Raw genomic sequence first — 72,089 nt, 5'->3', positions numbered from 1 at the left:
GTATGGTGGCACATGGAGCTCCCAAGGGGGTGTAGAAACTCCATGTTCTGCAGAATAATGACCCACACAACACTATATGTTGGAGATATACCGCTCAGAGATCCTCAGCTCCGTAATACGGCATTGCGTAGAACATGAAATTGTTGGTAGAGTATAGCCCAAAGATACCTATAGGATACATATTACACCTGTGTGCAACTTGGAGGGTATATGGAGCAATAATACCGCCATTACTGTGAGCACTGAAATAGTAGTAGTATAGGCACCACTATTGTTAGTAGTAGTAGTAGTAGTTGGCATAAGGGATATTGTTAGTAGTAGTAGTAGTATAAGTAGTAGTAGTAGGTACCACGGATATTTGTAGAAGTAATAGAAGTAGGCCCCATGGATATTGGTAGTAGTAGTGGTAATAGAAGTAGGCCCCACGGATATTGGTTGCAGTAGTAGTAATAGTAATAGAAGTAGGCCCTACTGATACTGGTAGTAGTAGTAGTAGAAGTAGGCCTCACAGATATTGGTAGTAGTAGTAGGCACCACGGATATTTGTAGTAGTAATAGAAGTAGGCCCTACTGATATTGGTAGTAGTAGTAGTAATAGTAATAGAAGTAGGCCCTACTGATATTGGTAGTAGTAGTAATAGTAATAGAAGTAGGCCTTACTGATATTGGTAGTAGTAGTAGGCACCACGGATATTTGTAGTAGTAGTAGTAGTAGTAATAGAAATAGGCCTCACGGATATTGGTAGTAGTAGTAGGTACCTCGGATATTGGTAGTAGTAGTAGTAATAGAAGTAGGCCCCACGGATATTGGTAGTAGTAGGCACCATGGATATTTGTAGTAGTAGTAATAGTAATAGAAGTAGGCCCCACGGATATTGGTAGCAGTAGTAGGCACCACGGATATTTGTAGTAGTAGTAGTAGCAATAGGCACCATGGATATTTGTAGTAGTAGCAATAGGCACCATGGATATTGGTAACAGTAATGGCTATTGTAGTATAAATCCACTAAAAACAAGGAAGCAAATACTATCCTGCTAGGCACCAGGGATATAAGTTCTAGTAGTAGTAGTAATAGTGTAAACAATTAGAAAACCAGGGATATAGATGTTGACCTACTTAGCACCAGGGATAGTAGTAGTAGTAGTACTAGTAGTAGTGGGCACCAGGAATATTAGTACTAGTAGTCAAAGTAGAAGTAGTATAAATCCATGAGACACCCACTAGTAGTACTAGGCACCAGGGACATTAGTAATAGTAGTAGTATAAACCACTAGAATCCAGGGATATAGATGTTAACCTACCTGGCACCGGAGATAATAGTAGTAGTACTAGTAGTAGGCACCAGAAATATTAGTATTAGTAGTAGAAGTAGTATAACTCCAGGGGACACCCACTAGTAGTACTAGGCACCAGGGACATTAGTAATAGTAGTAGTATAAACCACTAGAAACCAGGGATATAAATGCTAACTTACTAGGTAATAGTAGAAGAACTAGCATAACCACGCTAGAAACATGGGATATTAGTATATAAAGCACTAACAACTGGGGACATAAATATTAACGTCCTAGGCACCAGGTATAGTAATAGTAGCAGCAGTAGTAGTAGTAGGCATCAGGACTATTAGTACTAGCAGTAGTAGGAATAGTATAATCCCACTAGACACCAGGGAAATTAGTAATAGTATATATTAACCAGTAGAAACCAGGGATATCATGTTAACCATGGATAGTAGTAGTGGTAGGCACCAGGCACTATTAATAGTGATGTTAGGCCCCAGGGATATACATAAACATGAACCTACTAGGCACCAGGGATGATAGTAGTAGATACCAGAGACTCCCAGCATCCCCACCGATCAGCACTTTGCAGTGTCCGCTATGTTCCCGAGGTACTACAGCTCTGTACACTGTATCAATGGGACTAAACTTGCGCAATGTATGAGGCCATGCCAGTTCTGGCACACAGCTGATCGGCAGGGCTGCTGGGAGTCAGACCCCTACGATCTGCTAGTAATAACCTACCCTAATGCTAATTCATCATTACTATACTCCTGAACCACCCCTTTAAGGTGTAGCCAGTTCTGCAGATGTCTCTGTGGACAGCAGCTGCGGGGAATGTGATCTCCTTGTGGGTGCTCTCCCCAATACTCGTATCCTTACCACTAATCCACCTGGACAATGGAAAGTTACTAATATCATTCTCTAACAGACCCCTGAAGTTCCTGAAATCATCAGATACCCCGGCTAGTAGGACATTTTATCATCTGCTATGTAAGTTTTCTGTTTTATCGCCCTTTAACGTTTCCAAAATGAGGAATGAGGCGATTAGCACTAGAGATGAAAAATGGATCCAAAAACTGCACAAATCTCAGCAGCGTTTTGTCCCAAACATCTAAATTTAGCATTTCTTCTGTTCCCTACACAGCATGCAGAAAATTATGAGTCAGGCATCTAGCAGCGCCCATCCCGCAGCCTCAGTCATATCCCTATAGAAGTGTCATGTACGTGGAACAGCTAATATATAGTAAGAACTAATGATGCAGCACAAGACACAAAATATACCGCAAGGTATAAAGGCTGCACAATAGAGAACGGATATCATATCATTAGTACCTGAGGCAGTACTTCAGCACCATAGAGGCAGACCCCTACTGTAGTACCCTTAGTCCTTCAGAGTTCATATTGCAACACTCAGTTTTTTAGACTACATACTGCAGCACCCCTATTACTTCAGGCCTCTAAAAGCATCACCCCTAGTCCTTCAGACCCCATATTGAAACACTCTTAGTTCATTAGACCCCATACTGCAGCACCCCTTGATCTACAGACCCCATATTGTACCACCCCTAGATCTTGAAACCCCATACTGCAGCACCCCTAGATCTTCAGACCCCATACTATAGCACCCCTAGTCCTTCAGAGTCCATATTGCAACACTCCTAGTCCTTCAGACCCCATACTGTAGCACCCTTAGGTCTTCAAACCTCATACTAAAGCACCCTTAGTCCTTCAGACCCCAGACTTCAACACTTGTAGTTATTTAGACCCCATACTGCAGCACCCCAAGTACTTTAGGCCTCTAAAAGCATCAACTATAGTTCTTCAGACCCCATACTGCAGCGCCCCTAGTTCTTCAAGTCCCACACTGCAGAACCCTTAGCTCTTCAGAAGCCATAATGTAGCACTGCTAGTTCTTCAGACCTCATACTATAACACCCTGAATTCTTCAAACCCCATACTGCAGCGCCCCTAGTTCTTCAAACTCCATACTGCAGTATCACTAGTTCTTCAGACCCCATACTACAGCACCCCTAGTTCTTCAGACCCCATACTGCAGCGCCTCTATTTCTTCAGACCCCATACCGTAGAGCCTCTAGTTCTTCAGACCCCATACTATAGCACCCCTAGTTCTGCAGGCCCCATACTATAGCACCCCTAGTTCTTCAGGCCCCATACTATAGCACCCCTAGCTCTTCAGACCCCATAATATAGCACCCCTAGTTCTTCAGACCCCATACTGCAGCGCCCCTAGATCTTCAGACCCCATACTGCAATATCACTAGTTCTTCAGACCCCATAAGGCAGCACCCCTAGTTCTTCAGGCCCCATACTATAGCACCCCAATTTCCTCAGACTCTATACTGCAGCACCCCTTCCTGCAGACCTCATATGCAGCGCTGACTCCTCACTCCATGACCAGTCAGTAATACTACATTTCACTTGTAATTGCCACAAAAATGGAAGTACCTAGCCACTGGCACCTCCCCATACAATTAGCTAATAAATATGATAATTCTGTCTGTCTGCAGCCACCACTAGTGGGAGCTAAGGAGTTACCTGTATACACAATAACAAAACTGTATGCAGCCTCCCCTCTGCCGAAATGCATCTAACTCCCATAGAAGTGAATGGAGACAAATGCAGTTCTTTACATAGCCAGATAGCCGGGAGTGCTGCTGTGCAGGAAAAAAAAGTGAGGGGGCACCATACTGCCTTCCAGGGTCAGTGGTGGTACTACAGGTTAAGAACTAATGGTATATCCTATGCTATGGCCACAGGCAGGAATTGTCTGAGGCCGACTCATTGAAGTCTATGGAAGAGTTTTCTAGAGACACCCTATGTGCAGCGAGTAAATCAGGTGCAACATTATTTATTGTCAGTAGTGGATGCAATGATGGGTCAGTGGTGTTATCAATAGAGGTGTTATCTTCTATTGTAATCCTGTCTGTGATGGAAATGAGGAGACTGTTGCAAAGAAATCCCCTACAAAATTAGCAATTATCTGTCTATTATTGGTCTTAGTGGTCAGAGTGAAAATTGCTGGATATAGTACTTTTCGAAATATAGCTAGACAAGAAAAATTCTTAAAATATCATCAAAATTCTTTAAAAAAATATGTTTAACTTGATGTTTTTCACGACTAACCCACTGACCCATTCATTTCTATGGTCCCATACACACGACCGTGTATTTTCTCAGTTCGATGTATTGGGCCTGAGAAAAACTCAGGACATTTCTGTCCATTTTGCAGACAGTGCTCACTGGCCCCAATGAATGGGGTCGCGGGAGGACGGCCAACGTACAGGTGGTACATGGACATAGTGCCATTCAATCACAGCTCGGCGACACGCACACGCTCATGTGAATGTCGCCTTAGAGGCTACACAGCTTGTCAGTCTAGGCCTGCAGCACATCGCACTGTACACATAATGACCCTGTCCTTAAAGGGCCACTTGTGCCACTGAACCCTCTTAGTCTTCCTCCCCTGGATCTGCCACAATTTAATAGCAATTAAATTAAAAGCCTTAATAATGGTGACGGCAGAGCGGGACGCCTCCGCCATGACACAAGCTGTAATTATACAGCACTTACTTCATTATCCCTCCCCAGTTTCAGGATCTCATCGAAAGTCACAAAGCTGTCATTTCCTCTCACGGCATCTTTCTCCAGGTAACCAAGGTGAACGTCCGTGGCCACAAGGATCTTTAATGTGTCTTCATCATCGCTGATAGCAAGAAAGAGACAGGAACAATGAATGAGGGGTTAAAGGTCACCAGTGCTGTCCTCCTTATGTTATAACAGCATGGAATATAGGGGCAGTATTATAGTAGTTATATTCTTGTACATAGGAGCAGTATTATAGTAGTTATATTCTTGTACATAGGAGGCAGTATTATAGTAGTTATATTCTTGTACATAGGAGGTAGTATTATAGTAGTTATATTCTTGTACATAGGAGTAGTATTATAGTAGTTATATTCTTATACATAGGAGTAGTATTATAGTATTTATATTCTTGTACATAGGAGGTAGTATTATAGTAGTTATATTCTTGTACATAGGAGTAGTATTATAGTAGTTATATTCTTGTACATAGGAGTAGTATTATAGTAGTTATATTCTTATACATAGGAGCAGTATTATAGTATTTATATTCTTGTACATAGGAGGTAGTATTATAGTAGTTATATTCTTGTACATAGGAGGTAGTATTATAGTAGTTATATTCTTGTACATAGGAGTAGTATTATAGTAGTTATATTCTTGTACATAGGAGTAGTATTATAGTAGTTATATTCTTGTACATAGGAGTAGTATTATAGTAGTTATATTCTTGTACATAGGAGCAGTATTATAGTAGTTATATTCTTGTACATAGGGGGTAGTATTATTGTAGTTATATTCTTGTACATAGGAGTAGTATTATAGTAGTTATATTCTTGTACATAGGAGCAGTATTATAGTAGTTATATTCTTGTACATAAGAGGTAGTATTATAGTAGTTATATTCTTGTACATAGGAGTAGTATTATAGTAGTTATATTATTGTACATAGGAGTAGTATTATAGTAGTTATATTCTTGTACATAGGAGTAGTATTATAGTAGTTATATTCTTGTATATAGGAGTAGTATTATAGTAGTTATATTCTTGTACATAGGAGGCAGTATTATAGTAGTTATATTTTTGTACATAGGAGGCAGTATTATAGTAGTTATATTCTTGTACATAGGAGGTAGTATTATAGTAGTTATATTCTTGTACATAGGAGTAGTATTATAGTAGTTATATTCTTGTACATAGGAGCAGTATTATAGTAGTTATATTCTTGTACATAGGAGTAGTATTATAGTAGTTATATTCTTGTACATAGGAGCAGTATTATAGTAGTTATATTCTTGTACATAAGAGGTAGTATTATAGTAGTTATATTCTTGTACATAGGAGGCAGTATTATAGTAGTTATATTCTTGTACATAAGAGGTAGTATTATAGTAGTTATATTCTTGTACATAGGAGTAGTATTATAGTAGTTATATTCTTGTACATAGGGGGCAGTATTATAGTAGTTATATTCTTGTACATAGGAGGTAGTATTATAGTAGTTATATTCTTGTACATAGGGGGCAGTATTATAGTAGTTATATTCTTGTACATAGGAGCAGTATTATAGTAGTTATATTCTTGTACATAGGAGTAGTATTATAGTAGTTATATTCTTGTACATAGGAGCAGTATTATAGTAGTTATATTCTTGTACATAGGAGCAGTATTATAGTAGTTATATTCTTGTACATAGGAGTAGTATTATAGTAGTTATATTCTTGTATATAGGAGGCAGTATTATAGTAGTTATATTCTTGTACATAAGAGGTAGTATTATAGTAGTTATATTCTTGTACATAGGAGTAGTATTATAGTAGTTATATTCTTGTACATAGGAGTAGTATTATAGTAGTTATATTCTTGTACATAGGAGTAGTATTATAGTAGTTATATTCTTGTATATAGGAGTAGTATTATAGTAGTTATATTCTTGTACATAGAAGGCAGTATTATAGTAGTTATATTTTTGTACATAGGAGGCAGTATTATAGTAGTTATATTCTTGTACATAGGAGTAGTATTATAGTAGTTATATTCTTATACATAGGAGCAGTATTATAGTATTTATATTCTTGTACATAGGAGGTAGTATTATAGTAGTTATATTCTTGTACATAGGAGGTAGTATTATAGTAGTTATATTCTTGTACATAGGAGTAGTATTATAGTAGTTATATTCTTGTACATAGGAGTAGTATTATAGTAGTTATATTCTTGTACATAGGAGTAGTATTATAGTAGTTATATTCTTGTACATAGGAGCAGTATTATAGTAGTTATATTCTTGTACATAGGGGGTAGTATTATTGTAGTTATATTCTTGTACATAGGAGTAGTATTATAGTAGTTATATTCTTGTACATAGGAGCAGTATTATAGTAGTTATATTCTTGTACATAAGAGGTAGTATTATAGTAGTTATATTCTTGTACATAGGAGTAGTATTATAGTAGTTATATTCTTGTACATAGGAGTAGTATTATAGTAGTTATATTCTTGTACATAGGAGTAGTATTATAGTAGTTATATTCTTGTATATAGGAGTAGTATTATAGTAGTTATATTCTTGTACATAGGAGGCAGTATTATAGTAGTTATATTTTTGTACATAGGAGGCAGTATTATAGTAGTTATATTCTTGTACATAGGAGGTAGTATTATAGTAGTTATATTCTTGTACATAGGAGTAGTATTATAGTAGTTATATTCTTGTACATAGGAGCAGTATTATAGTAGTTATATTCTTGTACATAAGAGGTAGTATTATAGTAGTTATATTCTTGTACATAGGAGCAGTATTATAGTAGTTATATTCTTGTACATAAGAGGTAGTATTATAGTAGTTATATTCTTGTACATAGGAGGCAGTATTATAGTAGTTATATTCTTGTACATAAGAGGTAGTATTATAGTAGTTATATTCTTGTACATAGGAGTAGTATTATAGTAGTTATATTCTTGTACATAGGGGGCAGTATTATAGTAGTTATATTCTTGTACATAGGAGGTAGTATTATAGTAGTTATATTCTTGTACATAGGGGGCAGTATTATAGTAGTTATATTCTTGTACATAGGAGCAGTATTATAGTAGTTATATTCTTGTACATAGGAGTAGTATTATAGTAGTTATATTCTTGTACATAGGAGCAGTATTATAGTAGTTATATTCTTGTACATAAGAGGTAGTATTATAGTAGTTATATTCTTGTACATAGGAGCAGTATTATAGTAGTTATATTCTTGTACATAAGAGGTAGTATTATAGTAGTTATATTCTTGTACATAGGAGCAGTATTATAGTAGTTATATTCTTGTACATAAGAGGTAGTATTATAGTAGTTATATTCTTGTACATAGGAGGCAGTATTATAGTAGTTATATTCTTGTACATAAGAGGTAGTATTATAGTAGTTATATTCTTGTACATAGGAGTAGTATTATAGTAGTTATATTCTTGTACATAGGGGGCAGTATTATAGTAGTTATATTCTTGTACATAGGAGGTAGTATTATAGTAGTTATATTCTTGTACATAGGGGGCAGTATTATAGTAGTTATATTCTTGTACATAGGAGCAGTATTATAGTAGTTATATTCTTGTACATAGGAGTAGTATTATAGTAGTTATATTCTTGTACATAGGAGCAGTATTATAGTAGTTATATTCTTGTACATAGGAGCAGTATTATAGTAGTTATATTCTTGTACATAGGAGCAGTATTATAGTAGTTATATTCTTGTACATAAGAGGTAGTATTATAGTAGTTATATTCTTGTACATAGGAGTAGTATTATAGTAGTTATATTCTTGTACATAGGAGTAGTATTATAGTAGTTATATTCTTGTACATAGGAGTAGTATTATAGTAGTTATATTCTTGTATATAGGAGTAGTATTATAGTAGTTATATTCTTGTACATAGGAGGCAGTATTATAGTAGTTATATTTTTGTACATAGGAGGCAGTATTATAGTAGTTATATTCTTGTACATAGGAGGTAGTATTATAGTAGTTATATTCTTGTACATAGGAGTAGTATTATAGTAGTTATATTCTTGTACATAGGAGCAGTATTATAGTAGTTATATTCTTGTACATAGGAGTAGTATTATAGTAGTTATATTCTTGTACATAGGAGCAGTATTATAGTAGTTATATTCTTGTACATAAGAGGTAGTATTATAGTAGTTATATTCTTGTACATAAGAGGTAGTATTATAGTAGTTATATTCTTGTACATAAGAGGTAGTATTATAGTAGTTATATTCTTGTACATAGGAGTAGTATTATAGTAGTTATATTCTTGTACATAGGGGGCAGTATTATAGTAGTTATATTCTTGTACATAGGAGGTAGTATTATAGTAGTTATATTCTTGTACATAGGGGGCAGTATTATAGTAGTTATATTCTTGTACATAGGAGCAGTATTATAGTAGTTATATTCTTGTACATAGGAGTAGTATTATAGTAGTTATATTCTTGTACATAGGAGCAGTATTATAGTAGTTATATTCTTGTACATAGGAGCAGTATTATAGTAGTTATATTCTTGTACATAGGAGTAGTATTATAGTAGTTATATTCTTGTATATAGGAGGCAGTATTATAGTAGTTATATTCTTGTACATAAGAGGTAGTATTATAGTAGTTATATTCTTGTACATAGGAGTAGTATTATAGTAGTTATATTCTTGTACATAGGAGTAGTATTATAGTAGTTATATTCTTGTACATAGGAGTAGTATTATAGTAGTTATATTCTTGTATATAGGAGTAGTATTATAGTAGTTATATTCTTGTACATAGAAGGCAGTATTATAGTAGTTATATTTTTGTACATAGGAGGCAGTATTATAGTAGTTATATTCTTGTACATAGGAGTAGTATTATAGTAGTTATATTCTTATACATAGGAGCAGTATTATAGTATTTATATTCTTGTACATAGGAGGTAGTATTATAGTAGTTATATTCTTGTACATAGGAGGTAGTATTATAGTAGTTATATTCTTGTACATAGGAGTAGTATTATAGTAGTTATATTCTTGTACATAGGAGTAGTATTATAGTAGTTATATTCTTGTACATAGGAGTAGTATTATAGTAGTTATATTCTTGTACATAGGAGCAGTATTATAGTAGTTATATTCTTGTACATAGGGGGTAGTATTATTGTAGTTATATTCTTGTACATAGGAGTAGTATTATAGTAGTTATATTCTTGTACATAGGAGCAGTATTATAGTAGTTATATTCTTGTACATAAGAGGTAGTATTATAGTAGTTATATTCTTGTACATAGGAGTAGTATTATAGTAGTTATATTCTTGTACATAGGAGTAGTATTATAGTAGTTATATTCTTGTACATAGGAGTAGTATTATAGTAGTTATATTCTTGTATATAGGAGTAGTATTATAGTAGTTATATTCTTGTACATAGGAGGCAGTATTATAGTAGTTATATTTTTGTACATAGGAGGCAGTATTATAGTAGTTATATTCTTGTACATAGGAGGTAGTATTATAGTAGTTATATTCTTGTACATAGGAGTAGTATTATAGTAGTTATATTCTTGTACATAGGAGCAGTATTATAGTAGTTATATTCTTGTACATAAGAGGTAGTATTATAGTAGTTATATTCTTGTACATAGGAGCAGTATTATAGTAGTTATATTCTTGTACATAAGAGGTAGTATTATAGTAGTTATATTCTTGTACATAGGAGGCAGTATTATAGTAGTTATATTCTTGTACATAAGAGGTAGTATTATAGTAGTTATATTCTTGTACATAGGAGTAGTATTATAGTAGTTATATTCTTGTACATAGGGGGCAGTATTATAGTAGTTATATTCTTGTACATAGGAGGTAGTATTATAGTAGTTATATTCTTGTACATAGGGGGCAGTATTATAGTAGTTATATTCTTGTACATAGGAGCAGTATTATAGTAGTTATATTCTTGTACATAGGAGCAGTATTATAGTAGTTATATTCTTGTATATAGGAGTAGTATTATAGTAGTTATATTCTTGTATATAGGAGGCAGTATTATAGTAGTTATATTCTTGTACATAAGAGGTAGTATTATAGTAGTTATATTCTTGTACATAGGAGTAGTATTATAGTAGTTATATTCTTGTACATAGGAGTAGTATTATAGTAGTTATATTCTTGTACATAGGAGTAGTATTATAGTAGTTATATTCTTGTATATAGGAGTAGTATTATAGTAGTTATATTCTTGTACATAGAAGGCAGTATTATAGTAGTTATATTTTTGTACATAGGAGGCAGTATTATAGTAGTTATATTCTTGTACATAGGAGGTAGTATTATAGTAGTTATATTCTTGTACATAGGAGTAGTATTATAGTAGTTATATTCTTGTACATAGGAGCAGTATTATAGTAGTTATATTCTTGTACATAAGAGGTAGTATTATAGTAGTTATATTCTTGTACATAGGAGGCAGTATTATAGTAGTTATATTCTTGTACATAAGAGGTAGTATTATAGTAGTTATATTCTTGTACATAGGAGTAGTATTATAGTAGTTATATTCTTGTACATAGGGGGCAGTATTATAGTAGTTATATTCTTGTACATAGGAGGTAGTATTATAGTAGTTATATTCTTGTACATAGGGGGCAGTATTATAGTAGTTATATTCTTGTACATAGGAGCAGTATTATAGTAGTTATATTCTTGTACATAGGAGGTAGTATTATAGTAGTTATATTCTTGTACATAGGAGGTAGTATTATAGTAGTTATATTCTTGTACATAGGAGCAGTATTATAGTAGTTATATTCTTGTACATAGGAGTAGTATTATAGTAGTTATATTCTTGTACATAGGAGTAGTATTATAGTAGTTATATTCTTGTACATAGGAGCAGTATTATAGTAGTTATATTCTTGTACATAGGAGCAGTATTATAGTAGTTATATTCTTGTACATAGGAGGTAGTATTATAGTAGTTATATTCTTGTACATAGGAGCAGTATTATAGTAGTTATATTCTTGTACATAGGAGTAGTATTATAGTAGTTATATTCTTGTACATAGGAGTAGTATTATAGTAGTTATATTCTTGTACATAGGAGTAGTATTATAGTAGTTATATTCTTGTACATAGGAGTAGTATTATAGTAGTTATATTCTTGTACATAGGAGCAGTATTATAGTAGTTATATTCTTGTACATAGGAGGTAGTATTATAGTAGTTATATTCTTGTACATAGGAGGTAGTATTATAGTAGTTATATTCTTGTACATAGGAGCAGTATTATAGTAGTTATATTCTTGTACATAGGAGTAGTATTATAGTAGTTATATTCTTGTACATAGGAGTAGTATTATAGTAGTTATATTCTTGTACATAGGAGGTAGTATTATAGTAGTTATATTCTTGTATATAGGAGGCAGTATTATAGTAGTTATATTCTTGTACATAGGAGTAGTATTATAGTAGTTATATTCTTGTACATAGGAGTAGTATTATAGTAGTTATATTCTTGTACATAGGAGGTAGTATTATAGTAGTTATATTCTTGTACATAGGAGTAGTATTATAGTAGTTATATTCTTGTACATAGAGGGCTGTATTTTATTAGTTATTTTCTTGTGCACACACGGTTAAAGCTTATAATACTATGTATAAATAAGATTACTTACAGAGAGTTACCAGACGAGCTCATGTCTAGTCTTTCGCTGGACAGCACAAATCTTGGATGTATTATGCAAATTTCCCAGAGCCTGGAGAATAAACAGACACATAGATCATGGTGAACAGTGTTATTGTCATTTCCAGCCTAAATGCCATCTTGTTCCTCACAAATGAAGCACGGTGATGGAGGAGACAGAATTACCGCTCTGCACTGATTTCAAGTGCCCCATGCCACATAAAGACGGAAAAAACACAATGAAGGATTGGAGGACGTGATCTGTATTATACATATGCTACAGAGCTGATTGTATGATTGTCTGAACAGCGGCCAATAATGGTTTAAGAATCAGATCCTTGCCGCGTCTTTATTATACAAGGGAAGACGTCGAGAAATTCTACTGTTTCTATGTTAAAGACTGAAAGGATTAGAATTACCCGGACAATCAGATGTCTTATGCATCCAATTCATCCATCCAAAGGGAAAAATCTCCTGCTCTACAGGGTATGAAATATACACATGGCGGAATAATCCTCCCCAATCTGCCTGTGCAATATTTTCATTATACGGTAGGAGCAGTGACCAATTCTACAGGGAAATATGGAGACGGCAATGCAGCTCCATATATTCAGCAATAGGTTTAAAGGGGTTCTCCACACGTTAGATCATGATGACCTCTCCTTCTCTGATCAGTTGGGCTACAACACTCTGGACCCTCACAGATCAGTTGACTGACGCAGCAGCGGTGCTCGGGTGTGCATTGCTTCTGTTTCACAGGCCAGTGATGTCACGTTCATTTCTCACGTGTTCTTTTTGTAGCTTAGTCCTAGTCAAGTGAATGGGGCTGAGCTGCAATACCAAGCACAGCCTCTACGTAACAAACGGCGCTGTGCTTAATATTCTGTAAAGAGGCAGCAGTGCTCACCCAAACAGCTGATCAATAGGGTCCCAGGTGTCAGACACCCACCTATCTGATATTACCTATCTAAAGGAGAGGCCATCAATATATAATATCCTCCACACTCTGCTACCTTCATCAGTCCCAGAGCCCATGAGGGCCGCATTCTCATGATCGGTGGGCTTATCCCCTATCATGGGGAATACCTGGAGACAGGTGACAAAAAGGTTAGGATAGGTGAGAAAAGGTAAGGACACTAAAACAGGGATGGTGTGGGTAGGAGAATAAGAATGGAGCTGCTGCTGTGCATGGGTGTGTAGATAATACTGTTATGGGGGATCTGTAGATGATACAATTATTGGGATCTGTAGATGACACTGTTATGGGGGATCTGTAGATGACACTGTTATGGGGGATCTGAAGATGACACTGTTATGGGGGATCTGTAGATGACACTGTTATGGGGGATCTGTAGATGACACATTGTTATGGGGGATCTGTAGATGACACTGTTATGGGGGATCTGTAGATGACACTGTTAAGAGGGTCTATAGATGACACTGTTATGGAGGATCTGTAGATAACGCACTGTTATTGGGATCTGTAGATGACACTGTTATGGGGATCTGTAGATGACACTGTTATGGGGGATCTGTAGATGACACTGTTATGGGGGATCTGTAGATTACGCTGTTATGAGAGATCTGTAGATGACACTGTTATGAGGGTCTGTAGATGACACTGTTATGAGGATCTGTAGATGACACTGTTATGGGGGTCTGTAGATGACACTGTTATGGGGGGATCTGTAGATGACACTGTTATGGGGGGATCTGTAGATGACACTGTTATGGGGGGATCTGTAGATGACACTGTTATGGGGGTCTGTAGATGATACAATTATTGGGATCTGTAGATGGCACTGTTATAGGGATCTGTAGATGACACTGTTATGGGGGATCTGTAGATGACACTGTTATGGGGGATCTGTAGATGACACTGTTATGGGGGATCTGTAGATGGCACTGTTATAGGGATCTGTAGATGACACTGTTATGGGGATCTGTAGATGACACTGTTATGGGGGGGATCTGTAGATGATACAATTATTGGGATCTGTAGATGACACTGTTATGGGGGATCTGTAGATGACACTGTTATGGGGGATCTGTAGATGACACTGTTATGGGGGATCTGTAGATGACACTGTTATGGGGATCTGTAGATGACACTGTTATGGGGATCTGTAGATGACACTGTTATGGGGGGATCTGTAGATGATACAATTATTGGGATCTGTAGATGACACTGTTATGGGGGATCTGTAGATGACACTGTTATGGGGGAATCTGTAGATGACACTGTTATGGAGGATCTGTAGATGACACTGTTATGAGGATCTGTAGATGACACTGTTATGGGGATCTGTAGATGACACTGTTATGGGGGATCTGTAGATGACACTGTTATGGGGGATCTGTAGATGACACTGTTATGGGGGATCTGTAGATGAAACTGTTATGGGGGATCTGTAGATGACACTGTTATGGGGGATCTGTAGATGACACTGTTATGGGGGTCTGTAGATGACACTGTTATGGGGGTCTGTAGATGACACTGTTATGGGGGATCTGTAGATGACACTGTTATGGGGGATCTGTAGATGACACTGTTATGGGGGATCTGTAGATGACACTGTTATGAGGGTCTATAGATGACACTGTTATGGGGGATCTGTAGATGACACTGTTATGAGGGTCTGTAGATGACACTGTTATGAGGATCTGTAGATGACACTGTTATGGGGGTCTGTAGATGACACTGTTATGGGGGATCTGTAGATGACACTGTTATGGGGGATCTGTAGATGACACTGTTATGGGGGATCTGTAGATGACACTGTTATGAGGGTCTATAGATGACACTGTTATGGGGGATCTGTAGATGACACTGTTATGAGGATCTGTAGATGACACACTGTTATGGGGATCTGTAGATGAAGCTATTACGGGGGATCTGTAGCTGACACACTGTTATGGGGGATCTGCAGATGACACTGTTATGTGGGATCTGTAGATTACACTGTTATGGGGGATCTGCAGATGACACTGTTATGGGGATCTGTAGATGACACACTGTTATGGGGATCTGTAGATGAAGCTATTACGGGGGATCTGTAGTTGACACTGTTATGGGGGATCTGCAGATGACACTGTTATGGAGGATCTGTAGATGACACTGTTATGAGGGTCTGTAGATGACACTGTTATGGGGATCTGTAGATGAGACACTGTTATGGGGATCTGTAGATGAAGCTATTACGGGGGATCTGTAGATGACACACTGTTATGGGGGATCTGTAGATGATACACTGTTATGGGGGATCTGTAGATGACACTGTTATGGAGGATCTGTAGATGACACTGTTATGGAGGATCTGTAGATGACACTGTTATGGGGGATCTGTAGATGACACTGTTATGGGGGGTCTGTAGATGACTGTTATGGGGATCTGTAGATGAAGCTATTACGGGGGATCTGTAGTTGACACTGTTATGGGGGATCTGCAGATGACACTGTTATGGGGATCTGTAGATGAGACACTGTTATGGGGATCTGTAGATGAAGCTATTACGGGGGATCTGTAGATGACACTGTTATGGGGGGATCTGTAGATGACACTGTTATGGGGATCTGTAGATGACACACTGTTATGGGGATCTGTAGATGACACACTGTTATGGGGGATCTGTAGATGACACTGTTATGGGGGATCTGCAGATGACACTGTTATGGGGGATTTGTAGATGACACTGTTATGGGGATCTGTAGATGAGACACTGTTATGGGGTTCTGTAGATGAAGCTATTACGGGGGATCTGTAGATGACACACTGTTATGGGGGATCTGTAGATGACACTGTTATGGAGGATCTGTAGATGACACTGTTATGGGGGATCTGTAGATGACACTGTTATGGAGGATCTGTAGATGACACTGTTATGGGGGATCTGCAGATGACACTGTTATGGGGGATTTGTAGATGACACTGTTATGGGGATCTGTAGATGAGACACTGTTATGGGGATCTGTAGATGAAGCTATTACGGGGGATCTGTAGATGACACTGTTATGGGGGATCTGTAGATGACACTGTTATGGAGGATCTGCAGATGACACTGTTATGGGGATCTGTAGATGACACTGTTATGGGGGATCTGTAGATGACACTGTTATGGGGGATCTGTAGATGACACTGTTATGGAGGATCTGCAGATGACACTGTTATGGGGAATCTGTAGATGACGCACTCTTATGGGGGGATCTGTAGATAACACACTGTTATGGGGGGGTCTGTAGATGATAGTGTTATGGGGATCTGTACATGAAACTATTATGGAGGATCTAAAGATGATACACTGTTATGGGGGTCTATAGATGACACAATGTTATAGGGGACCTGCAAATGACAATCTTGTTGTGTTGACTTCTGCAGCTGAAGCTCCATTATGGGGGATTATCTGTAGGTGACCCACTATTTAGGGGAGGGGGGCATCTATAGCAACAAGTGCCCTGTGAGGTAGATTTCTGCCCCAATATACTGCAGCCCCCATTACCCCAGTACAGGCTGTGACACTACAGAACACTCCACACCTATATACAATAACTCTACATGTCTCTACAGGCACCAGTACACACAGTAACTAAACCCAGCTCTGCCGCAGTACCCACCTCACTGCCTCACTGCAAAATCCCGGGAACACATGTGCATGCTGGGAGCTGCCGGCTAAACTACAAATCCCAGCATTCCGTGCACGACAACACAGCGCTCTATCCACCGGGACGACGACAAAATGGCCGCGGCCTCGGAGATGCGGAAACTCCTGATCAGTTTGAGCTCTAGTGATCGTAACGTAAGGTTCTGATTGGACGACGCAGGAGGCAGGCGTGTGACGTAGTAGGCGCAAAGCATGCTGGGAGGTGTAGTTTATAACATGTTCCATGGTAAAGGAGCTCTGCACAGCTTTTGAGGTGAGGAAGGGTCGTGCATGGGAGTAGGTGGGGTGTGCAAGGTGGTGGTAACAAGCAGCAGAGGTGAGGAGGAGGAGGATGATGATGATGATGGCTGCTGGGACTCATTAGTAGGAATCCACATGGGGATTGTTTAAGGGTTTGCACAATGACAGCTAGTGTCTATGGTGCATTTTATTTCCAATTCTGCAAATTTTCACGATCAATGTAAATCTGGCCCTAGCTGCGAGCGGCTGCACATTGAGCGGTCGATTCAGCAAGGCGACCGTCCAACGCCTCGCAAGTATCGTGCACGGGTCCAAATACAATTTAAAGGGGTTTTCCAGGCTTTACCAATTGAAGACCTATCCGTGGATCTCATGCACACAACTAAGTATGCAGGCCAAGGGCGAATTTTTAACGGAACGACGTTTGCGTGCTATTGTTATCCATTGATTACAATGGGGGGGGGGTCCGCTCCGTTCCGTTGTCACAGAGCTGGATCGGACATGCTCCATATTCCATGGGATGGACCAAAGCATCAGATCCCCCACGGACAGCAAAGTCGGTCATGTGCATGAAGTCAAAGGATGGCTCATTAATTGAAGATTAGTGGGGTGCAACAGCTGGGACCCCCGCAGATCAGCTGGATGTATGGCACTGTGCATGACCTAAATCAAAACCGCTATTAAAGGGGTGGTCTGGGCTTAAGATACTTATGGCCTATCCGCAGAATGTTCCATAAGTAGGTTATGGGGGGCACGTCGCTGCTATTGGTGCCCGTCAGATACACGATACAGGGCCGGAATCAGAATCGGCTCCCATTACCATCAATGAGCACTGAGCTGTCGTGATGGCGCCCAACCACTATACAAGGAACAAAGCTTTCTGCTTCTGTCCCTTTATTGTGTATCGGACATTCACTAGAAGCTGGTTCTTACAGTTGATCAGTCTGGGGGTTGGCTCTAGTCCCCCCACGGATCAGGTATCTATGGCAAGTCCTAAACTTCATAAACGACTTAAAGGGATTCTACCATTGAAAACCTTTATTTTCTTGTTGACACAACGGAATAGCCTTAAGAAAGGCTATTATTCTCCTACCTTTAGATGTCGGTTAAATTCCCGTTTTGTGCTGGTATGCAAATGAGTTATCTGGCAGCACTGGGGGCGGTCCCCAGCGCTCAAACAGCACTGGGGTCGTCCCCAATGCTGTGAGAGAACTCTCCAGCGCTGCCTCCATCTTCTTCAGGAACGGGCTCTTCACGCGTCTTCTTCCGGGGGTTGGCTACAAACTTCTAGACCTAGGGCAAAGCCGACTGCACATGGCCGCTTGCACAGTATTGTAAGCGGTCATTTTCTTGTGGCTGGCAGGCATGTGCAGTCGGCTTCCCAAGGCGTAGAAATTTGAAGCCACTGCCGGGAGAAGACGCGAAGAAGATCCGTTCCTGAAGAAGATGGAGGCGGCGCTGGAGAGTTCTCTCGCAGCATTGGCGACGCCCCCAGTGCTGCGAGAGAACTCATTTGCATACCGGCAAAAAAAGGGATTTTAACCGAATGGCGGGGCGGAGAAGACATCTAAAGGTGGGAGAAGAATAGCCTTTCTCTTAAGGCTATTCTGTCATGTCAACGAGAAAAAAAAAAAGGTTTTTAATGGTAGAATCGCTTTAAAGGGGTTGTCCAGGAAATACAGATTTCTGTCAGGAGGACGCGATGGTCAAAAAATTAATTCATGATGCCCCATGTCTTCTCCTTAGGCTGCTAAGGACTCCATTACAGATGTGAACTTAGCCAAAGATTTGCCAAGGCCTGTCCTTAAGTCTTGTATCTTTCAGATGACATCCCTGCAGGAGACAGAGCCCTCGTCCCAAGGCGCAGACAACACTGCAGAGGATGAGCTTGAACTGCAAGAAAAACTCGACCACTTTCCAGATGACTTTAACCAGCTGGATCTACTGGAAACCCACCGACATCTGATTCCCACCGGAACCCAGAGCCATTGGCCGGGGGAGTCTGAAGACGATGAGGAGGAGAAGAGTGAGGATTGGTACCAGGCCCAGGAGGAAAATCTGAAGGATAACCCTAAAGAGTTAATACTTTTTGCTGCTGAAAATAATAGAGTAAGTCTATACAATGGTGGAGAGGTCGAATGATGATGTCCGGCAGCCGAGCAGAGGTTCATTCAGTCAGTGCTATCCACCATGCATGGATGGCAAAAGTCCAGCTGCTGTGAAACTACAACTCCCATCATGCTCCATTCACTTCCATGAACAGCAGAGCAAGTATGCATGCTGGGAGTTGTAGTTTTGCAACAGCTGGAGAGCCGTACGTTCCCTACCCCTACATTAAAGGGATCCTGTCAGCTCAGATATATAAAGACATGACAGGGAACACGTTGAGATGTACATTCTATATCTTGCAAGATGTGATCACAACAAGCCCTTGAGAGGAATATGGCCGGGTTTACCCCTGCACCCGGTCTCCACTTTAGCCAAACCAGCGGGTTTCCGTTTTCTGTCCCGAGAAACTGGACAGGGACGGAAACCCGGCGGTCAGTTTTCAAAGTCATTCACTTGAATGGGTTTGCAAACTGACCGCCCATTTGCGTCTTCTGCCTCTCCGTGGCGAAACCAGACACAAAGTCGGACATGCAGGACTTTGTGTCTGGTTAAAAAAAAAAAACGGTAGGCAGAAGACGCTCACGGGCGGTCAATTTGCAAAGCCATTCAAATGAATGGGTTTAAAAAGTGACTGCCAGTTTCCATCTCCTGTCCAGTTTCTCGGGCAGAAAACGGAAACCTGCAAAACGGAGACCGGGCGCAGGTGTAACCCGCTCTTTCTATGGGCCTGTTGCCTGACCACGCATATGGACCTGGTTGTTAGGCAGTGTCCTATCATAGCACCCAGTCTGCCAGTGATCACATTGTTGGTTAGCAGAATTGGATATAATGGTAGAAAACTCTCAGCTGTAAGAAACATCCAGAAAAATAGTGCCACCTCCCTGTCACAGGTTGTTACTGGTATTGCACCATAACACAATTCACTTCCTAAAAGCTGAGTTTTAGTACCAGTCCCAGCCAGTGGATGTGGTAGAAAGCAGCCATGTTTTTGTTTTTTTTTAATATTGTACATCCTATTAAAATTTTAGTTACCGTACTTAAAACCTCCTTGCTGAAATCTTGTAAATTTTGCATATTTCTATAGTCTATCTTTACTTTCTCCATACAGCTGGAAACCATTCAAAGTATCCTGTCGGTGCACCCAGATCTTGTGAGCATAGCCGATGAAGATCAGTACACCCCGCTGCATAGAGCCTCCTACAACGGTCACTTGGCGATAGTGCGGGAGCTGATCGCAAAGGGGGCAAACGTTCACGCCTTGACGCTGGACGGATGGACGCCTCTACACAGTGCCTGCAAGTGGAATAACACCGCCGTCGCCTCCTTCCTGCTCCAGCACGGCGCAGACATCAACGCTCAGACTAAGGGCTCACTAACACCGCTACACCTGGCCGCGGCTAATAGAGACAGCCGACAGCTCCTGGAGCTCCTCCTCATGAATCGCTACGTCAGACCCCAAATGACCAATAAGCTAGGAGAGACTGCTTACGAGATCGCCTGGCGCACCGACATCTACCACTACCTATTTGAGATGGCAGATTATTGGACCTAAACGCCATCAATTTGCTGTAATGAATTTTAGATTTGCTTATGTGATGCGAATGTTACAATCTGTGTACGTGTCTGCATGCCGTGTGCTATGTACCGGTAGTACGGGAATGACGACGTGCGTACGAGCGAGCCTCAGGAGAAAACTACACGGATACCTGTTACATAGTGTTCTATAATAAACGTACCAAAGTTTCCAAAATCGGAGCACTTGACCCATTTTAACACTCAGCAATGAGCGTAAAGTTACCGTACAACTCCATGGGAGTACGGTGCTGCGACACAGCTGGCATAGAGCGACGCCTGCAACATCACTGCCAGCTCTCCTCGGAGATAACCGCGTATAGTTTAGATTCCATTTCTGGTGCGGTTTCTTAATTTTGCATTTATTTAATGTGTTCTGCCTGTGGTCACGGGGTGCTGAGGGGTTTTCATGGCAGCCAGGAGGTGTAAGGGTAAGTTCACAGGGGGGTTTTGGACTGGATTTTGTCAGAGTCTGGTCCAAACAGCTAGCCGCGACTGGATGGCGGTGCAGTGCATATAGTCGCAGCATCCCGCTCCGGATTAGGTACAAATGAATGGGCCTAGTCTGTAGGGAGGGGTCGCAATGCGGCAGATTCCGCCTCAAGAAAGGGCATGTTGCTTCTTTTTTCCGCAAGCGGGAACAAACCCAAGGAACCCATTGAAATCAATGAGAGGTGGATTATTGAAGGATTCCACATCAAAATCCTGACCAAAAAACCCTGTGTGAACCCAGCTTAACAGTGGCCTCCAGTGTCTCACGTGTGCCTACCTATTACACTCTGACAGGAACGGGACTTAATAGGTGTATGCTGAATTGTAAAATAAACCGCAATATAGAAATGGGGCAGTATATTATACAAATGATCTTGTACTGTTCAAGGACTGTTTTGGGCCTTAAAAAAAAAAAAAAAAAAATTGGGTTTCAATTTAAAAAAGAAAATAGCTCAGAAATCCTGTTTCCCATTTCCAATATGAATTATGTAAAAAAAAAAATAACCATAATTGAAAAATATTATATTTATCTATGGTGGAAAAAAATTGTGTGTGCAAATTAGTTTTTTTTGTTTATTTGGATTTGGGGGTTTTCTTATTAATAATAATAATTATACATTTTGTTTCTATAGCGCCAACATATTCCGCAGCGCTGTACAATTTGTAGGGTTCAAATACAGACAGAAAGGTACATTACAAAGAAAGTCATTTCACATAATGGGACTGAGGGCCCTGCTCACAAGAGCTTACAATCTATGAGGTAGAGGGGGTGACACAAGAGGTAGCAGGGGCGGCATTGCTTATACAGTATTCAGACAATGTTGTAATAGAGGTGACTGTCATTACACAAACATAAGACTTTATGAGCCATCACCAGTCGTGTCCTGTAACATGTGGATGGAGCTTGGACCTATAGAGTTAGCATGAGATGACATCATATCATGTGGGGTAATGTGGGAGCAGGAACAGAGGAAGGTTACATTTTGTGGATTCTAATTATAGTACGGAAGGGTTTACGTTAGAAATTGTGATAGGCCTGTCTGATAAGATGCGTCTTTAGTTTGCGTTTGAAACTGTAGAAATTGGGAGTTAATCTGATTGTCCGGGGTAGAGCATTCCAGAGAAGTGGTGCAGCTCGGGAGAAGTCTTGTATACGAGCGTGGGAGGTTCTGATAATAGAGGATGTAAGTGTTAGGTCATTGAGTGAGCGGAGAGCACGGGTTGGGCGGTAGACAGAGATGAGGGAGGAAATGTATGGAGGTGCGGCATTATGGAGAGCCTTGTGGGGGAGGAGGATAACTTTATATTTTATTCTATATTGAATAGGCAGCCAATGTAGTGACTGGCACAGACCAGAGGCCTCGCTGTAGCGTCTCGCCTGATAGATGAGCCTGGCCTCTGCATTCAGAATAGATTGTAGAGGGGAGAGTTTAGTGAGGGGAAGACCGATTAGTAAGGAGTTACAGTAGTCAAGGCGAGAATGAATCAGAGAGACAATAAGTGTCTTTAGTGTATCTCTGGTAAGGAAAGGGCGTATTCTGGAGATGTTTTTGAGGTGGAGGTGACATGAACGTGCGAGTGATTCAATATGAGGGGTGAAGGAAAGGACTGCATCAAACATGACCCCGAGGCAGCGGGCCTACTGCCTAGGAGTTATAGTAAGGCCTGAGACTGCAATGGATATATCAGGGACAGATCTATTAGATGGTGGAAACAGTAGTAGTTCAGTCTTAGAGAGATTTAGTTTCAGATAGAGCGAGGACATGATATTTGAGACAGCAGAGAGACAGTCACTGGTGTTCTGTATGAGTACAGGGGCGATGTCATGGGAAGATGTGTATAATTGGGTGTCATCAGCATAAAGATGAAACTCCCGTTTCGAATAGCACGCACCCATTCATTCCTATGGGTGCAAGCTATTCGAAACAGCCGTTTCGAATAGTACTCGCTCATCTCTAGATATAAACCATGCTTCTTTTTAGACAGCATTTACCCAAGATGAGTCAAATTTGCTGGGAAATACTTAAGAAAATTCTGGACAGTCGCAGCAAACTTGGCACAGTTGACAATAGGTGAGCAAACATTAAAAATAAAAGTGCTACTTACCTCTCCTGGGCTCTGGCACAACTCCCTGCTGTCTTCAGGTGTTCTAACTGTTGTCAGGGACAGTAACAGAGCTCAGCGGGGTCACGTGGTGTCATGGCGCATAGACACAAGCATCATAACGCTGTGTGACCCATGTGATGTCACTCTGAAGATCTGAAGACAGAAGGAAGTTGCCCAGGAGAGGAGAGTAACACTGTTTTTGTTTTTTTAATGTTTGCTCACCTGCCCTGGGTTTCCACTTATTATACTCTGCGGTCTGAAGAGATCTCAGAGTATAATGACATTTTTGATTCGGTCTAAACAAAACCGTCAGGTGAATCTCGCCAGACAAATATCACAAGGTTCGCCTAACGCATACACTGTAAAACAGGCGTGGGTTAAAAGGTCATCGCCATTAATTATAATCGAGATAAAATACCCAATTAATTACAATTTTTGATTTGTCATAATCGTCCAGCCTTAGTTTGCAAGTATGGTGTCCCAGATTTAGACCAAAATATGACATCCACCTGCGTCTCTGGTGCCACCTTCTATAGAAGACCTTTGTCTTCTGGTGATTTCAGGGGAAAAAATGGACTGACGGACCTCATTATGCTGTACTATACTTGGGTCACCTTGCTAAGTAAAATATTGTGCAAATGTTTTAGACAATTGTGTAAAAAATAAAATCCTGCACAGTAAGGCTAGGTTCACATCAGCATTCGGCTTTCCGTTCACAGGGATCCACTTGGGGGTATATTGGGAGTATTGATGGGATTTACCTTTCAGTTCTTCATTCGTTTAACTTTGGTTATTCACAAAAATAAAGTATTAACTGTTCTATTTCTAAAAACATTCTTAGGCTATGTTTACACTACTCCAAATTATATAAAGGTGCACTGAGACATGTTTGAGCGCCTGAAACCAGAAGCGATTCCCAGCGCATGCGCAGTGTACAATTGAAGCCCAGGATAACGTCACTGTGCATCCGCCAGGACTCATCTCTAGTAGAATCAGAATCAGCGCCAAATTCCTCCGTGTGAATGGACCCTTTATCTGCTAGAGATTAGAGATGAGCGAGTACTGTTCGGATCAGCCGATCCGAACAGCACGCTCCATAGAAATGAATGGATGCACCTGGTACTTCCGCTTTGACGTTGGCCGGCCGCTTAACCCCCCGCGAGCCGGCTACGTCCATTCATTTCTATGCGAGCGTGCTGTTCAGATCGGCTGATCCGAACAGTACTCGTTCATCTCTAATCTCTAGCAGATAAAGGGTCCATTCACACGGAGGAATTTGGCGCTGATTCTGGCACGGAATCCACGTCAGAATCAGCGACGAAAAAAAAGACTCCCATTGGTTTCAATGGGTTCCATTTTCCACTGAAACCATTGAAATCAATGGGAGGCTTTTTTTTCAGCGCTGATTCTGACACGGATTCCGCTAGACCTCAGCAGCATAAGGACATGGGGCCCTAGTAACAGGAGTAACAGGTTTCCTTTAACAAGTGATACAAAAATAAGGGGCAGTTCACATGGAGTGCCGCGCATTCAGGCACGTATACATGTGTCAGAGCACGGCGCTTCAAAACAGATCCCATTCATTTCAATGTGTGCCGATTACAAAGCCTCCCATTGATTTCAATGTGCATCGCGCGTATGCTGGCACACATTGAAATGAATGAGATCTGCGCGTTACTCCGTGTGAACTGCCCCCAAGATCAGATTCTGATCTCATTGCAGTTTTAGACCGAGGCCCCATGTCGCAGGAACGCAGCTTTTTTTGCTGCAGATTTTGTTGCGTTTTTTTGAGCCAAAGCCAAGAGTCAATTGAGCAGAAGGTAGGCTCCGTTCCCACGGAGTAACGCGCCGCTCATTTAGACATGTAAACACGTGTCAGAGCGAGGCGCTTCAAAACAGATCCCATTGACTTCAATGGGTGCTGGCTTATGCGTGCTACACATTGACATCAATGAGAGGCTTTATAACCCATTGATTTCAATGTGTAGTGCGCGTATGCCGGCACCCATTGCAGTCAATGGGATCTGTTTTGAAGCGCCTCGCTCTGACACGTGTTTACGTGTCTATATGAGCGGCGCGTTACTACGTGGGAACGGAGCCTTAGAAGTATAAGAACTTCCTATATATTCCCTATTCCTTTTGTAGCCAGTTCTAGGTTTGGCTCCAAAAAAAGCAGCAAAATATGCAACAAAAAAAGCTGGTTTACCGCAATGTGTGGCCTTAGCCCCTTTTTTTGTACTTTTTGTAAAAGTTTAAATAAATTAAGGTTTTTAACTAAATCCTGTAAACTGCACAAAAAAAAAATTCTAATGTGAGTACCACCTAAGATAGGGCTAAAGTCCACAATAGAGATGAGTGAACACTGTTCGGATCAGCCGATCTGAACAGCACGCACCCATAGAAATGAATGGAAGCACCTGTGACGCCGGCCGGCCGCCGGCAAAGTCAGCGTCACAGGTGCTTCCATTCATTTCTATGGGAGCGTGCTGTTCAGATCGGCTGATCCGAACAGTGTTCACTCATCTCTAGTCCACAACACTGTTACCAAAAAAAGTTGCCATAAGGGGGGGGTGTTCACACCTGCACTCATTGTCCAGTTTGTGCAATCCAGCCAGTTTCTGTCTTCTACCCCGCGAAACTGGACAGGAGACAGAAACCCGTCGGTCAGTTTTCAAACCCATTCACTTTAACTTTGTGTACGGTTAAAAAAAAAAAGTTTCCCCTCGGACAGGCAGAAGACGCACCCAGCGGTCACCATTGCGAACCCATTCAAGTGAATGGGTTTGAAACTGACCGCCGGGTTTCCGTCTCCTGTCCAATTTCGCAGGGCAGAAGACGGAAACCGGCACAATTGCACAAACTGGATGATGAGCGCAGGTGTGAACCCCTCCTTAACAAGAATACCAGGCCGGCAGTGTTTTCCTATGGGTTAAAAAGAAAAAATTAAGTTGCAGGTGACCTTGCGGCAATGAGACCAATCTGTTAAGAATTTCATGAGTGCCACATAGGTTGGTGAGGACCGTATACACGTATAGTCTGCCCGGGGGAGTTGCCATGAAGAAGAATGACTGTGACTATTAACAATACTAATAAGGCCGTGTTCACATCTGTGGGCAACGCAGTGTCCAACTAACTCACTGGACGTGAATGGTGCAGATATCAACGTAACTAAGGCTCTGTTCATACCGTGTTTCCCCGAAAATAGGACGTACCTCGAAAGTAAGGCATGGCAGAAATTTTGCTGCCCTAGCTAATATAAGGCGCTCCCCCGAAAATAAGACGTAGTGAATAGAAATGAATGGAAGTAGCCTGCAAGCGGGGGGTTGATCGGCGTGCCGGGCGCTTCCATTCATTTCTATGGGAGCGTGTGTGGGCACCGACCGGAGGCTTTAGCACTGGATGTCTGCTGACACCAGCAGACACCAGGCGGCTATGGCGGTAGGCCATAGCCGCCTGGTGTCAGCAGACATCCAGCGCTAATGCCTCCGGTCAGTGCCCACACCGACCGTGGGCATTAACCCTTCTGGCGCCGGTGATCGCCGGCACCTGGAGCATGCTCCAGGGCCGACGTCACGTTGGCATGACAGCCGGAAGCCTTGTAAAGGCTCCCCACTTAGGGGTTAAAGTGAAATTTTTATTTTTTATTTTTTTTTTGTGATTTTATTTTAACAGGATTGTTAACGCCATTGACACAATGCAAAGTAGTATTGACAATAAACTAGATCCGTAAATAAATCTTTTGACGTTTCGGTCCTTAGACCTTCCTCAGAAACGATCTATTTGAAACTTGTATGGGTGAAGCCTCATGTGGGAAATATGAAATGGATACGGACTAGTAGGCAGAGCCTGGAGTGTTGGCATATAAAGCGGCTGTCATATATATATATATATATATATATATATATATATATATATATATATATATATATACTGTATATATAAATAAATAAATAAATAAATAAAAGAATTCAAAATTCAAATCAACCCATTTCCCTAGAAGTTAGAACACATATAAAAGTATGTAAATACTGTGAAACACATACCGTACATGTTAGGTATCCCTGTGTCCAAAATCGCCTGCTCTACAAATCTATAAAAATATTTTTATACTGTACAGTATTTAATAAATGTTAATTTTTATATTTAGCAATATACTAGCTGGTACCCACGACTTCGTCTGCGGTGATTGTAGCAGTGGGTATATACAGGCGTGGGTAAGGTTTTCGTACTGTGTATAAGGTATGGGATATGAAATGTAACTTTGTATCTTGTTTTTGCTGGAATTCAGAGAATACGTGAGACTTTTGTGTTGAAGTTACTTTGTATTTGAGCTGCTATATATACGGTGTTGTGAGAAACTTTACATAGTGACTTTGGGACAGAAGTATTTGAAGTTAACCCTTTCCCGCCGATGGCATTTTTTGATTTTCGTTTTTGACTCCCCTCCTTCTAAACCCCATAACTTTTTTATTTCTCCGCTCCCAGAGTCATATGAGGTCTTAATTTTTCCTGAGACAAGTTTTTCTTCATGATGCCACCATTATTTATTCTATATAATGTACTGGGAAGCAGGGAAAAAATTCAGAATGGGGTGGATTTGAAGAAAAAATTAATTTCTGTGACTTTCTTACGGGCTTTGGTTTTACGGCGTTCACTGTGCAACCAAAATGACATGTCCCCTGTATTCTGTGTTTCGTTACGATTCTGGGGATACCAAATTTATATGGTTTTATTTACATTTTGACCCCTTAAAAAAAATCCAAAACTGTGTTAAAAAATTTTTTTTAAAAAAGTCACCATATTCTGACAGCCGTAACTTTTTTATACTTGCGTGTACGGGGATGTATAGGGCGTCTTTTTTTGCGGGGCCGGGTGTACTTTGTAGTTCTACCATTTTCAGGAAATGTTATTGCTTTGATCACTTTTTATTCAAATTTGTATCAGAAGCAAAACAGTGAAAAACCGGCGGTTTGGCACTTTTGACCATTTTTCCCGCTACGGCGTTTACCGAACAGGAAAAATATTTGTATAGCTTTGTAGAGCGGGCGATTTCGGACGCGCGGATACCTAACATGTATGTGTTTCACAGTTTTTAACTACTTTTATATGTGTTCTAGGGAAAGGGAGGTGATTTGAATTTTTAATCCTTTTTATTTTATTTTTTTTATATTTTTTACTTTTTTTAAACTTTTTTTTTTGCATTTATTAGACCTCCTAGGGGTATTGACATGGGTGGGCGGTGTCGCGGATTGTCAGAGCAGTGGGGGTCGGCATACATGGCTGCTCCGGAGCGTTAAAGAGCGCCTCCTGGAGTATCGTTAAGGTGAGGGGCAAAGTGGTAAAGTATATGTATATGTGATTGTGTGGGGTTAGGGGCGAGGCTGTAGAGGGCAATATGAATTTTGTGGCTTGCTATGGTCCAAAGTGTGTGAGATTGCAGAGATGGTGGTGTGAGTTTGGGTTTCGTGGGGGTCCTGGCACAAACGTATGTGCGCTATTGTGACGAAAAGTAGCCTATTGTTTAATCGGGTGTATTAACTATGTTTGTGGAAACTTTCAGCCAAATCGGTTGAGCGGTTTTTCCGTGATTGAGGAACAAACATCCGAACATGCAAACATCCAAACACACAAACCCACAAACCCACAAACTCACAAACTTTCACATTTATAATATTAATAGGATGTGAATTCTTCTTTGAAAAAAATAAGACACCCCCTGAAAATAAGACATGGCACATCTTTGGGAGCAAAAATTAATATAAGACACCGTCTTATTTTCGGGGAAACAGGGTATTCATGAATTAAAAATTAAAATATAAAAAAATGTGTAGTTGCTTTATTTCACCATGGTCTTGTACCTAGGTATAACACTGGTTAGACTGGTGTCGCCTGTTCCTCAGTTATAGCCCTTGCATGAAGGTAGGGACTGTGCTGCAGGAGGATCGCCACGTTACAAATCCCCGAATAGTCATGGATGGGTGACAGCAGTATTTACGCAGGAGAATAGTCAGGACAAGACGGAGTATAGTCCAGAACAAGGATCGGAGCACACAACAGCAAGAAAACAATCCGAAGGGCAAGGAAGAAGAAGCGTGGACAGGAACAAGGCCGAAGTCAGGATCAGAGTCAATCTGGTTTCAAACCAGAAACAACAGGACCAGGGTAGGAACTTCAATCACATCAAGGTTTATTTCCATCTCGGACAGTCAAGGGTTATTTTTGATGATCCCTCAGACCTACTCCTGCCAATCTACCAGAAGAGAGAGGGACCGTAGGATCAGACTACACAGGATTTGGTTTGTTGTCTGATACTATGGAGACAAAATAATAGGACATTTCTAATAAAGGTTATTTGTACAATGGAATTTTTTTTGTTTTAGATGGATTAAAGAAATCGAAAAAAAATGACTCGTGAACATGAACATAGTCTGGAGGTTGCAGAGCAGCACACAGATTCCCAAGTGTACACAAGTGCGGTATACGGTGCTCCGTGCAGTGACATATGTCAAAGTAATTGTATCCCATCAATATGTCTAGGCGAGAATAGCAACGTATAATGAGAGCGTCACGATTCTCTGTGTGCTTTGTGGCCGCATACAGCTGAAAGAGTCACGTCATGAGGAAAACTGCTTCAACGGCATATTGCTTCTGCATACATGTCTGTCTTCTGGGTGAGCATCACAGGCCCCACCCAAATGTGATTGCATGGTTGAGCCAGACACACATCCCTAGGGCTGGGTTCACATGGGGTTTTTTGGACTGGATTTTGGTGTGGAATCCAGCTGAAAAAAACTCCTCCCATTGCCTTCAATGGAAGCCGTTCACTTTCTTTTTCCACGAACGGGAAGAAACCGAAGTGACCTGCCCTTTCTTGCCGCGGGTGAATCAGCCGTGGAGTCCGTGGTGCGATACTCCCTCCCGACTAGTCCCATTCATTTGGGCCTAATCCGGAACGGAATGCTGCAACAGTCGCGGCTAGCCACGGAGGGTGTTTTTTGGTCCGAATTTTGAGGTGGCTTCCCACCCACGTTAAAATCCAGTCCAAAAACCCCATGTGAACCCACGCAAAAAAATGCAGCGTAAAAAACCGCAAAGAAAACACTGCATTTTCTGTCGCTGAAAAAAATGCACATGTACATGCGTTTTTCATCACGTTTTTCAGTTTTGTGCTGCAGAAATTTATATGAGTTTTCTGTTGAGTTTTTCATGGCGTTTTTTCTTGCGTTTCTCACGTGCAATAAAGATAATTGAAAGGCTAGGTTGAAAATCCTAAGAAATTATGGCCCTCTGCTATTTAGGCCGGGGCCCCACGGGCCGGAAACGCAGCGATTTGGCCACGGCGGAAATGCCATGGGAAAAATCGCGGCGTTTAACAGTACTTGCAAAGTGGATGGGATTCATGTGAATCCCATGCCTACTTTATGTAAAAAAATCGCAGCGCGGACATGTTGCGGTTTCGAAAATCACAGCATGTCAATTATATCTACGGAAACGCCGGCGGCATTCCCATAGATATAATTGTACTAGAAGGTCCGTGGAGGAAAACTCCATGAACTTTCTGTTCAAAGCACTGCGGGAAGAACCGCAAAGCGTTCACGCCGCGGTTGTTCCAGCAGTGCTTTAGCGTGGCGGTTCCGGCCCGTGGGGCCCTAGCCTCAACCAAGCAAAACATTGAGTTTTTGTCTGCGGATTTTGATGCTTTTATCATTTATCACGCTGCGTTTTTGCTGCGGTTTTCACACTCTCCATAGAAATCTATGGAGGGAATAACTCAGCGTTTCCGCAACTATAGTTGACATGCTGCGTTTTTAAAAAATGCGAACGTTTTTGAAAAACGCAGCTTTTCCACTGCGTTTTTTATCTGCAGTGCGGGGCTAGGATTAGACAAAATTGCATTTACTATGCTAGTACTGTGAAACGCAGTGTTTCCGCAATGCCCAAAAACGCGGCGTTTCCGCCCAGTGGGGCCTTGTCTGAGGGAGCCGTCATCCACATAACGGAAATTTTTCCCAGCTTCAGGAATTTTTCCTCGCTCAATAATTTAGCTTTGGAGTCTGAAGCTGAATTTTCCACTTGTCAAAATTCTGTGCCAAATTCGCACCTAAGATCAAGTATGACGCTTATTTTTCTGCTGACTAAAAATAAGATAAGCTAGAGAAGAAATCAGCGTATGACTCCCATTGAAATCAATAGAGGTCCGGAATTTGAAACGGAATCCGATATCTATTTCATTTCCTTATATCCATTATTCAGATTTATTTTATAGAGGTGACCCAATAATAGGAGGAGCCGTAACAGGAGCGACAAGGAAAGGGTTACATGGAGGCCGCACAGGTGACCACAACGTTATATAAGAGCTGATGGTGCCGGCTGGAGTCATGAGGTAAGATGGAGTGGTGGAGGGTGTTGCTGGTAGCCTGCCATATACTAAGGGCTTTGTCCAAAAACCACCATGGCCTACACAAGAGGCCGCAGGTAGAATGTGGGCTGGAGAACATGCAGGTCATTGTACCGCACCACCTGAAGGGGAATGTCAAGATGAAGGTCTTAAGTAAGTGGTCAGGGTGTCTCGTGTGACTTGTCTGAATGTGGTCTGGACTGTTCTTACCCTGTAGTTGAAGACTGGTCTGTACTTGCCTTGTGTCTGAGGAGGAACCATTTTTATTCTAATATTCTCCTATTTAACTCTTTGCTGCCACAGCCATGTTATTACTTTTTGAATTTTTTTTTTCTTTTTTTACTTACAAAAATTTTAACTCTAGTTTGTTCACAAAACCATATGAGGGCTTGCTGTAATTTTCTGAGATAAATTATACTTCATATTGGTACTATATGATGTGTTTGATGCGCATGGAAGCTGGAAATTCTGCAGGGTGTGGGTATGGTGGTAACAATGATATATTGTGCCCCCGTTGCAAACCGCAGTGCGGGCACGCTGTGATTTATAAAAACGGTGCAGTTTTGGAAATTACACATGCAATTATATTTACGGAAATGCAGGTGGCTTTCCGTAGATATAATGGTAACTGAAAGTCTGTGGAGGAAAACTCTGAAGTTTCAGTTCAAAGCGCTGCGGGAAGAACCATGATGTGTTCCCACCGCGGTTTTTCCTGCAACGCTTTAACACTGTGTATTGTTCCGTGGGGCCTTAGCTTAAAGAGGACCTTTCATGGATTTGGGCACATGCGGTGTTATATACTGCTGGAAAGCTGATTTCAGCGCACTGTTGGCTTTCCCGATCTATGCCCCAGGTGAAGAACTATCGGTCCCGGTACCATAGCTCTTCATCGTCAGAAGGGTGTTTATGACAGTCTGTCAGGAACGTCCTTCTGCACAGCAGTGCCTATAGTACTGTATACAGTGTGAGCGGGGAGGAACGCCCCATCCCTCTGCTCGCAGTGCTTCGTCCATAGATGAGTATTATCACACTGTACAATGCTTTAGGTGCTGCTGTGCGGAAGGACATTCCTGACCAAATGTCAGAAACGCCCTTCTGACGATGAAGAGCTACGTTACCGGTACTGATAGCTCTTCACCCGGGGCACAGATCGGGAAAGTCAACAGTGTGCTGAATTCAGCGCACTGTCGTCTTTCCAGCGGTATATAACACCGCATGTGCCCAAATCCATGAAAGGTCCTCTTTAAGTCTGGCTTCTTTCTCCACTCGAAAGGATGGATGCCAGATGGAAATGCTCCAAATGAACACCTGCGGATGGTTTTTTACAACCCATCGAAATCAATAAGTTTAAGGATGAACTGTCTGAAATCAGATTTTTGCACAGAGAGTGAAATGCAGGTGTGAACCCAGCCTAAGGCAGCCCTATATAGTTATTTTTTAAAAAAAATTAACTTAGCAAAATTGAGTTGCCATATTCTGACACGTGTGGTTTTTTATTTATTTTTTCATGGTTTGCAAGTGGACAGATACCAGACATAAGTGTGACCCTAGCGTAAGGTATTTTTGGTTTTTTTACCTGATACGGCAATCCCCACTTGAAATAGGCCTATGGCCTGGGTGCCTTCAATAGGCTCCTGAGTGTGAAGTCAATGGATATCTGTCCCACTATCTTGTTCTTGGGACAGCAGTCTTGCCAATGATGTTTGACTGAGGCATATAAAGGGTTGATTCCTGAGATCAGTGACCTGGCTGCTATAGTGCAGTGGTGGGAGCCATCTTATTATCATGGCATCCGGGAAACCATCTGAAGACGCCCGACCCTGCCGTAGTAACGTAACTATCTGTCTGCAGCAGACTTCAATAGTTACATAGCAAATATTCCATAGACTGGGAGATGTATCTAATACCATCTGATAACTTGGTTAGAACTAGCGGGTGGTGTGCAACAGTGCTGTAAAGCAAACTCTTGTTCCATCCATTGACCCATATTCTGTCTTATTTTTAGATAAAGATGGCAAAATGGAGATTCTGAGAAATGATCCTTCCTGTGGTATTTGGGTGACCCAGAAAAATGACAGTGTGATCATTGGAACATCTTACGATGGCTGCTTCGTCTCACAAACCGTAGGTCCTTGGGTCTGATCATGCAGGTTGTTGTATTGGGGCTCTATAAAATGCTCCCAATTCCATACAGAACCATTGGGAAAAAGTGGTCAATGTTTATCCTAGCCAGAGAGGTATTTTTGGGCCATACCACCATGTATGGGGTACCGTGCACAGTGTACCTATAGCTCCTTAATATTGGTGGTATTGGGCCATCTGCATTTGCCGTCTTCTTGGAATGTGAAAACTGAGTTTAATATAAATTTATTTTAGGACGCTTACTTTGTATTGACCCTTGGGTTCACCACAAAACAAGATGATGGAAAGAAAGTCACTGTGAAGAGGAAGATAGCCTGTGCTATAGAAACCTGTGAGTATTTTGGAATAACCAAGCCTTACCATACCATATTGAGGTTGATGAAAGCTAGGTCCCTGGAGTGACTTAATCTGGTTGGCCCAAGGCACTCCATTCTGAAACTGTAGCTGTCAACTAGAAGTTGTGCTGGTGTTTGGTCTGACCTATCGGGGTGCAGGATCATAGCCAGGGTAATGATAGGAGTCCTTCGGTATTTCTTAAAGGGAGTCTGATAATTAGGATCTAGATGTGTTGAGTATCCGGTTGGCTGTGGGCCAGCACCTTTGCCAATCAGCCGTTTGGAGGGGCCATAGTACTGACAAGGACGGACTCCTCTTCACAGGAACCAAGGTCACATGGCTATACAATGTACAATGCTGAGCTCTTGTGTGACGGCTCTAATAATCCCCTCTGTAATGCTACAGCTACCTGGGGTTCAGCTCTCTGGAGATGGTGCAGTAAGTAACAGGTCCAACATGGTGGCCTCAGTGATCATGATTACTTTTGGTAACAAGGGCCTAGGCTGGCACAGTGAGGAGATTGCGTTGATGTGTTGGGACACTACTTGCTACTTGTCTCCATTTGATGGTGTTTTTGGGTGGCCTTTGTGTTGAATAAAGGCACAGAAGACTTGGTTGCAGTTGAAAAAGGCATAGCTCGCGGATCAGTTTACTTATCAAGATTCATCCATAGAGACAGTTCACTTATGATGGCAGGTTCCACATACCGCACATAACAAACACTGATGGTTGTGGCTTTCTTCAGTCCTCTGGCCCTTTCCATTGGAGCGAACCCTGTGACTTAGTCCTCATTTCCATCCGCTGTGGGGGAGAGAGGAGATGTGGGATACCTGAACTTTAGCATAGAAATGGTCAAAAATGAGCAAGGTTATTAACAAGACCATTTGCTTGTATCTTCTGGACAGGTTTGAGTGAACAATTGACCAGTAATATAGTAGAAACCATGTTAGAACCTCATGAAATAGTACAAGACACAGTATACACTAATAAAATGGCAGTAGCCCTCTTAGACCTGTGACGTGGGGGCCACTAGAGCCACCAAATCAAAAGTCCTACAGCCATGAGCATTGGACACATTGCAATGTCACCTTATTAGGTCATGGTCTATCAGCCATCTATGAAAATCCAAAACTTGTATAGCCCATAGTTATTAACGTTTCCAAACTTGGACATGATATCACAGTTGGAAAATGGTCAATGTCTTAGAAACACTACCTGGTTTGGGGTCTGGACTTGCATACCCTTATTTTACCAACCTAAAAGAAGAAACTCAGGTTCTTTGGGAAACTTTTCTGTTCCCAGACCATGACTCTCCACCTCCGGACCAGTGCGACTCTATTGTAAGGCCGAACAGACTGAGCTGTGCCGGTTCCCAGGACACGTGTGCAACTTTGGGCTGCTGCTATGACCGCACCGATCCTACTAATCCATGCTACTATGGAAACAAAGGTGTGTCGTGTGTCGTGTGTCGTGTGTCGTGTGTCGTGTGTCGTGTGTCGTGTGTCGTGTGTCGTGTGTCGTGTGTCGTGTGTCGTGTGTCGTGTGTCGTGTGTCGTGTGTCGTGTGTCGTGTGTCGTGTGTCGTGTGTCGTGTGTCGTGTGTCGTGTGTCGTGTGTCGTGTGTCGTGTGTCGTGTGTCGTGTGTCGTGTGTCGTGTGTCGTGTGTCGTGTGTCGTGTGTCGTGTGTCGTGTGTCGTGTGTCGTGTGTCGTGTGTCGTGTGTCGTGTGTCGTGTGTCGTGTGTCGTGTGTCGTGTGTCGTGTGTCGTGTGTCGTGTGTCGTGTGTCTTTAATAATCTTCCCCCACCACCATTTTTTGTGTTGTACTGGTTACTAGGGTTGAGCAATCGGGATCAGAAAAGATTGGATCCCGATCGAGCAAATGTCACGATCTGGATCGGCTTGAAAATGATTGGAAATCGGATTTTGAAATCTCAAGATCGGCTCAACCCTAAAAGTGACTCTTCCCATAGAGAAGCATTAACTAGGGTTGAGGGATCAGAAAAGATCGGATTCCGATCGGCAGTCGAGCAAATTTCACGATCGTGATCAGGATCGACTGGAAAATGATTGGAAATTGGATTTTAAAATCAATCTTGAAATCTCAAGATCGGCTCAACCCTAATGGTTACCAGTAAATTAGTAACTGGTATTGACTTTGTAAAACGCCCCTCATGCTTCCATTGTCTGGTACAAGCTGAGCAGAGGTTGCATAAATATTACTGAATGTGTCATTTAATGTGGTCAATGTGGCGATATATATTGGCCGGAGCTTCTTATACCCATAATACCATTCCCGCTATGGTCAGTATAGGGCAACCTAATAACCATGTTCTTATAATGCACCGTTGTCCCCAGTGACCGTCCGCTGCACACCAGATGGCCTCTTCTCCATTGCCATTCCAAAGACCCTGACCATGCCTGACATTGACCTGACAACGGTGCGACTACAGGAAAGTGGCAGCGCCGAATGTAACCCAGTGGCTGGCAATGACGACTTTGTACTCTACCAGTTCCCGATCTCGTCTTGTGGAACCACATTAAAGGTAAAGTGTTCTATGGTACAGTTATGTAACTTGTTCATATTTACTTGCTCAGGGTTAGAGACTTGGTGGCTTTCTTCCAGAAATGGCGCCACATCTATCTGCTGGTTGTGTTGCGTTAGTAATCCTATTGATGGAGGTGACAGCAATGTCAGTCATGTATGGACAGGGATGGATTGTAGAAGGTATGGGGAGGGGAGAGGGGGGTATCACTTTACCTATGGTGACTTTTTGGTAACTACTGCACTAATATGTCATAGGTAAATGGAGAGCAGGCGGTGTATGAGAACCAGCTGTCGGCTACCAAAACCATACTAACCTGGAATGGGGTTTCCATCTCTAGAGACAGCACCTTCAGGTAACTGATCAGCAGAGCTAAACTTGTCACGCTAAAGAATATCCTAAATGTTCCTTCTGTTCCTCTATTAACCCTCCTGGAAATGCTTGTTGACCTACGAGAATTAATCTGCGGTTTTCGTTGGAATGATCGTGTACAGCATCTTAAAGGGATTCTACTACCTAATACGGGTGTATTTTAGTATGTTGTTTGGGTGATCAGACCCCCTAAGGGGTCTAGAAATAATAGCTCTAAAAATAAATTTGTAAACTTAAAGCTCTTACTTTGTAAAGCTTTGACTTTGTACAGGTAGTAAAACATAAGAAACTATAGAAATTTGGAATTGCTGTGATTGTACCAACCCATAGCCCTGAATCATGAGCCATCTTTCTCTTGCTTTGGAGGACCTTGTATTCCCATGTATTACTTGCAATACTTAGAATTTCCTAGGGAGGTGCTGTAGGAAAACTCCCTACCTAGACTGGCAGGAGGCAACATGTTCAGCTTAAGTGACTTTGTAAGAGTTACTCTTTGGATGACACCACTGTCTGAACCTTACATGTACAGAATAACTAAACTGTGTCCTAGTAATAAGGTATTTGGGTCCTATTTCATGATTCTTCTGTCCTGCAGGTTATTGGTTCGCTGCAGTTATTCAGTCAGTGGTTTCCTCCCATTGAAAGTGGATGTAGTGACCCTACCGCCCCCACCAGCTGTGTCCAGTGCCGGACCCCTTGAGTTTGAGCTCAGAATCAGCTTCGGTAAGAGATTTAGGGCTGGAGTCATACTATCATAATGCTGCCTGCCTGTATCATGGACTCCTTGCATCCAAGACATGTAGATTGACTGAAACACAGAGTTGTAAAGCTGGAGGAAATGGTTTACTAAAGATGTCAGACTTGGCCAATTTTTATTTATCTTTTTGGCGGGTGGATTTAGAGAGCTTTATTAATAAAGGCAATGTTGGTAAACATGAAAGTAAGCCAGCTTTGAGCTGGTGTAGAGAGAAGGCGTCTACCTGCTAGCAAGTTGCACCAAATGTTTCACTCTGTGCACAACTTTAGTCCTCCATAGGTCATCTTATTACAGTGCCTTACTTATTGCAAAAAAATTTCTTTAGATTCCACTTATGAGGACTACTATAAAGACTCTGACTATCCAGTGGTTAAAGTACTGCAGGAACCCATATATGTGGAGGTCAGAATGCTACAGAAATCAGACCCAAATCTTGTCCTGGTCCTACACCAGTGCTGGGCTACACCATCCCCTGACCCTTCTAATAGCATCCAGTGGCCAATACTTGTGAATGGGTAAGTAATGGTTATTTGGGGCTGTTCTACAGAATCCATTCTGTAACCCTATCCTTCTACATTACACAGGGCAGAGGTAGCAATTCCTACTGGGCTCTGGGGCTAAGGGGGCCCCAATAGCCTTTCTGCAAGTAGTCTAGAAGGCATACTACAAATTGGGGGGGGGCCATAAACCTCAAGTTGCACCGCTATACCCAGAGTTTTTGGGCTTTACTTACAGGTGTCCATTTACTGGTGATAACTACATGTCCGACCTGATTCCTGTTGCCCCAAGTTCTGATGTGACTTTCCCTTCTCACTACTCCCGGTTTAATGTAAAGACTTTTACCTTTGTGGATCAGAGGACCAAGGAGTATCTCGGAGGACAGGTATAATCTGATATAAAATTGGTCAATAGCTTGCTACCCTAAAATACTGTACAAATTACTAGATAAACTTGGCTCTGTGCTGCCTCGTGTGGCCACATGTAACTTTTCTGTGTTACCAATGAAATATCTGTACGTCTTTGCTGATTCATTTGTGGATGTAACTTATATTCTAGGTGTACCTTCACTGTAGTGTTTCGGCCTGTGTTCCCTCTCCAAGTGACAACTGTGTTGCGTGTTTTAGAAGTAAGTCTATGCTGCCGATCCATTATAAGAACATACATGCAGCCAACTTCACAGGGAAGGGGGAGGCTCAAAGTGCATTAGTGCCCCAACGTAAACTAAAAATCCACGCTATTTTTTTTTTTTTTTTTTTTACCTTTAGGGAAAAGATCTGTTCAGGCATTAAGGAACGAGAGTCAAACCATTTTGGTATCTTCAGATCTTCCCATCTACTTTGAGAACTCTCCGCCAGAGGCACTGAAAGCTGAAGAAGGTGAGTTAGCCCTACATGGGCTACCTTGTTACATTTGCATAAAACCAAATTCTTGCCAATACTTGGCCTTTAAGGAATTGATTCCTATGAAGTTAGTTAGGAAATGTCTTATATACCACATTGGTGACTTTAGAGTTAAAGGATCTTCTCCAATCTCCATTTCGCCACCGTTTTTGAGAAATCAGTGCAGTTAGTTTTGTGGCCTCATATGCTCATTACTGTCAGTTGGGCAGTGTCTGGCAGAAACGGCCAAGGTGGCGTGACTTGCTAATCAGATGCATAGTGTAAGAGCTCTGAATCACACAGCCTTGCCTGTTCCTGCCAGGATCCACCCACTTGACATTGCAGAGCCTAACAGGCTTATCAGGTTCTAAAACTAACTGCATTGATTGCTCAGGAATGGTTGGAGCTAGAGAAAAAAATCCAACTGTGCTGAAATCTGAGCACAAACTATGGAGGTGATTAAGTCTTGGGCAGCTGTTGAGCACATCTTGTTGCCTGATGTATACAAGAAGTGTGTAATATAACTAAAACTACACTGCTCGAAAAATAAAGGGAACACTCAAATAAAACCTCCTAGATCTGAATGAATTATTTTCATTGAATACTTATTTCTGTACAAAGTTGAATGAGATGACGACAAAATCACACAAAATCATCAATGGAAATCAAATTTATTAACCAATGGAGGCCTGGATTTGGATTCGTCCCCCCCCCCCCACCCTCCCCAAAAAAAAAAAAAAATAGTGGAGAAACACACTACAGGCTGATCCAACTTTGATATGTCATTGAAACATGTCAAAATGAGGCTCAGTAGTGTGTGTGGCCTCCATATGACTGTATGACCTCCCTACAATGCCTGGGCAAGCTCCTGATGAGGTTGTGGATGGTCTCCTGAGGGATCTCCTCCCAGACCTGGACTAAAGCATCTGCCAAATCCTGGACAGTCTGTGGTGCAACATGACATGCTGGAGGTGCTGCCAGGAGACAGACCAGTACACCAGGAGACGTGGAGGGAGCCATAGGAGGGCAACAACCCAGCAGCAGGACCACTACCTCCACCTTTGTGCATGGAGGAACAGGAGGAGCACTGCCAGAGCCCTACAAAATGACCTCAAGCAGGCCACAAATGTGCAGGTGTCTGCCCAAATGATTAGAAACTAACTCTGAGAGCCTGACGTCCTCAGATGAGGTTTTTTCTCACAGTCCAACATCATGCAGGATGCTTGGCATTTGCCACAGAACACCAGGATTAGCAACTTTGCCACTGGCGCCCTGTGCTCTTCTCTGATGAGATCAGGTTCACACTAAGCACATGTGATGGCATCTGAAGACGCCGTGGAGAGCAATCTGCTGCCTGAAACATCCTTCAGCATGACCGGTTTGGCAGTGGGTCAGTAATGGTGTGAATGGTGTGATTGACCTTTCTTTGGAGGGCCGCACAGCCCTCCATGTGCTCGCCAGTGGTAGCCTGACTGCTATTAGGTACTGAGATGAGATCCTCAGACCACTTGTGAGACCATATACTTGTGCGGTTGGCTCTGGGTTCCTCCTAATGCAGGACAATGCCAGACCTCATGTGGTTAGAGTGCGTCAGCAGTTCCTGCAAGATGACGGAATTGACGCTATGGACTGGCCCGCCCGTTTCCCAGACCTGAATCTGATTCGGCACATCTGGGACATCATGTCTCGCTCCATCCACCAACGATACATTGCACCACAGACTGTTCAGGAGTTGGCAGATGCTTTAGTTGAGGTCTTGGAGGAGATCCGTCAGGAGACCATCTGCAACCTCATCAGTAGCATGCCCAGGCGTTGTAGGGAGGTTATACAGGCACGTGGAGGCTACACACACTACTCAGCCTCATCAGGAGCATGCCCAGGTGTTGTAGGGAGGTCATACAGGCACATGGAGGCCACACACTACTCGGCCTCATGTTGACATGTTTTAATGACATATCAAAGTTGGATCAGCCTGATGTGTGTCTTTCCACTTTAATTTTGGGGGACTCTAAATCCAGGCCTCCACTGGTTAATAAATTTTATTTCCATTGATTTTTGTGAGATTTTATGGTCATCACACTCAACTTTGTACAGAACAAAGTATTCAATAAGAATATTTCATTCATTCAGATCTAGGATGTGTTATTTGAGTGCTCCCTTTATATTTTTGAGCAGTGCATAAAGAAATTACAAAACTTCAAAAATCTAATAGCAGAAGTCTATAGAAGGCAAAGCTTGATCTTCTGGTTTGTTTTTCCACCAGGTATCTTTGGAATCAGAATTTCCTGGGCAGAGACTTTGATCAATGGTGGAGCTGCTGTTATGGGGATCCTTGCAGTCGTCCTTCTGACTCTGGCCACGTGGACTCTGCACAGACAGCAGAGATCTAGATCTGTAATGATCAGCAAATCTCCTTCTGTGAAGGAAAAGACTGTACATGTCAGGACAATATTCCAATAAAACTATAGATGAACCCAAACCTAAGAAATCTGCAATGACTGTCTGTCTTGGTTGATTATAGTATGGCTAAGAGGCACTAATGAATCATTGACCTGAATTTAATAATTTTTTTTTTTCTTAGTTCCCAGTATAACTAGCAAAAATTATCTGGTTATTTGGCACCACTTCGGACCAAACCATTGGCTGTCTAACATACTACATAGAGAAAAGAATAATTCTCCAGAAATGCTCTTTACAGCAGTGTATCTGTGGGGAGGCAGACTCCTTCTCCTCCATGGAATATTCTCATGAGGCTTTCTTGACCATGAGACATAAACTGTGCGTAAACTAAGTCTTCTAGCAGTAGTGAGTATCTCCACTAGTGCAATGTATATACAGTCTATAGCTTCATGACTGGCAGGTTCTCATCCTTCTGTCCTCCAGGTACAAGGGAGAACATAACAATTGTGTTCTGTGGCCCTAACCTACAGCTGCATGTTTGACTATAGCCTCACTCCCTGAGCCCTCCTAAAACAAATCAAGTGGCTGCCTCGGGGATCACAACATGGCTCAGAGACCCAACAACTTGGCCAACTAATTTGTCCCCAGAACAAACTGTTCCACATCTCAGGGGAAGTTGGAGGAGGAGGAGGAGGTGTCCACTTGTAACCAGGTCCAGCAACCTATGGAGGACCCACAAGGTGTCTCTTCCAAATAGGAGGAGGTCTGTTGTTGGCAGGGCATGGTACAGATTTTGCACTGGGGCCAAGGAGCTTCATGGTACTCCTCTGCTCAGGCGCACAGAGGAGCAATACCACATGGTCAGGGATGTGCATCCCACTACAGTAGTCCACCAGGGGCTTTCTTTCTGCAAGTCTACTTCAGGTAACTAACCTGGTCACACTCTGACCCAGCTTGTCTGTCCTACAGATTAAGAGTTTCTGCATGGGCTGCAGGAAGCCTAAGAAGCTACTTTTTATGTCACCGACACTACTCAGTTGTCCCTACATGGCAGAACTAGAATGATATATCCTAGTTATACGGGTCTGCTATTGTTCACTCAACCACTCTGTTTCTAGACATGGGCATCTAGTCACCTAACACAGGACCCCTTTCTCTTGGTCCTCATGAGCACAGCTCCCTTGGGAAATTATGCTCAGGATGTTTACCATGGAGCAGGCTAGACCCTTTTTAGTGACACCCTTCTCCCCCCCCCCCCCCCCCAAGGCTTTAGCAGACCAACAGAATTGTTGCTTCCAAATTTCTGCCAATGGCTTGGGAAGGCCAAGACTAGTCCCTAGGGCACAATGCAACGTCCATAAAGGCATGGTTGGCTTCTGTTGTGGAAGAACATGACTGGTCCACACAAAGCCACATCAATGTTCTGGATGAATGAACAGAGATCCCCATTGACACCTCCAAAACTTCATGGGAAGAGTTGTGAGCAGCTCTATATTGCTGCCTAAGGATTTAGAAAGGGATATCACAAAGCTCATGTAGGTGTCACAATCCTTGTAGATAATGTGGGATCTTGTCCAGAGTTAATAGTCCAGCCAATGGCATATTGACTCAATACTGAGGTGGTGCCTCCACTGCTTATGGGCTCCTTGGAGCTCTGTTTTACGTATAATGTGAGGAATTGTGCCATTTCGCCCTGGCCTCCAAGGTGCAAGGTTTCCGCCTTCACCTTAGTCACCCGGCCGCAGCCTCTGGCCTCGCCACAGGCAAAACCGCAATCGCCTTCTTACCTTTACCGTCCAATCTCACAACCAGAGAGAGGACCGGTCTTATAGGATAATATGAGACAAGCCTTCTAAAGGGGTTAGCTTTATTAACCCAAGGGGTCGATACCAGGCAGCCGGCATACATAATGATATACACTGGTGGATACAAGCTTATACGGTTACAGAAAGGTATAATACAGTACAGTAAGGTAATAATAGAAGTTACTCCTATGGAAAAGTTATGGTCTCAGTCACATTGTCCCATTAAAGTGAATATATCAGAGCTGCAATACCACAGTTGCCAGACAAAGTATGACAATTGTGCCTGGTATACAATATAGAAGCCATACTACTTGTCGAGTACCATGGTTCCTTCAAATAGTAGTTCAGTGAAGGTCTAAGGAGTTGGACCCCACAGATCTTAAAATTACGGCCCATCTAAAGAATAAGTCATCTATATTAAAGTCTGAGAAGATCCCCTGGATGAATGCACCCTGTAGTCCTTTTTGCCAACTACATAACTTTTTAAAGCGAATGTTGTCTCCTTTCCTCTGCCCTCCAGTTGATCCTTGGAGTCAGGCTCCATATTGGTTTGGCTTCCAGAACAAAGTAAGCCATGTATCATCACACACTTCCCAAATTAGTGCAAGAGTCCCAGATTTCAGGTACTGTTCTACAGTACCTGAAACAGGTCTTGTTGCCCATAGCAACCAATCACTGTGCATCTTTAATTTTGTTACAGCATTTTAAGGTTCTGTTATCTGGAGCAGGATGTTTCTATTCTTCCCTCTCCATAGACTTCTATAAACTACAGCCAGTCTTCACTGGTCTGAGTAGTTAACTGATCAGTTTAAGAGGGGGATAGGAAAGGAGGTACATTTTTAAAGTCTTATATCCATCTATACTATTCATTTATGGAAAGATAACATTGAAGCAGTGATTTAAGTCAAAATCCCAGACAGAAACTGGAAGAATTAGAATTATTATTGGTTTTCAGGATATAGCAGTGACAGCCTATCCCTAGTGTTACAGTATAAATGCCTATCGGTGTAGAATGAGTGTCATGTTAATTTAAGTTACACAAGTGTTCACTTAGAGCTCAGACTCAAAAATTAAGATTTAAACAGTTTTATTTGAGAATGCATCAACTATTCTACAACAATTTTATATTGTAAGTCAATCACAATCAGGGTCCAACCCTTGTTGACTCACATAGACTAACCATTATTTATTTCACCCACATATTCTGTAACTGTGCTCACAATCTAAATGTGGAAATAGTTTGCCCATGCGGTGCAAATACACAGAGTCCACACTGGGTCTAGGGTCAGTGAAATCACCATTCCTCTAGACCAGGGGTAGGGAACCTTTGCTCTCCAGCTGTTGCAAAACTACAACTCCCATTTTGCATACTTGCTCTGTTGTTCTTGGAACTCCAATGGAAGTGAATGGAGCATGTTGGGAGTTGTAGGTTCACAGCAGCTGGAGATCCAAGGTTCCCTACCCCTGCTCTAGACCTTAAAGTCGTGGCAGAGTCCAAACTGCATCAGCACCTCATTTCCAAAACATTGAGGGACCACCCAAAGAAAGGGGCAGTCAAGCCGAAGCTGCAGACGGTTGTCTTCATCCTGTATTTTTATAATGTTCACATCATTTGTATGTCCTTCCACATGTTTTTCAGCATCATCTTTAACCCTTGGATAGGAAGCTGACAGTACTTTCAGAGCATCTTAGTAACAGGTCAGCTCTTTTTGGCAGGGTTTGATAAAACGTATTGACATTATTACAATTCATTCATGGTATACTAATGCAGAATCTCTAATATGCACCTCTGTACAGATTACCATCATTCATATTACCTGTCCCCGTTAGGGCTCACAATCTAAACTTAGAAATACAGTTCGCCCATGCGGTGCTAGTGCACAGAGTCCTCACTTGGTCTAGAGTCAGGGAAATCACCATTCCTCTAGACCAGGGGTAGGGAACCTTTGGCTCTCTAGCTGCTGTGAAAGTACAACTCCCAACATGCTCCATTCACTTCCATGGGAGTTCCAAGAACAGCAGAGCAAGTATGCATGTTGGGAGTTGTAGTTTTGCAACAGCTTGAGAGCCGTACGTTCCCTACCCCTGCTCTAGACCTTCAGGTCCTGGAAGAGTCCAAACTGCATCAAGCACCTCAGGGGACCCATTCTAATGAAGACAATGTCCTCCGCCTGATTCCAAAACATTGAGGGACCACTCAAATAAAGGGGCAATTGAGCCGAAGCCACAGACGGTTGTCTTCATCCTGTATTTTTAGCTATTCACATTACAATTTATGTGAATTTTTTTTACCAGTAAGTAGAAAAAAAATACCTACCTGATAGTACTGTACACTTCTATTGTCACTGTATCTTACATTGTAAACCTCCGACAGCCTTCTTGAGGGCTCTTTAATAGCTTCTAATTCATGTTATTGTCAAAACCAAGTGATAAATGGCCAGAGGGCTTGTGAGATGAGTGATCTGAATCTAATGTGCCCTGAAAAGTTTGTAATGGATATAAAGGTCTGTACTGTGGCCCTAATGATTGGACGAGTAATAAATATCTCGAATAACAGTGTTCTTAATGTGAATTACTGTATATACTCGAGTATAAGTTGACCCGAATATAAGCCAACCCCCTTAATATTGCTACAAAAAACGGGAAAACTTATTGACTCCAGTATAAGCCGAGGGGGGAAAATGCATGACATTGTTTGTGCTCATGTTAATCCTAGCAGGCTTTGGGCCTATATGGTAATATCCCAGACCACGTGACGTCTGGGATATTATCATACAGGCCTGAAGCCGGCTCGGATTAACATTGGATCCTGGAGAGGTGAGTAAAACTGATTATTTTCTCTCACCTGCCCTGGGGCTCCGATTATTATACTTGGGGGTCTGAAATGTTATGGGGTTTAAAAGGAGGGGAGTCAAAAACGAAAATGAAAAAATGCCATCTGCGGGAAGGGGTTAAAGGGGCTCTATCATTGGGAAAAGTCATTTTTAACTAATCACATCCTTGCATGGCCTTTAGAAAGTCTATTCCACACCTAACTTTTGTATGTAAATTGCCTCAGTGGTTTCTGAATGAGCCAGTTTTTATTCATATGCTAATTAGTGGTCATAAAGTGGCTCCATGATATTAAGCAGGAGCGGAGGCGGTGTTAGATATGTAAATCTACTGTCCGTCTTGGGTCCTCTGAAATCTAGGAGCTATGCCATTGGTCCCATAGTCTTAGCACCTAAATGAGTGTGGACAAGTTATGGTCCCGTAATCTCCCCCCATACAGAATGATTATAGATCCATAGCATAGAAGTCTTGGACCGCCATGAAGACGCCGTTCACTGGCTCATGTGTCTCTGACTTTCATCCTTTTCTCATGCACAGTCCTAACTTTCCATTTCTGTCTATTTTCTGGTTTATTGTATAAATGAGTAATGTCTTGTATGCAGAAGACATTTACACATTCCCATCACGGGAGTCTGAACTTATTGTTAGGATGGCAGCAATGCGTAATGAGATGTGTCATCGGTGCGTGCCCGTGCATCACAGCAACAGGTTTGTTTGTCTCTATACATTATTTATGCTCTGACATAAGACATTTCAGATGTGAATGTGATGCTAATTGTTGCATAAGGAAAACTAATAGAATTTAGGAGACGGAGACGGAATCATAAACGTCTGTCAGGGAGAGAAATTGAATCAATGGGCGCCGCTGAATAATGCCAAGGTTAGCGCTTGTATATGTATCTGGCCAACTGGGTATCTACAATTCTGGGGTGGTGGACCTGAATACATGGAACAAGTCAGCCACAGCCAAAGTTTATACTTGTAAAATGGGGCACGGATCAGCCCTCCGGATCAGGGGCTGCATGTGCAAAAAGAAAGAAAATAGATCCAGCTCCAGCCAAAATATTCTAATAAAACATGACTTTTAATATTGTTCTCTTAAAAAAGTTTTTTTGTATATCTGTACAGCGTAATCACCTAAGTGCAATAAAAAATATATCAAAAATTGAAAAATGCAAAAAAAATGTCAATCCACAAAAATATTAAGACAAAAAAACCCACAAAACCTACATTGACATGACGATACCGCTGACGCGTTTCGAGGTGTTGTTACCTCTTAGTCATCGCTATGACTAAGAGGTAACAACACCTCGAAACGCGTCAGTGGTATCGTGATTGACTAAGAGGTAACAACACCTCGAAACGCGTCAGCGGTATCGTCATGTCAATGTAGGTTTTGTGGGTTTTTTTGTCTTAATGTTTTTGTGGATTGACATGTTTTTTTTTAGAGAACAATATTAAAAGTCATGTTTTATTAGAATATTTTGGCTGGAGCTGGATCTGCGGTGGACCTGAAGCCTGCAAAAAAAATAGCAGGGATTAGGGTGAGTTCACACAGAGATTTTTGTCAGCGGATTTTGACGTGGAATACGTCTCACAATCCGCCTGCCAAAACGGCTCCCACTAACATTGCTGATGTTAGTGTTTGGGCAGTAGGACCATCCTATCAATATAAGTTTGTGTGTTTGGATGTTTGTTCCTCAATCACACCCGAACGGCTGAATGGATCACACACACCTACATACTGGCCAGGAAGCGGTAATAGGCTACTTTAAAAGTGTCTCACTCACCCCAAAACGCCACCGCGACCCTCCTAAGTTGTCTCCTGCTCCGCTGTCGGCCCGGGCATGACGTCACCGCAGAGACTTACACACAGCTGCTATTGGTGCATGCCGGTGTGTGGGCGGGATAGGGAGCCAGCACAGTGGCCCATAGGTTGGTGCCGAATTGTGGGCGTGGCCAGCGCGTTGGAACCCAACGCTGAACATGGCGGCTGCCCGCATGCTCCAAACACCGCTGACATGCCGGCCGTCCACACATGCAGCAGTGCATCCAGCCCGAACACACCCAGCCGCACCTACCAGCGAACTGTGTGGCCAGGAACACACATGCCACGGGAAGGACCGCACATGCTCACTGAAGCTGTGGCCACAAGACACACACCTCCCCATCATGTAAATAGTGAGTACTGCGGGAACAGGTAAGGAGAGGGGTCAGATTGCACATGTGGAAAGGCGGGGGAGGGGGTACATGTAGGAGGTGACTGTAATCTCTAAAGGTGGGGGGGGAAGGGGAGAGCTGGGGGCGTGGGTGGGGGGAAAAGGGAGGGCTGGAGGTGCAGCAGTGGGGCCGTCGGGTCCCAGGCCAAGATTCTGTGGGAGTGGCCTGTGCCGACCTCAAGTAAAGGGCCGTGGGGGGCCACGGGCGGCGCTGCAGGTGGTTTGCGCAAGGGTGAGGGGACAGCGGACAAAGTTGCGGGTTATAGCTAGTATCCCATAAAACTAGATGTTTTTTAGTTCTTTAAGCAAAATTGAGCATCATCCTTAAAGGTGTTATTCAGGAATTACAGGGGTTTTTTACATTTGCGCCCGGGGGTTTATTCCGGTGGAAGTCTTTGCCACATGTGACGGCTGAGGCCTCAGTAGCCTAAAAAAAAGAACCGGGTTGTCACTTCCATACATCACCTGTGTCATCCTGGTTCCTTTCCTTAGGCCACTGACTGGTCTCAGCGGTCATCTGTGATCAGGACTTCTGCCGAGACAAACTCCCTAGTTCCAATGGACCAAACAATGACCTGGGATACCGGTGGGCCAGGGACGGGTGAGTATGTGGGATTTTTTTTTTTGTTATTTTTTTCACCTTCCTCAGGCAACTGGAAAAAAAGCTGTAACTCCCAGACAACCCCTATAAAACTTGAAAAAAAATTAAGATTTCGTTTCGTAGGCAAAAATCATTCAGCCCTCCATTCTTCGTATGTCTTCCTACAGTATATCAATCCTTACTAGAGGATTGGCCTGGATCCTGGATTATTGCTAGAAGAACTGAGGGCAGCAACTGTGACCGAAACCCTGCACCTCCTTCATTTTGTTATACTTAATATGTTATATGTAAAGTCATCACCGACCAGTGTGCGCTGTGTCCTAAACTACAAAGCCTGCAGTTTTATAAGGGCAGCTCTGGGGGTTGTGTTATGTAGGACGAGCCATAACCAGAGTCCGCAGAGTCCTCTGACCCAATTATTTCTCCATAACTGCTGACAGTAGGAATATTTTTTAATAGTGTTATCTATCTGCATTACGTGTTGAGTTTGGTTATATTGACCAAAGACACAGCCGAAACAACGAAGACAGGGCCAAAATGGGTGACGGTATCTCAACTTAGATATTGTATCCATAAAATATCCATCGTATTGTATTAGCTAATAGGGAAGCCTCTCCTACATAGACAATAACTAAAGACGCTTGATGCTGAGTCACGCTGAATATGCGAACACAGTAAGTAAGCAGCCATTTTTCTTGTGGCCTGTGGGCATGCACAGTCGGCTCTGCCCGAGACCTAGAAGTTTGAACCCAGTTCTGGAAGAAGACGCGTAAAGAGGACGTTCCTAAAGAAGATGAAGGCGGCACTGGAAGAAGACGGCAGAAGAGGCGGTTGCAGAAAAAGATGGAGGCGTCACAGGAGAGAGTTCTCTGGCAGCATTGAGGACGCCGCCACTGCTGTTTGAGCACTGGGACCCGCCCCCAATGCTGCGAGAGAACTCATTTGCATACTGGTAAAAACCGGTATTTCTACCGAACGGCGGGCCGGAGGTGACTGATAAAGGTAGGAGACGAATGGCCTTTCTTAAGGCTATTCCGAGGTGGTAACTATAAAAAAAAACTTATTATAATGGTAGAATCGATTTAACGTAATTTTTGCTGGGTTTACATTTGGAAATTAAAACTGTATTAAAACTGTGACCTAATTTCATGCTGTATAATTGCAAATTTGCACAGTTTATATCTATGGATGGCTCGGGGGGAAGGGGGGTATAAAGGATGAGGTCTCCTTTTTGCAGTTATAGAAGGAGTTTTTAATATATGGTAGTTATTATAATTGTGCGTCATGTTATACAGTCATTTACATATCTATGGCCTCATAAATAGTAACAAGAGTTTGGAGGCAATAAGAACAAATTTTCACAATATAATCTGTTACTTTGGAAAGAAAACATAAGTTACCGTTAATGATGCACACAGCGTCTGTAGCCAAACTGTAGTCAGAGGGGGAATACAAAGTGTCTATGTAGAGTGTAAGCTCTTATGTACAGGATCCTCTCTCCTGTAGAGTGTAAGCTCTTATGGGCAGGGACCTCTCTCCTGTAGAGTGTAAGCTCTTATGGGCAGGGACCTCTCTCCTGTAGAGTGTAAGCTCTTATGGACAGGGACCTCTCTCCTGTAGAGTGTAAGCTCTTATGGGCAGGGACCTCTCTCCTGTAGAGTGTAAGCTCTTATGGGCAGGGACCTCTCTCCTGTAGAGTGTAAGCTCTTATGGACAGGGACCTCTCTCCTGTAGAGTGTAAGCTCTTATGGGCAGGGTCCTCTCTCCTGTACAGTGTAAGCTCTTATGGGCAGGGTCCTCTCTCCTGTACAGTGTAAGCTCTTATGGGCAGGGTCCTCTCTCCTGTAGACTATAAGCTCTTATGGGTAGGGTCCTCTCTCCTGTAGACTATAAGCTCTTATGGGCAGGGTCCTCTCTCCTGTAGAGTGTAAGCTCTTATGGGCAGGGTCTTCTCTCCTGTAGAGTGTAAGCTCTTATGGACAGGGACCTCTCTCCTGTAGAGTGTAACCTCTTATGGGCAGGGTCTTCTCTCCTGTAGAGTGTAAGCTCTTATGGGCAGGGTCCTCTCTCCTGTAGAGTGTAAGCTCTTATGGGCAGGGTCCTCTCTCCTGTAGAGTGTAAGCTCTTATGGGCAGGGACCTCTCTCCTGTAGAGTGTAAGCTCTTATGGACAGGGTCCTCTCTCCTGTAGAGTGTAAGCTCTTATGGACAGGGTCCTCTCTCCTGTAGAGTGTAAGCTCTTATGGGCAGGGTCCTCTCTCCTGTAGACTATAAGCTCTTATGGGCAGGGTCCTCTCTCCTGTAGACTATAAGCTCTTATGGGCAGGGTCCTCTCTCCTGTAGAGTGTAAGCTCTTATGGGCAGGGTCCTCTCTCCTGTACAGTGTAAGCTCTTATGGGCAGGGTCCTCTCTCCTGTAGACTATAAGCTCTTATGGGCAGGGTCCTCTCTCCTGTAGAGTGTAAGCTCTTATGGACAGGGACTTCTCTCCTGTAGAGTGTAAGCTCTTATAGGCAGGGTCCTCTCTCCTGTAGACTATAAGCTCTTATGGGCAGGGTCCTCTCTCCTGTAGAGTGTAAGCTCTTATGGACAGGGACTTCTCTCCTGTAGAGTGTAAGCTCTTATGGGCAGGGACCTCTCTCCTGTAGACTATAAGCTCTTATGGGCAGGGTCCTCTCTCCTGTAGAGTGTAAGCTCTTATGGGCAGGGTCCTCTCTCCTGTAGAGTGTAAGCTCTTATGGGCAGGGACCTCTCTCCTGTACAGTGTAAGCTCTTATGGACAGGGACCTCTCTCCTGTACAGTGTAAGCTGTTATGGGCAGGAACCTCTCTCCTGTAGAGTGTAAGCTCTTATGGGCAGGGTCCTCTCTCCTGTAGACTATAAGCTCTTATGGGCAGGGTCCTCTCTCCTGTAGACTATAAGCTCTTATGGGCAGGGTCCTCTCTCCTGTAGAGTGTAAGTTCTTATGGGCAGGGTCCTCTCTCCTGTAGACTATAAGCTCTTATGGGCAGGGTCCTCTCTCCTGTAGAGTGTAAGCTCTTATGGGCAGGATCCTCTCTCCTGTAGAGTGTAAGCTCTTATGGGCAGGGTCCTCTCTCCTGTAGAGTGTAAGCTCTTATGGGCAGGGTCCTCTCTCCTGTAGAGTGTAAGCTCTTATGGGCAGGGTCCTCTCTCCTGTAGAGTGTAAGCTCTTATGGGCAGGGTCTTCTCTCATGTAGAGTGTAAGCTGTTATGAGCAGGGTCCTCTCTCCTGTAGAGTGTAAGCTCTTATGGGCAGGGTCCTCTCTCCTGTAGAGTGTAAGCTTTTATGGGCAGGGTCCTCTCTCCTGTACAGTGTAAGTTCTTATGGGCAGGGACCTCTCTCCTGTAGAGTGCAAGCTCTTATGGGCAGGGTCCTCTCTCCTGTACAGTGTAAGCTCTTATGGGCAGGGTCCTCTCTCCTGTAGAGTGTAAGCTCTTATGTGCGGGGTGCTCTCTCCTGTAGAGTATAAGCTCTTATGAGCAGGGTCCTCTCTCCTGTAGAGTGTAAGCTCTTATGGGCAGTGTCCTCTCTCCTGTAGAGTGTAAGCTCTTATGGGCAGGGTCCTCTCTCCTGTAGAGTGTAAGATCTTATGGGCAGGGTCCTCTCTCCTGTAGAGTGTAAGCTCTTATGGGCAGGGACCTCTCCTGTAGATTGTAAGCTCTTATAGGCAGGGACCTCTCTCCTGTAGAGTGTAAGCTCTTATGGGCAGGGTCCTCTCTCCTGTAGAGTGTAAGCTCTTATGGGCAGGGTCCTCTCTCCTGTAGAGTGTAAGCTCTTATGGGCAGGGACCTCTCTCCTGTAGAGTGTAAGCTCTTATGGGCAGGGTCCTCTCTCCTGTAGAGTATAAGCTCTTATTGGCAGGGTCCTCTCTCCTGTAGAGTGTAAGCTCTTATGGGCAGGGTCCTCTCTCCTGTAGATTGTAAGCTCTTATAGGCAGGGACCTCTCTCCTGTAGAGTGTAAGCTCTTATGGGCAGGGTCCTCTCTCCTGTATAGTGTAAGCTCTTATGGGCAGGATCCTCTCTCCTGTAGAGTGTAAGCTCTTATGGGCAGGGTCCTCTCTCCTGTATAGTGTAAGCTCTTATGGGCAGGATCCTCTCTCCTGTAGAGTGTAAGCTCTTATGGGCAGGGTCCTCTCTCCTGTATAGTGTAAGCTCTTATGGGCAGGATCCTCTCTCCTGTAGAGTGTAAGCTCTTATGGGCAGGATCCTCTCTCCTGTATAGTGTAAGCTCTTATGGGCAGGATCCTCTCTCCTGTATAGTGTAAGCTCTTATGGGCAGGATCCTCTCTCCTGTATAGTGTAAGCTCTTATGGGCAGGGTCCTCTCTTCTGTAGAGTGTAAGCTCTTATGGGCAGGGTCCTCTCTCCTGTAGAGTGTAAGCTCTTATGGGTAGGGTCCTCTCTCCTGTAGAGTGTAAGCTCTTATGGGCAGGGTCCTCTCTCCTGTAGAGTATAAGCTCTTATGGGCAGGGTCTTCTCTCCTGTATAGTGTAAGCTCTTATGGGTAGGGTCCTCTCTCCTGTACAGTGTAAGCTCTTATGGGCAGGGTCCTCTCTCCTGTAGAGTGTAAGCTCTTATGGGCAGGGTCCTCTCTCCTGTACAGTGTAAGCTCTTATGGGCAGGGTCCTCTCTCCTGTAGAGTGTAAGCTCTTATGGGCAGGGTCCTCTCTCCTATACTGTAGAATCTAAACTTTTATAGGCAGGGGCCTCTTTTCTATATACCAGTATTAAGTTTACTATATTACACACAGGTTGCTACATTGCAGTATTTCCTGTAGAATATATAATTTTTCACTCTTTTCATACATACATTTTCTGCTATTTTCATAATTCCGCACTGTATAAATATTCTTTAATTATGTGCTGACCAGATAGAACATTATATTCTGGGTACAGAACTCTCATTGTTCTCAGACTTTCTTATTTGTCTATTCCTACCAGTCCATATGTTTTCCAGTGATTGCACAAATAATATTATCTGTTAGAAGACAGAAGAATTTACTTCATTTCACAAGGGGGCAACAAGTCCTCAGCTAAACATAACACATGATTTTTTTTATGACTACACTGCCATCTACTGGGTAAATATCAGAATACATTCATTTTTATTTTATTTTTTTTAAAGAAAATATATTTAGATATTTGCGTATATTTCATAGCCGTCATCCAGGGTTAGATTTAGGGGGTTTACCCAGGGAGTTTAGTGTAAATTACGTCTTCTGTGGATTTTTTCAAGCTGTAATTGGGGTTTTGGGGTCACATAGTCAGATCACCTGGCCCAACTCCACCCTCCTCTCCAGTTCTCAATGCTATGGAGGTTGGTTGACTATAGAAGAATCAACCCGCATAGCACAAGTAACCTGAGAAATTGTTAGTGAAGGGAAGAGGCGGAGCGACCCGAGGGCCAACTGCTGTTTCCGATCACATGACCTGATGTCTGAGCCAGTCCGCAACCCTTTGGTATAGCTTGAAAAAATTCCCAGAGGATGCAAGTTCAATTCAACTCTTTGGACAGTCTCATTAAGGAGTATTCAACGTCAGAGAAAGCTAGCTGTTATTTTACAAAAACAGTGCCACACCCGTCTGCAGTTTGTGTCTGGTATTACAGCGCTATTGAAGTGAATATAGCTAAATTGCAATACCACGCAGTTTAGTGCTTCTGGGTTAATGCAATGAATAAAATGGGCATTGGATCTGCTGACCCATCAGGGGGCTAGCTGTCTGCTCCCCTCCTTCCCCCCAGGCTATTAAAAAATGTATATTACAGAAAACTCCTTGAAGTGGTTTCTAACTCTTCAGATAACTTAGAGCATGGGATTCTTGACCAAAATGTAATGTACTTCAATTAAAAATGTGGCTGTTTTCTGCTTGATAAACCTCTCTCAAGCTCCTGCCACTAGGTGAATCCCTTCTAACTAAGTTACTGTTCACCCCTTTGTTACTAAGGAAGTCCGTCCCTAGATACATTGCATTCCGTCCTGCTTATCTCAGTGAGTGTAAGGGGCTGTGCTTTTCTCTCTTCACACAGTGAATGGTGAGGGTAGGGCTTGATTCTTCTCACAGCTTGCACAAACTTGTCTGCAAACTGTTGCTGTGGGCAAAAGACTAAAGAGTCTGCAAAAGTCACAGCTTACAATGTAAGAAAAGTATTCTATGTACTTGTATCTGCTTATGTGAATACAGATGGGATATTATTCACAGATATCAGCAGCTTTACTGACTGTACTCATAGATTCTTTTTTTTCCGGTGTTTTAGCTGCTTGCTTGCATGTATTTGCCCTGTATTTGCAGTTCAGTGTTCCTTGATTTCCTATATTATGGTCGCTTGGACTCTTCTCAGGTATTTGTAACAATTATATAGTTACTCCTTGCAGAATATTATCAGTAATGGGGGGGGGGGGCAGACTGCTCCTTAATGTACAAGCCCCCTGGATGAGAGACAAAAGTAAAATGTGCTGCAGCCATAATGGGGATATTAGCAGCAGAAAAACTGATAGGACATCATGTATGAAAGCCTTAGTCATAGCTTAGTCAGAGAACAGACTGTACAGCAAAACCCTGCACATAGTTCTACCCAGGTACCCGCTATGTCCTGAAAAATAATCTGCTTCAGGAATTAGGAAACGGATTCTTTCAATTTTTTAAAAGTTTTTTTAATGTGATTTTAATTACTCCAGAACTTTGCGGAAAGCACACGAACCCCATTATAGTCTATGGGGTCCGTGTGCTTTCACTGTACATCGCTTGCCAATGCGTTCGGTAGTCCATTCGGGGGGTCCCACTGTGGTCTCCCCTGAACGGATTACCAACACAGATGTGAACAAGGTCTAAAGGAGATGTGGCTCTCCCAAACATTGTTTATCAGGTACACTGCCATACTTTTCTTGGTGGCTAAGTCTGGTATTGCAATTCAGTCCAATTCGCTCACATGAGTTGAACTGCAGTACCAGATACGGCCACTACTAAGTATATGGCACTATAACTGGTAAACAATTTAGGGTAACCCATTGCTGTGAAGTTTGTGAATGTCCAACTCTCAACACCACGGTAGGCCAGTTGCATGAAGAGACTGCAGCACTCCACTGATATTAGATTAGCGTTTTAGAAAACTGGAATAATAATTTAAATGGATGTGTCACCAAAAATAGCCTGATGTTTTATGTAAAATTTTGTGTAAAAATGTATGTAAGCTTTTACGAGAAACATATTTTTAAGAAATTTTGATTGTTTAATATATATATATATATATATATATATATATATATATATATATATATTATATATATATATATATATATTTTTTTTTTTTTTTTTTTTTTCTTGCGCATCTCCATCAGCCATTTTCCCGTGGACGAATAAGAAAGGCTACAGGAAAATGGCCGACAGACATGTCAGTAAGTTAGTACTGAACCTTGCAGCGTTGGGGTCCTGGGTTCGAATCCAACCAAGGGCAACATCTGCAGAGAGTTTATATGTTCTCCCCGTCTTTGCGTAGGTTTCCTCCCACACTCCAAAGATGTACTGATAGGGAATGTAGGTTGTGAATCTTATAGGATACAGCAGGGGTAGGGAACGTACGGCTCTCCAGCTGTTGCAAAACTACAACTCCCAGCATGCATACTGGCTCTGCTGTTCTAGGAACTCCCATGGAAGTGAATGGAGCATGCTGGGAATTGTAGTTTCAAAGCAGCTGGAGAGCCAAAGGTTCCCTACCCCTGGGATACAGTGACCAACCATACCTATAAAATGCTGCAGAATACAATTATTAGCTATACAGTTTCAGTGCAGCAGAGGGCAGCATTACTCTCCGGCTCCGGAAGACAAGATCAGACTCTGAAACAAATGATATGGGGTGGGACTTGGGCACCGAAGTACTGCAAGTACTGCACTATGTTAGCGTATATGCATTATATCTATAGGCAATGTATTGTATGTTTATCAGCATGATCTTGGACTATGGGAAGAGAACATACAAAGTACAGGCAGATGTTATTTTTGGTCAGTTGTGAATCCAGGACCCCAGCGCTGTAGGAAATAGTAATAACCACTGAGCCGCCATGTTCTCTTCTGATATACATGTCTTCATGAGGGATAGAGGGGCATGTGGACCTCCTTCATTACCTGAACCAAGGTGCAACTAGTATAACTGTATCGCCTGCACCGGCGCCTTGTTCTGTGTGCACTGAGTGTGCTGTATATCCTGGCAGTGTACAGTGGTGCAAAAAAGTATTTAGTCAGTCACCAATAGTGCAAGTTCCACCACTTAAAAAGATGAGAGGCGTCTGTAATTTACATCATAGGTAGACCTCAACTATGAGAGACAAAATGAGAAAACAAATCCAGAAAATCACATTGTCTGATTTTGTAAGAATTTATTTGCAAATTATGGTGGAAAATAAGTATTTGGTCACCTACAAACAATCAAGATTTCTGGCTCTCACAGACCTGTAACTTCTTCTTTAAGAGTCTCCTCTTTCCTCCACTCATTACCTGTAGTAATGGCACCTGTTTAAACTTGTTATCACTATAAAAAGACACCTGTGCACACCCTCAAACAGTCATGGCTGGTTATCAGGAGGACACTACATGTATGAGAAGATAACCTGACCACAATAAGGACATCATAGCTGGTTATCAGGAGGACACTACATGTATGAGAAGATAACCCGGACACAATAAGGACATCATGGCTGGTTATCAGGAGGACACTACATGTATGAGAAGATAACCCGACCACAATAAGGACATCATGGCTGGTGATCAGGAGCACACTATGTATGAGAAGATAACCCGGACACAATAAGAACATCATGGCTGGGTTTTCGAATATAGAAAGTTCCTGCATTTATTATGCTTACTTATATAGCGCCATCATTTTCTGCAGCGCTTTACAGATATTGTCACTGTCCCATATAGGACTCACAATCTACATTCCCTATCAGTATGGCTTTGGTGTGTGGGAGGAAACCGGAGTACCCAGAGGAAACCCACGCAGACATGGGGAGAACATACAAACTCCTTGCAGATGTTGCCCTTGGCAGGATTTGAACCCAGGACTACAGTGCTAACCACTGAGCCACCGTATTGGTCATGTCCATTGACAACAGATGAAGACAACAGATGTCTCCACTAAGATGGTTAGAGAAGATCTTTACAATTCTACAATCCCAGTGGTTTATTACATTTACAAGTGTCAATAATTGATTTTAAAAAATTCTATCCATGGAATTCAGTACATGATACGCAGACGTGACCTGTAAATTAATATTCTGAATATAAGACAATTATCACTCTGTATTTATAGTAGTCAGTGGTGCCGACTTCTATTTCTATATTATTGAGGCATTATATGCAAAGTACTGTATATTTGGTAGCCGTCTGACCAATGTGGCCACTCTATGACATCAGCTGGTCATGGAGAATTTATGTAATATGATTATATTTATGTATTTCTTACAGAGGGTTTTGCTGGGGGACGAATCCCTGAGATTATTTTTGTGGCCTTTTGCTTGTAATTGCTTCAGATCTGTCGCCATTTGCGCTCTTTTTATTCGCGAGTTTGATGCACAGACTATTTTGGCTCCACTTTTTTTGGCACGCGTCCTGAGCCCCTCCGCCAGCACTTCTCAGCTCTTCCCGTGCAAATGTTTTAGATACCGAAATACCTAGTAAAATGAAAACTTAATGCCCCATAAAAGACTCAATGCCCCCCATCAGTTCCAGCTCAGACTTCCCATACACATTGCCTGCCAGCTGCCTGCTTAAGTAGAGTCTCCCCCAATAGCGGAGCCTGCCAGCCTCAGTCACATACAGAGGGTGCCAGGGGCGACTGGTGGGAACAAACACCCTTGGACATCTTGTCTGAGCCTTGGCTTAACTCTAACAAACCCTTCCATGCTACTCGCCCTCCTGCCACATATCTGTGGTTGAGCAATGTGTGAGATTCCTCACTTCTATGATACTATATACAGCCACACAGGACAATGTAACTCGCTACTAATTCTACATGAACGCAGCAGCCGGGCTGATCCTTCTGTCTCGCGCTTGTACTGACACCTATTCTCATTATGCAGTTACCTGTTTCTTATACAAATGAATACAAAACTCTCATTCTCATCTACAAAGCTCCACAACACTGCACCGTCATATATCACCACTCATATACAATAACCTAGTCCCCTTATCTTACCTTGTTGTATTCTGTTACTACTGTCTGCAAGACTTCTCCTGTGCTGCACCCATTCTATGGAACTCACTGCCCTGATAATACGTAATACTAGCATCTCAAGTATTAAGTGCGCCTTAAAAACGTATTTCTGCAAGGACATATACAATTCTGTAGAGTGTAAGCTCTTATGGGCAGGGTCCTCTCTCCTGTAGAGTGTAAGCTCTTATGGGCAGGGTCCTCTCTCCTGTAGAGTGTAAGCTCTTATGGGCAGGGACGTCTCTCCTGTAGAGTGTAAGCTCTTATGGGCAGGGTCCTCTCTCCTGTAGAGTGTAAGCTCTTATGGACAGGGTCCTCTCTCCTGTAGAGTGTAAGCTCTTATGGGCAGGGACGTCTCTCCTGTAGAGTGTAAGCTCTTATGGGCAGGGTCCTCTCTCCTGTAGAGTGTAAGCTTTTATGGGCAGGGTCCTCTCTCCTGTAGAGTGTAGGTTCTTATGAGCAGGGACCTCTCTCCTGTAGAGTGTAGGTTCTTATGAGCAGGGACCTCTCTCCTGTAGAGTGTAAGCTCTTATGGGCAGGGTCCTCTCTCCTGTAGAGTGTAAGCTCTTATGGGCAGGGTGCTCTCTCCTGTAGAGTGTAAGCTCTTATGGGCAGAGTCCTCTCTCCTGTAGAGTGTAAGCTCTTATGAGCAGGGTCCTCTCTCCTGTAGAGTGTAAGCTCTTATGGGCAGGGACCTATCTCCTGTAGAGTGTAAGCTCTTATGGGTAGGGTCCTCTCTCCTGTAGAGTGTAAGCTCTTATGGGTAGGGTCCTCTCTCCTGTAGAGTGTAAGCTCTTATGGGCAGGGTCGTCTCTCCTGTAGAGTGTAAGCTCTTATGGGCAGGGTCCTCTCTCCTGTAGAGTGTAAGCTCTTATGAGCAGGGTCCTCTCTCCTGTAGAGTGTAAGCTCTTATGGGCAGGGACCTATCTCCTGTAGAGTGTAAGCTCTTATGGGTAGGGTCCTCTCTCCTGTAGAGTGTAAGCTCTTATGGGCAGGGTCCTCTCTCCTGTAGAGTGTAAGCTCTTATGGGCAGGGACCCCTCTCCTGTAGTGTAAGCTCTTATGTTCATGGACCTCTCTCCTGTAGAGTGTGAGCTCTTATGAGAAGGGTCCTCTCTCCTGTAGAGTGTAAGCTCTTATGGGCAGGGACCTCTCTCCTGTAGAGTATAAGCTCTTATTGGCAGGGTCCTCTCTCCTGTAGAGTATAAGCTCTTATGGGCAGGGTCCTCTCTCCTGTAGAGTGTAAGCTCTTATGGGCAGGGTCCTCTCTCCTGTAGAGTGTAAGCTCTTATGGGCAGGGTCCTCTCTCCTGTAGAGTGTAAGCTCTTATGGGCAGGGTCCTCTCTCCTGTAGAGTGTAAGCTCTTATGGGCAGGGTCCTCTCTCCTGTAGAGTATAAGTTCTTATAGGCAGGGTCTTCTGTTCTGTAGAGTGTAAGCTCTTATGGGTAGGGTCCTTTCTCATGTAGAGTGTAAGCTCTTATGAGCAGGGTCCTCTTTCCTGTAGAGTGTAAGCTCTTATGGGCAGTGTCCTCTCTCCTGTAGAGTACAAGCTCTTATGGGCAGGGTCCTCTCCTGTAGAGTGTAAGCTCTTATGGGCAGGGTCCTCTCTCCTGTACAGTGTAAGCTCTTATGGGCAGGGTCCTCTCTCCTGTAGAGTATGAGCTCTTATGGGCAGGGTCCTCTCTCCTGTAGAGTGTAAGCTCTTATGGACGGGGACCTCTCTCCTGTAGAGTGTAAGCTCTTATGGGCAGGGTCCTCTCTCCTGTAGAGTGTAAGCTTTTATGGGCAGGGTCCTCTCTCCTGTAGAGTGTAAGCTCTTATGGGCAGGGTCCTCTCTCCTGTAGACTATAAGCTCTAATGGGCAGGGTCCTCTCTCCTGTAGAGTGTAAGCTCTTATGGGCAGGGTCCTCTCTTCTGTAGAGTGTAAGCTCTTATGGGCAGGGTCCTCTCTCCCGTAGAGTCTAAGCTCTTATGAGCAGAGTCCTCTCTCCTGTAGAGTGTAAGCTCTTATGGGCAGGGTCCTCTCTCCTGTAGAGTGTAAGCTCTTATGGGCAGGGTCCTCTCTCCTGTAGAGTGTAAGCTCTTATGGACAGGGTCCTCTCTCCCGTAGAGTGTAAGCTCTTATGGGCAGTGACCTCTCTCCTGTAGAGTGTAAGCTCTTATGGGCAGGATCCTCTCTCCTGTAGAGAGTAAGCTCTTATGGGCATGGTCCTCCCTTCTGTAGAGTGTAAGCTCTTATGGGCAGGGACCTCTCCTGTAGAGTGTAAGCTCTTATGGGCAGGGTCCTCTCTCCTGTAGAGTGTAAGCTCTTATGAGCAGAGTCCTCTCTCCTGTACAGTGTAAGCTCTTATGGGCAGGGTGCTCTCTCCTGTAGAGTGTAAGCTCTTATGGGCAGGGTCCTCTCTCCTGTAGAGTGTAAGCTCTTATGGGCAGGGTCCTCTCTCCTGTACAGTGTAAGCTCTTATGGGCAGGGTCCTCTCTCCTGTAGAGTGTAAGCTCTTATGGGCAGGGTCCTCTCTCCTGTAGAGTGTAAGCTCTTATGAGCAGAGTCCTCTCTCCTGTAGAGTGTAAGCTCTTATGGGCAGGGACCTCTCTCCTGTAGAGTGTAAGCTCTTATGGGCAGGGTCCTCTCTCCTGTAGAGTGTAAGCTCTTATGAGCAGAGTCCTCTCTCCTGTAGAGTGTAAGCTCTTATGGGCAGGGTCCTCTCCTGTAGAGTGTAAGCTCTTATAGGCAGGGTCCTCTCTCCTGTAGAGTGTAAGCTCTTATGGGCAGGGTTCTCTCTCTTCATATTTCATTACTTGTTCAGTAGTTTTTTGCCCTATAGTATGTGGCATCTTCTGCATTGTTAGCAATAATGTGAGTGGTGAATGGATCTTGAAGGGTAACAATCACCAGAGCCCAGCGCCATGATGGCCCAGTTTGATTTTGGCTATGGCGCCCACTACCTGCTGCCTGCGGTGAACCATTACACTGCCGTATTCCTCCCGTAGATAAGCGCCTGTGAAGTTCATCTATAATTAAGACACTTTGATAACTTTGTCCTTTCATTTCTAAATGAGAAAAGCTTAATGCCGAGGAGTTTTATAATCCGGCTGTAAAGAGGACAGGCCACCTGCTGTTCCTCCTCAGACAAAGAAAAATTAGGCCTGACTCTAGGCAAATCTACTTTAGAACTAAAGCTATTTCCATCCTGTGCCGCTACTTATCGGCTCATGGATTTTGACATTTTTATATCACATATATTTAAAGAAATGCAAGTTTAATGCTGACTCCTCGACACTCAGCATTTTCTATCTCCTGTGTTTTCTCGCTTGCAGAGCTAAATCCAGGTTTATGAATAGCGCCAGGAAGGAGCGGTTAAAGGAGACACAGAAAAAGTGGAAGTTTTATACTCAATGCCGAGATGGGAAATTAGAAGAATACATTACTAATCGAAATTGTGGAAGAGATGCAAAGCTAGAAAATCCCATTTTGCCTTTTAACCACTTGATGACGGACCATTGTGTATATACATCGGGGCTGATGGGAATTAACTCTGCAAGGACGTATCTGTATATCCTTGCAGAGTTGGCAGGGTAAGAAGTCAGCTATCAGTGACACCCTGCTTTCCCAATCGTTGTATGCACCTATGATTATGGGAGCTGCCATGATGTGTCCTTATTCCTATGCTGGTGCTCATGAGATTTATCAACTACCTGAGCTGCTGGGTCTTAGGGTCCATGAACACAGCCACTTGTATGTCCCATTTGGAGGCCGAGTTTATCACGAGTGCATTCTGTGATGTATTCAAGTCTATGGGGCTTCCGGATCCATTCCGTTCCGATAATATGGATGATTACAGAACAGTTCCTATTCTGCTCTGTGTTATCGGAATGGAATGGATCGGGAATGCACTTGGATGTCACTCCAAGATCATCTGACGGTATTCTGTAATGAACTCAGCCCCAGCTCAAATGTACACACGGTTGTATGCATGGGACCTTAGGGTATTGTTCACAAAGCGACAAGGGAAAACGACAAGGGAAAACCACCAACAAGGTAGGGGAAACCCAGAAAGTAGCACATCACAAAGGCTGAGTGGCCCAAAACGCGTCCCACAGGTTCCAAATAGCACGAAACTCCTCCTCATTGTTAAGCATAGCTGTCAGATACTCCAGTGACCGCGCGTTCCTAGACTACAACTCTTCGAGTGCAGGGCGGCCGGTTGGTGCCAATGCTTGGCAATCAAGAACCTAGCAGAGGTGAGAAGAAGTAAAAAAGAGGCGTAGGGCATGTTTGATGGGGGGAGATAAAGAAGATAGGTCCTAGGAGACAATGGGAAACTAACCCCCATCATCAGTTCCAAGTGAACCCAAACCTGGCACCAGTAAGGCTGGAGGGAAGGACAGGGCCAAAACAGATGGAAGATATGCACAGCTCAGGCACCACAACGCCAGTAGCAATCTGGGACAGACCTATCAAAGGAGTGGAGACGACCTGGCGTATGATACCAATGCATCAGCATCTTAAAAAAATTCTCCTTGTGGACAACACAACTCAAAGTCTTAGACGCTCTATTTCAAATAAGGGACCAGCCAGAATTCGAGAGGCTGCCCCTAGTAGGTCTCCCATCAGGACAACACTGTAAGTGCTCTTGACTGCTTAGGTTAGGTTCACACCCATGTTCACCTCTCCGCTGTTTGGGTCCACATGGGGACCCAAAAGATGGAGAGCCAGTCCACTAAAAAAGTGGTCAGCCGTGGACACCCATGCCTCAAAGACTATAATAGAGTTTGATGGTTAGTCCATTGGGTTTCTGATGGTTTGAATATACAGTCCTATGAAAAAGTTTGGGCACCCCTATTAATCTTAATCATTTTTAGTTCTAAATATTTTGGTGTTTATAACAGCCATTTCAGTTTGATATATCTAATAACTGATGGACACAGTAATATTTCAGGATTGAAATGAGGTTTATTGTACTAACAGAAAATGTGCAATATGCATTAAACCAAAATTTGACCGGTGCAAAAATATGGGCACCTCAACAGAAAAGTGACATTAATATTTAGTACATCCTCCTTTTGCAAAGATAACAGCCTCTAGTCGCTTCCTGTAGCTTTTAATCAGTTCCTGGATCCTGGATAAAGGTATTTTGGACAAACAATTCAAGTTCAGTTAAGTTAGATGGTCGCCGAGCATGGACAGCCCGCTTCAAATCATCCCACAGATGTTCAATGATATTCAGGTCTGGGGACTGGGATGGCCATTCCAGAACATTGTAATTGTTCCTCTGCATGAATGCCTGAGGATTTGGAGCGGTGTTTTGGATCATTGTCTTGCTGAAATATCCATCCCCGACGTAACTTCAACTTCGTCACTGATTCTTGAACATTATTCTCAAGAATCTGCTGATACTGAGTGGAATCCATGCGACCCTCAACTTTAACAAGATTCCCGATGCCGGCATTGGCCACACAGCCCCAAAGCATGATGGAACCTCCACCAAATTTTACAGTGGGTAGCATGTGTTTTTCTTGGAATGCTGTTTCTTTTTGGACGCCATGCATAACGCCTTTTTTTTATAACCAAACAACTCAATTTTTGTTTCCAAAATGAAGCTGCCTTGTCCAAATGTGCTTTTTCATACCTCAGGCAACTCTATTTGTGGCGTACGTGCAGAAACGGCTTCTTTCTCATCACTCTCCCATACAGCTTCTATTTGTGCAAAGTGCGCTGTATAGTTGACCGATGCACAGTGACACCATCTGCAGCAAGATGATGCTGCAGCTCTTTGGAGGTGGTCTGTGGATTGTCCTTGACTGTTCTCACCATTCTTCTTCTCTGCCTTTCTGATATTTTTCTTGGCCTGCCACTTCTGGGCTTAACAAGAACTGTCCCTGTGGTCTTCCATTTCCTTACTATGTTCCTCACAGTGGAAACTGACAGGTTAAATCTCTGAGACAGCTTTTTGTATCCTTCCCCTGAACAACTATGTTGAACAATCTTTGTTTTCAGATAATTTGAGAGTTGTTTTGAGTAGCCCATGATGCCACTCTTCAGAGGAGATTCAAATAGGAGATCAACTTGCAATTGGCCACCTTAAATACCTTTTCTCATGATTGGATACACCTGGCTATGAAGTTCAAAGCTCACTGAGGTTACAAAACCAATTTTGTGCTTCAGTAAGTCAGTAAAAAGTAGTTAGGAGTATTCAAATCAATAAAATGATAAGGGTGCCCATACTTTTGCACCGGTCAAATTGTGGTTTAATGCATATTGCGCATTTTCTGTTAGTACAATAAACCTCATTTCAATCCTGAAATATTACTGTATCCATAAGTTATTAGATATATCAAACTGAAATGGCTGTTGCAAACACCAAAATATTTAGAACTAAAAATGATTAAGATTAATAGGGGTGCCCAAACTTTTTCATAGGACTGTAAAACTCTTCTGTGCAGGACTTTTCTTTCTGCCAATTTTAGACAGAAGAGATTCCAACACAGATGTGAACCTAGACTTAGAACTATGCCTCTTGTCAACAGCTCACCATGTGGTCAGGAGTGGTATTGCAAGTAAAACTTACCAACATGAATCTTCTATCGTCAGTTCAGGAAGGATTCTCATGAATAAACTGATTGGATCCCAAAGAGTTAAAAGACATTTTATTAGGGTTGAGCCAATCTTGAGATTTCAGGATCGTTTTTAAAATCCAATTTTTGATCATTTTCCAGCCAATCCCGATTGTGAAATTTGCTCAATCGCCGATCGGGATTCGATCTTTCCCAGTCCCGATTGCTCAACCCTATTGGCCAGTGATCCAGCATTGTGGGAACTAACATGAGACCTTGATCCCGCCGACAAAGATCGGGATCAGAATTCCAATCGCGATCGTGAAATTTACTCGATCGCCGATCGGAATCTGATCTTGATCACTCAACCCTACTCTTTATATATAGGTAGTTATAGAAAGGCAATGGTTAAATATAACATGTAAAGTGTGAAAATCCTTGCCGAATGTCTTCACAGAGCGAGTGAAATCATCTGGAAAAAGAAACTGAAAAGAGAATTGACTATACGTTGGGGAATACCACACGATACTGTGCCAAAGTGTCCGCTCCACCTTGTTTTGTAAGTTGTGACTATGGTAACTATAGTCACTTAATCCTCTAATCACCGCGCGGCAGCCTCCGATGCACAGGAATATTTCAGGCAGCCGCTGGATCTGAGATATTTCTGCAGGTATGGATATTACATAAAAACACCAGGATTCGAGAATAGAACCAGACATAGAAGACGTTCCGATGTGAGACATAGCCATCTAGCCCTACAGCTTGGATAATTTAGGATCATAGATTTTTGTATTTTTTGACTAGCTGGTTAGAATCCTCACAATGGTATGAGTATTATTATTATACTGGATACATCATAGATTATTCTATATTATATTGAATCATTTACCTACCTACCTCTCACCTTACCTTTAACCCCCCAGGCAGCTTAGAACATGTCCTGCTCAGGGTTTGAGCAAAGTATAGTGAGCAGGAGACGTTCATGGAGACTGCGCTATCTCCAGAATTACAAGTGCTAGAGCTGCGATATCACCGGCTAAAGTGAAGCTGCATATTCTCTTAGCTTTCACTTGAACCAGTTTGCTTGTGCAGCTGATAGTAGAAGGATTTGTATTATTCTCTTGTCTCTGTCACTTCAGATGGCCCCAGGGGAGAGTATACCGTGGAATTTTGTTCATGATATTACCCCCATTATCTGTCAAAAAGTAGATTTGCCATATAACCTCTTAGATGCTGCTGTCAATGCTGACCGCAGCACCTAATTGGTTTTACAGATAAGAAGTAAAAATAGACTTTTTTTCTTTTTGTTAATAAAGAAAACCCAACCCCCACACACATTTGTTATCACCACATCCATAACAACCCCTAAAATAAAATTAGTAATATATTCTTTTTGGGTGCCAGTTCAACTCCCAAGACACAATGGGGATTTTTTTTTTTTAAGATTGGGTTTCCTACATGAGTCTTAATAAAGTCCCTGGTTAGGCCAAAGTGTATAGGAATTATTACCACCAACCCCGCCCCCAATCTCTTAATAAATTAGGTGCACCAGAATTAAAATCTCTGATATTCAAGAGGAACTGGTATAGATTTAACAGGTACAACTCAATGCAGCTTTCTGGCATGAGTAATAGTCAATTTGTTGCACCAAGATGTCCCTGTTATAGCTCTGTCTCCTTTTGCAAAAAGTGGCGAGAGGGGGCACAGAACCAACTGAATTACATCTACATCAAAAAGCATCCGACGTCACTGAAATGGGCATCAAATCTGCATTATCAGCTTTATACCATGGAAATCTATAAGGCTAAGGCCCCACAGGGCATCCCACAGCAAAAAAGCACCACAGGAAAAACTGCAGCATCAATGCATTTCCGTTCTTCCCACAGTGTTTTAGACAGAAAGTTAGTGCACAGTATGATGCCCAATAGTCACTATGGGGCACCATTATACTGTGTGCAGGGGCCACTATGGGGAATAATACTGAGTGCAGGGGCCACTATGAGGCATAATACTGTGTGCAGGGGCCACTATGGGGCATAATACTGTGTGCAGGGGCCACTATGGGGCATAATACTGTGTGCAGGGGCCACTATGGGACATCATACTGTGTGCAGGGGCCGCTATGGGGCACCATCATACTGTGTGCAGGGCCACTATGGGGAATAATACTGTGTGCAGGCTCCACTATGAGGCATAATACTGTGTGCAGGGGCCACTATGGGGAATAATACTGTGTGCAGGGGCCACTATGGGGCATCATACTGTGTGCAGGGGCCACTATGGGGCATAATACTGTGTGCAGGGGCCACTATGGGACATCATACTGTGTGCAGGGGCCACTATGGGGGATAATACTGTGTGTAGGGGCCACTATGGGGAATAATACTGTGTGCAGGGGCCATTATAGGGCATAATACTGTGTGCAGCGGCCACTATATGGCATAATACTGTGTGCAGGGGCCACTATGGGGGATAATACTGTGTGCAGGGGCCACTATGGGGCATAATACTGTGTGCAGGGGCCACTATGGGGCATAATACTGTGTGCAGAGGCCGCAATGGGGCATAATACTGTGTGCAGGGGCCACTATGGGGCATAATACTGTGTGCAGGGTCCACTACGGGACATAATACTGTGTGCAGGGGCCACTATAGGGCATAATACTGTGTGCAGAGGCCGCAATGGGGCATAATACTGTGTGCAGGGCCACTATGGGACATAATACTGTGTGCAGGGGCCACTATGGGGGATAATAATGTGTGCAGGGACCACTACGGGACATAATACTGTGTGCAGGGGCCACTATAGGGCATAATACTGTGTGCAGGGGCCACTATGGGGCATAATAATGTGTGCAGGGTCCACTACGGGACATAATACTGTGTGCAGGGGCCACTATAGGGCATAATACTGTGTGCAGAGGCCGCAATGGGGCATAATACTGTGTGCAGGGGTCACTATGGGACATAATACTGTGTGCAGGGACCACTATGGGGCATAATACTGTGTGCAGGGGCCACTATAAGGCATAGTACTGTGTGTCGGGGCCACTATGGCGAATAATACTTTGTGCAGAGGCCACTATGGCATAGTACCCCTGCACATTATGTGGACCACCCGTGAACAATTATTATACCCTGGGGTCTGTTCAGACCCCAAAGAATAATGATCAGAGACCCAGGGGAGGATATAAACATAAAAAACACTGTTACATACCTCTCCGTTGCTCCGGCGCACTACCCGGTGATGTCGGCCATCTTCAATGATGCTAGAGTCGTCACTTGAGCCAGGGCTTGCGTTGCAACGAATAAGGACGCAGGGTCTAGCCCATGTAATGTCTGTAACATCATCAAGTAGGCCCAATAGCCTGCCGAAGCCAGGAGAGATATGTAACAGTGTTTGCTATGTTCCATCACCTCTCCTAGCCCTCCGATCATTATACCCTGAGGGTCTAAAAAGACCCCCGAGTATAATGATATTGTTTGTGGGGTTTGCAGGCCTGCAGCCTCACTTACTGAACTTAGCTCCTGCTCATGGCCCTGGTAGTTATGCCCCTGGTACATAAGTTACTCATGTGAACCATACATAGGCAGTCAAGAGACTGTTGCTCGGCCTCCTGGCTTTCATGGCAACCCCTTGGACTCCACGATCTCATACTATCATGTACTATTATAATGTGAAGTGTTAAGTATATGTTCAGCACGAGATAATAGAATAGAATAGAATAGAATAGAATAGAATAGAATAGAATAGAATAGAATAGACAGGGATCTTTTCAGCTGCCTCATGTGCTGTATTTGCAGTCCACTGTCACTGGCTCTCCTATAATATGGTCACTTGGGTTTTTCTCAGCTATATGTTTGTTATTTAACACTACGTTCACACCTGTGTTCGGGTTTCCATTCTTCAGGTCCGCTTGGGGACCCCAGAAACGGAAACCCTCTCCGCTGAAATTTGCAGTCCCCTTACACTATAGTTCCTGCAGGACTTTTCTCTCCGCATTTTTTTTTTAAGTGGATTCAGGGACGGAAACCACAAATGTAGAACATGCGCAGATGTGAACCTAGCCTTACAGTTACCCCAGGAAAAATTGCATAAAACCCAATAGTAGTAGTAATGGATGGGGGGCACACTGCTCTACATCTCTACAACCAAGACAGAGAGATGTGCTTCAGCCATAATAGGGATATTACCAGCAGAAAAACTTATAAGATACCATGCATAAAGGCTTATAAACCAGAGAACAGCTCAGCCACACCATGATAGCTTAGATACCCCTTAAAACAAAATACAGCAATCCAGGGGTGTAATGGTTGCGCTCATGGGGATGGTGTAAAACGGAAGAGAGGGTTTGGGGTGTCATGGAATGTACCATCTACTTTTTCACAGCCACATTGGTATAACCCATGGGCTCATGGTGGCTGTAGTCAGCTCCACTAAACCTCTAGTACTGCACCGGAACTGGTGCAAAAGCGAAGAGGGGGCCTGGGGTGTCAAGGGATGTACCATTGCCCTTTCTCCAGCCACTCTGGTATGGTCACATCTAAACTACATCAAATAGCATAAAAAATCTAATCTAGTGTAAATTCACAGCAAGATCTCCAATGGGAACCAACCAAACGGTAACAGAAATGTCTACAACCCTTGCAAGATTTTTCCCGTTCTTGACTCAACTATCTTCTCTGATTCTCTATCTCTTTGCTTCCCCCAATTGAACTTGCCGGTCATTTCTCAGCCATATGATGCAATTATTCGTTGGGTCTTCTGGATTCGTAAAAGATATTTTTTTACAAATGGAAAAAAACTAGTAAAACCACTAATAAGTGCAGAAAAGAAATACTGTATAGTAAATGCGCACCGGGCCGTGTGTAAAGGGATGGCTGATTCTTAAGACGGGGCGGATTAACAAGACAGGTTGTGAAAGTGATTGATTCTGGCAATCCCAATAGCCGCTGGTGACTTGATATGATCTGACGTTCCTTCAAGAGTCTTCTGGATGAATGAATGGCATGCGTTGTGATCTGGCAGTAGAGGTCAATGCTCTGATGCTCTGCTTACAATATGCATACCTTATATTATGTTCTCTACAAGGAGGCTTAAAGGGCCATATGTCTTCTATGATCACCGAACCAAATTCTCAGCTAGTCTCCAAGAATGATTGGGAGTATCGAAAAATAAGGAAGATCTCACAGTCTCCTGGTGTAAGGGGATATTGTCACTCCTTAGGGAGAGACCACCACATAGGTGTGTGGACACTTATTAAGCCTTTAGCACTCCACTTCGCAAAGGACCATGGGAAGAATATGCAAATCTGTCTTCCATGATGTAATCAGGAAGTCAGCTGCTGCCTCAGTGTTGCAAACCAATAGAGGGCGCTCACTGGAATGTGCAAGCCTGTCTTCCCTGATGTAGCTAGGAAGACAGAATTCCAGTGAAATAACCCAATAAAGATTTGCTCCCTTTACGCATCATGCTCGACCTTCTAAGAGGCCTTTGTTTTGCAATGACGCTGGGATTATTACCAGGTATAGTCTCTCAATCGAGGACGGCCATTTTGATGTACTTGCATCTCATCAGCTCGATGTAGAGAGGACTATAACCTGGTAGAGGTGAGAGGCTTAGACAGGGTTAAGGGGATATTGTCACTCCTTAGGGAGAGACCACCATATAGGTGTGTGTGTGCTAAAGGCTTAATAAGTCTCCACACACCTATATGGTGGTCTCTTCCTAAGGAGTGACAATATCCCCTTAACCCTGTCT

The 72,089-nt window shown here is 42.9% G+C and overlaps 3 protein-coding genes across 3 annotated transcripts in view; 2 read left to right on the top strand and 1 right to left on the bottom strand.

The window, feature by feature from the left end:
* MRE11 (MRE11 double strand break repair nuclease) overlaps positions 1–17,233 on the bottom strand; it is a 152,013-nt gene extending 134,780 nt beyond the window's left edge. Inside the window, exons 1-3 of the mRNA XM_075266124.1 lie at positions 17,201–17,233; positions 12,581–12,661; positions 4,876–5,008 (exon numbers count right to left, since the gene is read on the bottom strand). Of these exons, the coding sequence (XP_075122225.1) occupies positions 4,876–5,008; positions 12,581–12,603 (156 nt within the window). The 5' untranslated portion in view covers positions 12,604–12,661; positions 17,201–17,233. The remainder of the gene's footprint in view (positions 1–4,875; positions 5,009–12,580; positions 12,662–17,200) is intronic.
* A 227-nt stretch (positions 17,234–17,460) lies between these two features.
* ANKRD49 (ankyrin repeat domain 49) lies at positions 17,461–22,065 on the top strand. Its single transcript, XM_075266153.1, has 3 exons — positions 17,461–17,500; positions 19,312–19,596; positions 20,705–22,065. Exons 1-3 carry the CDS (start codon positions 17,471–17,473, stop codon positions 21,146–21,148), a joined length of 759 nt encoding a protein of 252 aa, XP_075122254.1. The 5' UTR covers positions 17,461–17,470; the 3' UTR covers positions 21,149–22,065.
* A 10,089-nt stretch (positions 22,066–32,154) lies between these two features.
* Positions 32,155–42,153, top strand: LOC142196210 (zona pellucida sperm-binding protein 4-like). Its single transcript, XM_075266428.1, has 12 exons — positions 32,155–32,317; positions 34,170–34,288; positions 34,541–34,637; positions 35,945–36,091; positions 36,998–37,185; positions 37,443–37,540; positions 38,153–38,280; positions 38,640–38,829; positions 39,050–39,197; positions 39,371–39,440; positions 39,580–39,690; positions 41,957–42,153. The coding sequence occupies exons 1-12, from the start codon at positions 32,155–32,157 to the stop codon at positions 42,151–42,153; spliced, it is 1,656 nt and encodes a 551-aa protein (XP_075122529.1).
* Positions 42,154–72,089: the final 29,936 nt, after the last annotated feature.

The sequence above is a fragment of the Leptodactylus fuscus genome, chromosome 2 (assembly GCF_031893055.1).
Source record: "Leptodactylus fuscus isolate aLepFus1 chromosome 2, aLepFus1.hap2, whole genome shotgun sequence".
Lineage (NCBI taxonomy): Eukaryota > Metazoa > Chordata > Amphibia > Anura > Leptodactylidae > Leptodactylus > Leptodactylus fuscus.
Note: the sequence above shows the minus strand (reverse complement) of the source record. Positions and strands in the feature narration are given on the sequence as shown.

What these genes read in the sequence shown, in the direction of transcription:
- LOC142196210 (XM_075266428.1), top strand. Translation starts at nt 32,155, where the DNA reads ATGGAGTGGTGGAGGGTGTTGCTGGTAGCCTGCCATATACTAAGGGCT. An exon ending in ATGCTACTATGGAAACAAAG is followed by an intron (nt 36,092 to 36,997) that starts GTGTGTCGTGTG and finishes CGTTGTCCCCAG; the next exon opens with TGACCGTCCGCTGCACACCA. An exon ending in AGGAGTATCTCGGAGGACAG is followed by an intron (nt 39,198 to 39,370) that starts GTATAATCTGAT and finishes CTTATATTCTAG; the next exon opens with GTGTACCTTCACTGTAGTGT.
- ANKRD49 (XM_075266153.1), top strand. Translation starts at nt 17,471, where the DNA reads ATGGTAAAGGAGCTCTGCACAGCTTTTGAG. An exon ending in AGCTCTGCACAGCTTTTGAG is followed by an intron (nt 17,501 to 19,311) that starts GTGAGGAAGGGT and finishes TGTATCTTTCAG; the next exon opens with ATGACATCCCTGCAGGAGAC. An exon ending in TTGCTGCTGAAAATAATAGA is followed by an intron (nt 19,597 to 20,704) that starts GTAAGTCTATAC and finishes TTCTCCATACAG; the next exon opens with CTGGAAACCATTCAAAGTAT.